Consider the following 52,012-nt stretch of genomic DNA (forward strand, 5'->3'; position numbering starts at 1 on the left):
TAATTAATTATTGAAAATTATTCTCAATTGAAAAAATTCCCTCACCTCAAAAGTATGCAAGAAAAACTACTGTTTCACTTGCAGAGGCTCCACCGTTGGATTATTAAAAAATAAAAAGGAAAAAAAGAATGATTGTTTTTGTGCAGAAAAAATTGATACTTTCAACCTTTCCCTAAAAATATTCTTTTGAAACTTTAATTTCGAGAAAAATTGATACTTTCAACTTTTCCTCAAAAATTTATTTTTTTGAAAATTTATTTTTAAGAAAAATTGATACTTTCAACTTTTCCCCAAAAATATTTTTTTAAAAATTTATTTTTAAGGAAAATTGATACTTTCAACTTTTCCTCAAAAAAAACTTTTTTTGAAAATTTATTTTTAAGGAAAATTGATACTTTCAATTTTTCCCCAAAAATATTTTTTTTTAGGTTTTATTTAAAGAAAATAAAATAATAAAACAAAATAAAAGTGAAAATAAAAAAAAAGTAAAACAAAAATAAAAATAAAATAAAGATAAAAGAACATTAAATAATCCTAATTTAATAAATTAAAAAACAAATAAATAAATAAACAAACAAATAAAAAAAATAAAAAAAAAAACCTGTAACGACTCGGAGTAAGACGCGGCTCAGCTCGGTTCAAGGAAAAGAAACGGCTCGGAGAAGCGGCTCAAGACGTCGGCTCGGCTCGACTAACGGCTCGGGGAAGCAAAACATGCACGGGTCGAAAAGCGGGTTGACACTCGGGTCGAGTCGGATCTTGGCAAAACGCGTAAATCCTCTAAGTTATTTAGCGCAAAAACGGCGTCGTTTTGGGTTTTTCGTCGGAAGTTCATCGAAAAGTTGGTCGGTTTCTAGGAATCTTCAGCGAAAACTGGGCAGCTGGCCGAAAATTTCAAACTTGGCAGGAATTATCGTCGAAAAATTCAACTTTCGTCGAAAAATTCATCGGAATCTGAAAATTTTCCAGAAAAAAATTTCACCAAAAATCTCCAAATTTTTTTTTTTTATTTCTACAACTGTTCTAACACTTCTAAACCTTTTCTTAGCCTTTAAAAATCTTCTAAATGCCATTTTCTCTCAATCAGTAGCTTTTTCCTCACTGTTTTTCTTTGTGTGTTCTTCGTTCTGTTCCAGTACCTATTTATAGGGATTGATCAGAAGAGTTTATGATCAATCCCTATTCTTTTTTGGATAGGGATTCAATCTTTGAATCCAATCTGGATTCTAATTGAATCCCTATTCATAGTAGGATTCTTCAAAGTCTTCAATCTCAACCCCAAAAAAAAAGAAAAAAAGAAATAAGATAAACGAATAAAAAAATAACAGATAATTAAAAAATAATAATAAGATAAATAAAAAATATTACAAGATAAATAAAATAATAATAATAAATAAATTATAATATAATAATAAATACATAACTGGATAAATAATATATATATATAAATATTAACAAAAAATAAATAAATAAATAAATAAAGGTATACATATATTAATACATAGTACTAATAAATAAATAAATAATAAATACATAAGATACAAAGGAAGAAAAAGAAAAAAATATATAAAATGAAAATAAAAATAATATAAAATACAAAATAAAAGCTAAATTGGGCTTACCCATTTGGACCAGACTCAATTGATCCGGGCCTGAACCAAATTGGGTGTCTACAAAGGGATTGATCGGTTGCTTAAACAAAACACTCCCCAAGTCTGAAAATTCAGAAAAAAGATCGATCCCCCCACTTAGGGGATTGATCACCTAAAGAATGGATTGATCCCTTAAATAAAGGGATCGATCGGGTAAAACTTTTCAAGCACAAAATTGTACTTCCTCCAACCTAAACCAATCGATCCCCTAAAGGAGGGGATCAATCATCTGAAGGTAAAAAACTCCCAACAGCTATTTTTTTATCTGAAATTTCTACAGGTTTGAAACATTAAATGCATTCCAACTGCTTTCAACTTTTTTCTACCTATAAATTAAGCATTCAACTATAGACCAAGAGTAACAAAAGCCAATAAAACTTATTGCTATTTATCTACTAATTTGCTCAAGCATTCGAAGCTGTTTCAAGTTAGAAAGTGTAGAATTCATATCAGTTCTTTTCTATTTTCTTTTCTAAACTATTGTGTACTTCAAATTAGCAAACACCCATCCTTTGAGAGGTTCTTAAAGTTTGTAAAACACTTCAAAAATTTTGTATTGTTAGTTTGTAAGCTTAAAGGGGAGGATGACCTTTAAGAGTGTCTAGTGTTGAGTTTGTAAAGCTTTGAAAAGCTTGGTTGTAATCTTCAAATCATAGTGGATTGAACTCCTTGGCAAGAGAGGCTAAAGAGATGACGTAGGTGCCTAAAGAAGAATCGAACCTCTATAAATCTTGGTGTTAAATTCTTTAACCCTATCTCTTATTTACTTTCAATTATTGTGCTTATTTGCTTAGATAATCTATTTGGCTAAATTTGTGCTTATTGAATATCGTTTTTGAAAAATCCATTAAAACCAATTCACCCCCTGTTGGTTTGTTCCAAATCTTTAAGCTAACATTTGGTATCAGAGTTAATACTCTTTTTTGTATGTTTAACAACCCAAGAGTGGTCCTGAAAATGGCTCAAAAAAATATGGTAACTAATGTGGAAGAACTATTCTCAAGCTACAACAACTATAATGGCTAACAAGAGGTGTGTCTCATGACAAATGAAATAGTTGTAACATCTCTTGGAAGTAAAGGGCATTCAATTATAAGACCTCTCATTTTTACTGGTGACAGTTACTCCTATTAAAAGACTAGGATGAGGTTGTTCATTCAAGCTAATGATTATGAAGGTTGGAAGGTCATTGTAAATGGTCCTCAAATTCTAATGAAGATGGTGGATGGTAGGAAGGTGATCAAGCTAAAGAGTGAATGGGATGTCAAGGACATGAAGATGGCTTAACTCAATGCCAAAGCAATGCATATACTCTTTTGTGCATTAGGGCTAAGTGAGTACAATAGAGTTTTCTTATGTGAAAATGCAAATGAAATTTGGAATAAGCTAGCTATTACTCATGAAGGTACCAATCAAGTAAAAAAGATGAAAATTGACATGCTCACTCACGATTATGAGCTATTCAAAATGAAGCCAAATCAAAATATTAGTGAGATGTCAAACCGCTTCACCGATATCATTAATGGTTTAAAAGCTTTTGGGAAAACTTACTCAAATGTTGAAATGGTGAAGAAAATTTTTAATAGTCTACCAAAGAGCTGGGAAGCCAAAGTGATAGCCATTGAAGAGTTCAAAGATCTTCACACACTATCTTTGGATGAACTAATGGACTCTTTCCTCACCTATGAAATGAAGATTAAAAGGAGATAAAAATCAATTAAGAAAGGTGAAGTTGCTCTTAAATCTACCTTTCAAGAAGATGAAAAAAATTTTGAAAAAGAGGAGGATGATGAAGATGAAGAGATAGCCATGTTTGTAAAGAGATTCAAGAAGTTCATGAGGCTGAATAAGTTCTCAAGTAGAAGAAAACCACAAAAAAAGATGACTAAAGGGAAATCAAGTAGAAGATAATATGATTAAATTATTTGCTATGAATGCAACAAATCAGGTCACATTAAACTTGATTATCCTTTGTGAAAAAATAAAACATGACAAAGCCAAAGAAGAAAGCTATGGTAGTAACATGGAGTGATAGTGACTTCTCCGATGATGAATCAAATGTGAGAAAAATAGTAAATCTATGTCTCATGGCTCTTGATGAGTTTAAGGTAACCTCTAATTCATGTGATTTAAATTCATACACATTTGATGAACTACAAGATGCCTATGATGAATTAGTCATATAATTTGAGAACATGAGCATGAAATATGAGAAAATGGTCTCTAAATTGAAACTAGAAAATGAATCATTGACTAAAGCAAAAGAAGACTTAGAAAAGAAAATTGAGCTCTTGAAGTTGAATGTCAATGACTTGACTAAGAAAAATGAAAATTTGCATAATTCATTTTCTAGATTTTATATGGGACATCAAAAGCTCAATGACATGCTTGAAACGCAAAGAGCTTTTTTTGATAAAGATGGACTAAGTTATAATGGTGGCAACAAAAAAACTCATTTAAAGAATTTCCTTGTTAAGCTAAATGATTCATTTAGCATATGTGCACATTGTCATAAATTGGGTTATTCAATACAATATTGTTCCTTAAAGAAAATTACTTATAGAGGTAAGCTCATTAGAAGAGTGTCGATTTCAAAAGGAGTTAGCACATTTCAAGATAATGTTACTAAAATGAAGTAGATTCCAAAAGGCACAAAAATTATTAGTACTAACACTTAAGGACCCAAAAAAATTTGGATACCTAAAAAAAATTTAATTATATTTTTGTAGGTGGATGAGCATTGTTACGAAGCCAATTCAAGCAAGAACAATCCGTGGTACCTTGATAGTGGATGCTCAAAACACATGACTGGGGATAAAACTTTTTTTAAGGACTTGAAAGCTAAAAGTGGAGGAGATGTTACATTTGGTGACAACTCTAAAGGCCAAATTGAAGGAATTGGCTCCATTGGTAACAATTCCTCTACTACTATTGAAAATGTTTTACTTGTAAAAGGTCTCAAGCATAATTTACTTAGCATTAGTCAATTGTGTGATAAAGGATTTAGGGTTGTGTTTGAATCTATGTGCTATCAAGTAATTGATATCAAAACTAACAAACTTATTTTTGTTAGACATCATCAAGGAAATATTTATGTAATGCATCTAGATGACTTATCCTCTAAAAATGTTTGTTTTATGGCTCAAAAAGAAAATGAGAGTTAGATTTGACATAGAAGGCCTGGACATGCAAGTATGCATGTAATTTCAAAACTTTCTCAAAATGATTTGGTTGTTGGTTTGTCAAAGTTGAAATATGAAAATGACAAGGTTTGTGATGCATATGCTCAAGAAAAACGTAAAAGAATTTCTTTCAAACCTAAGAATTGCATTTCAACTACTAAACCTCTTCAACTACTTCATATTGATCTTTTTGGTCCTACTAGAATAATGAGTCTTAGTGAAAAACAATATGGGTTTATTATTGTTGATGATTTTACTAGATTCACATAGGTTCTCTTTTTGCATTTAAAGAATAAGACTTTGGAAAAATTCATCACTTTTAGCAAACAAATACAAAATAAAAAAGGTTATTCAATTACTAGTATTAGAAGTGATCATGGAAAGGAATTTAAAAATCTTGGCTTTAATGTATTTTGTAATGAAAATGTCATTAGCCATAATTTTTCTGCTCCTAGAACTCCTTAACAAAATGGGGTAGTAGAAAGGAGAAATAGAACCTTAGAAGAAATGGCTAAAACCATGCTTTGTGAAAATAATTTACCTAGATATTTTTGGGCGAAAGCCATAAATAGTTCTTGTTATATTATAAATAGAGCTATGATTAGGCCAATTTTGAAGAAAACTCCCTATGAGCTTTTTAAAGGAAAAAGGCCTAACATAAGTTATTTTCATTCTTTTGGTTGCAAGTGTTTTATTTTGAACAATGGAAAAGATGATCTTGGTAAATTTGATGCAAAAAGTGATGAAGGGATTTTCTTAGATATTCTTTGAATTCAAAAGCTTATAGAGTTTTTAATAAAAAAAACATTAATGGTTGAAGAATTTATACATGTTATTTTTTATGAGTCAACCTACCTCCGAGAAAAGTGCTTCTTAATGATGATGATGTAGGTATACTTCAAGAATGGATCAATGATGCACCTGATGACATTGAGGAGAACAATCAAAAAAAGATTATGAGTTTATAGAGGAGCCACAACACATAGAGAGAGAGAGCCAAATCACCCTAGAGAAAGGAGGTATGTCAAAGATAATGAAATTATTAGTGATCCAACTCAAGGGGTGAGAACTAGATCCTCTTATAATGTATGTAATTATGTTGCTTTCCTATCTCATATTGAAACCAAAAATATAGAAACCTTAGGAGATGATCATTGGATTTTGGCCATGCAAGAGGAATTGAACCAATTTGAAAAAAGCCAAGTATGGAATCTTGTACCTAGGCCTAGTGATCATCTTACTATAGGCACAAAATGGGTTTTTAAGAATAAAATGGATGAGCTTGGGAATGTTATTAGGAACAAAGCTAGATTGGTAGCTCAAGGGTATAGTAAAAAAAAAAGAATTGATTATGATGAAACCTATGCCCTGGTTGCAAGGTTAGAGGCCATAAGAATGTTGCTTGCATTTACATGTTTTAAAAATTTCAAGCTTTTTCAAATGGATGTTAAGAGTGCATTTTTTAATGGTTTTATAAATGAAGAAGTGTATGTAGAGCAACCTCCTGGTTTTGAAAATCCAAAATTTCCAAATCATGTTTATAAATTGACAAAAGAATTATATGGTTTAAAACAAGCTTCTAGAGCTTAGTATGAAAAATTGTCAAATTTTTTTTGTAAAAAATGGTTTTAATAGAGGTAAGGTTGATACTACACTTTTTATTAAAACAAAAGAAAATGACATTCTCATGGCGTAAATTTATGTTGATGATATTATTTTCGGTGCTACTAATGAAATTTTTGTCAAGAATTTGCTAAGATTATGCAAGGTGAATTTGAAATAAGCATGATATAAGAACTCACATTCTTCTTGGGACTACAAGTAAAGCAAACAAAAGATGACACCTTCATCAATCAAGCCAAATACATCAAGGATTTGTTCATAAGGTTTAGATTGAAAGAATCAAAGCCTTGCTTAACACCAATGAGCACTTCAACAAAAATTGATAATGATGAAAGAGGTAAATGTGTTGACTCTAAACTTTATAGGTCTATGATTAGTTCATTGCTATATCTTACTGCTAGTAGACCCGATATTATGTTTAGTGTATGTTTATGTGCTAGTTGTCAATCTTCACCTAGAGAATCACATTTATCTGTTGTCAAAAAAATTTTTAGGTACCTTAAGGACACCTCTAATTTAAGATTATGGTATCTAAAAGGCTTATCTTTTACTTTACATGCCTATTCCAATGCGGTTTTTGATGGATGCAAAATTGATAGAAAAAGCACATCTAGTACTTTTCAATTGTTTGAAAATATGCTCATATCATGGTTTTTCAAAAAATAAAATAGTATTGCTTAATCTATAACTGAAGCTAAATATGTGGCGATCGAAAGTTGTTGTGCTTAAGTTTTGTGGATTAAGTAATAATTGGAGGATTTTAGAATAACCATGGATCATATTCCCATTAAATGTGACAGTACTAGTGCCATCAATCTCACTAAAAATCTAATTCAACACTCTAGAACCAAACATATTGAAATTAAGCATCATTTTATTAGAGACCATGTTCAAAATGGTGATATTATGATTGAATATGTTGATACCTTACATCATCTAGCTGATATCTTCACAAAACCTCTTGATAATGATAGATTTTATGCAATTAAAGGTGAACTTGGTATGATGAATGTTCCTTGAAGTAAATTTCTTAATGTTATGATAAATAGTGCACTTTTGATTGATCAAATGTGTATTTTCTAAATTTTTCTTTGGTTTGTGCATGATTGTAAAATGCATGTTTGAATGATCATATTGCATAGTTTTTAAATCTTTTATTTTAATATATAAAAAGTGCTTTTTAGATATATTAAATATATATCTATAATATATATTATATTGGCCAAAAACCATTTTTCATATTTAGTAATGGAGTGTGTTTTAAAGCAAACTTTTCTCTCCAATGAGATGAATGACAAAATGAGATATGCAAATCAAACCCTTAAAACTTATGCTATTGCTATTTAAACCATAATATTGCTAACTGAAAAATGGATAGTTTTATATCAGAAGGTTAATATGCGAAGCAACCACTAAAATAATTAATCAACCACGAAAGCCCATGAATAGAAGTTCAAAGCAAAATGCAAAAGAACATTACCAACTATGAGGGTTTTGTTTTCCATCCAACTTGTTAAACTTGCCTAGGCACTGAGGTTCCCCTCTTCATATCTCTGCAAAATAATAAAAATCTTAAATATTGTGTTAGGGACTTAGTCAAGTAAAAAAATTTGAAGTTAGAGGTGTTACCTTTGATACAAATAATAAAGAATATAGAAAATAAGAAGCAACATCAAAATAAGTATTGATGTAGCCATGTAGAATAAACTTGTATGCTTTTAAAACAATAAAATTGAGCAATAACAAACATTAACCACATTTCTTCAATAATAAAAATATGATAAGTTAAGGCTTTATTTGGTAGCTCAGAAGTAAGCTTCTAGAAAAAAAATATTTTCAATGAAAACTACTTCTAGAAAAGAAAATAATTTTAGTTGTTTGGTAAGTTCATTAGAAGTTATTTTTTGGTGTTTGGTATTCAATAAAAAGTACCCAAAATTTTATAGCTTTTGCATCCCAAATTTCACAATAAAGATTTCAATTAGCCAAATATTTTCACACCCATAATTTTTTAGTTTTGTTTGCAACAAAAAAAACTTCATATCCTTATTAATTTTGAACCCAAGAAAAGTGTTGAGGGTTGGAGCAACTTGGGTTATGGCTTTGGAGAGAGGGATAAAGAGCAAAGAAATAAAGGTAATAAAGAAAAAAAAAAGTGGTCCATCGCCTCTTTACACTACAGCCATTACCTCTTCTTAAAGGTAGTAATGGAGTTGGTTCCCATTTCTTCCTTAAAAGCAATAGAGTTGGGGCATCAAAGGAAATGGAGAAAGGAAAAGTGAAAAAAATGAAAGTGAAAAGCATTAGAGAAGGTCATTGTCGACGAAAGGGAAGAAAGGCAATGGTTGGCTGTATGCTTGCTAAGTTAGGGCTAGACTTGGCAATTCATGTTTTCGTGTCATGTTTAACACATGTAATGACATGAATTATTAAAAAAAGAACACGATACGAATTATAAAATGTGTTTAAATATTAAACACGAACATGATATGTTACACGCGACATGACACAATTAACACGTATACAATTAATTTGTTTAAACACAACATGAATAAATATAAATAATACAAATATACAAGAATAGACATGACTAACAAAGATATACACGAATAGATACTGCAAACATGAATATATACAAGAACACAACTAAAATAATAAATAACTATAAACTATCTATCATATACAACTTAATAAATTTGACATATTAATAATATAAAAAATACTTACATATTAAAAAAATAAAAAATTTAATACTCATTTAATATGTATTTAATATATATATATTTTAATTTTAATTTATATTACATAACTATATTAATTTTTAGTATCAAATTCAAAATGATAAACTATTAAAGATTAAAAAATAAAATAATAATGTATAGGACTAATAGTAATATTTATATTATATTTATATTATTAATATAAAAAATAATTTTATAATAATTATTAAATGAGTACTATAATTAAATGTTTAAAATAATTTTTATATGAAATTAAATAGCTAATTAAGTATCATAATTAAAAGATTAAAAATTAAAATAATCTTTATACGTTTAAATTAAATTATAATAAATATAAAAAATATGTTAAACGTGTTAAACATATTAAATGTGTTATTCATGTCGTGTCACATGTTTAGATGAGTCAACATATATATGACATGAATTGTGTAATGCCAAAATTCATGTTGACATGAATAAATATGAAACACGTTTTTTAGAACACATATACGATTTTTTTTATGTCATTTTTGTGTCGTATCATCATGTTGTGTCAAAATTGTTAAGTCTAGTTGGGGCTTAATGGTTCATGATGAAAGAATGAGGCAAGAATATTGTAGGTTTTTTTAGAGAGATGAGGTAAGACTGAGTTGTTTCTTCACAGAAATTGTCTTCTACCCAAAAAGAATGGAAGACAATTTCTGTGTTTCCCTTTTAATTGTTCCGTTGATTCAAAATTATTTTCAATTGACCAAATAATTTTTCTCCTTCCAAACATAAGAAAATGTGGAAAATATTTTTTGAAAACCATTTTCATGGTTACCAAACAAAGCTTAAAAGAACCTCTACATCATTTTGAATAAGTGATAGTGATAAGTTTCCAAATTTGTCATTCTAAAAAAGTAGTGTTACACTTTTAGTAATCATATTTGCTTAATCTTTGAATTTATTGGAAATTTTGCAGATTTCTTGAAGAACAAGACACCTAATCTAGGAATCAATGCTAGGCAAGCGGTAGAATGAGATTTATGATAAAAAGTGAAAACCACTCATTCATTCAAAGTTCAACTTTTATGATAAAAAACCTTAACCTAGCCTCCTTTAGGGAAATGATTTAATAGCATTAGAATTTGTGCATTCTATAATGTGAAACTAGATAAATATAAAATGATAAGAATTTGTTCAAACTGATGTACCTCATCTAAAGTTCAAGTAATATTTTTCTTTGAAAAATGAAGGCTCAGAATAAAGAACTTGACTTACCCCAACTCTAACATGCTCATGCATAAAGCGTGAATAAATACCTATTTGGCCATTGAAATTAAGCTGTGTCAACAAGAGAAACAATAAGATCATATGTCAAAGACAGTGCTACAAGTAATATAATAAGGTGCTATCTCTGATCCAAGTTCGTCCAGTTTAAAACCATGTCTACTCATATATATAATTGTAAAATCAGACATTAATCCTAGATACATCTGTTAAGAGAACCTTTGTACAAAAAATAATAAAATTTCAAGTCTTCAAAACCATTGTTGTTGACAGAAGCAGAGTAAAGCTCCAATCAAAACAAAACTTCTTTCATTTTTAAATGTTTTTACATAAATGTTGTTTTAACCATTAGTTTTAAAACATTGCTATTGCGCTTGCTTATATATGTTTCATCAATAAAAAAAAGTGGAATGGAGAAACCACAAATGATTTTTGCAAGTAGCAATGAAAATAGACTTAGCAAGTCTAATTTTTAAAAAAACAAAAATGGTTTGAAATTCAACTGTACATTTATTTGTTCAATCCGAGGGCATAAATGCAATAATAAAGATGAATTTTTAGTGCTAATAAAGCTAATCAAATTAATGAACTGACTACCTTACTTGCAAAATAAATGTATGCAAATTAAGCAAAATATATATGGGAAACTTACCTAACATTGATCCTAGAAGAAAATGAAAATTAGTGTTGGGAAAACTTTTTTTTTCAATTGATTTAACTTATCAAAACTGACTGCATTTGGTTAATTCGATTCAGTTTAATTAATTTTTTTATCGATTAAATTGATTAAGTCGATCGATTATTAGTTTCTAAAATTGATAATTAAACCGACTGAATTGACCGATTCATTTTAATAGATTTTTATCTAATGACATATTTGTAATTTCATCCCCATTTAAAGGAAAAACTAACCACTGAAAATCATAACCCTGACCCCAATTAAATATGAAATCCCCAATTTCCATTCCCTTTAAATCTAAAAACCCTAAATCCCAACTTGCCCCATTATTTTGTACTTGCACTTTTGTCTTCTACTAGAGATTTAAACAAGTTTGGAAAAGTAGCATCTTTGAATATGATGGGTCTAGACTTGGAAAACAGGTGGAAAAGATCATCATGATGGGCCTTGTCTAAAAGAAGCATGGTGGTTTTGATGGTGATGGAAAAAACCAAAAAGGCTAGTTAAAAGAGAAAAAAAATGGATTTTGTTTTATTGGATATTGCTTCCAGGTTAATATTCCTTTTGTTTTGTTGGATTGATTTGCATATAATTGTCAGTGATTGACGCTTTTATGTTAGATTACATACCATAATTTATAGGGTATAATACAAATTCATTGCATATTCTTTTAATTTTCATATATAGTTAAATATGATATGTGAAAATGATAGAAAGATATGTGGTTTCTGAAAATTTTTCTTGTTGTAAAGTAAAAGTTTTCAAAGTTAGTTACTTACGAAATCAACCGAATCGAATTGACATAAATCGATTCAATTATGATTGGTTATTAAAAATATTTTGATCGGTTCGGTTATTTTTCAAGAAAGAATCGGTTAATTTGATTATCGACTTTTTCATATTGAACTGATTGATTGCTCATTCCTAATGAAAATGGGAAGTCTCAACTTGATGGGTTTTTTTTTTAACTTTTATAAAAATACATTTTTATTAATGGGTTTGATTATCATATTCATGGATAATCCCATTTATTCAAGGCTTATAAATAGTTGCACTTATATGCTTCACCAACTATGGAATTGAGAATCTAAGAGAGAGATCATGTACTTAACAAATTCCTTTCAATTTAACCCTAGCTAGCTATAAAAAAACATATCATAATCAAAAGTCGATGTTGTTGTTAGCACAAGTTCAAAGGGGAAAGCATTGATTGTCCCTGTGAGCACTCAGGCTAGCTTGGAATGATTATCTTTATTTTGTTTGGATGGAAAGGAATTTCACATTTCAATGAAGAAGTATTTATTATGCTTTAGCTCTTCTTAATCTGATTAAGGAGGTTATTACTACAAAGGATAATAATGGATGAAATCAACAAAATGCTTATTAAGAACTAGGGGTTAAAGGAAGATATGCTAGTTAAGTGAATAATGAAGTAATTTTTCTTGTAATTACTATGATCACACAATAATACTGCTGCTTAGTGCAGTTTGCTCACTTTATATTGAATAATGAATTTGTTATATCAACCAAATATAATTGAATGGACACTTCTTTGTAACAATCATATAAACTTAAGTTGTGACAAATCTATAAAATTTTTTGTATAATTTAAAAACTTTAACAATCAATAAATAAGTAATAATCAATATAACTAATTCAATATTAACTCAGATGACATGCATGCTGGTCAAACTATTAAAGATTGCATATTTGAAAAGACTATTTGAAAAGACTTAAAGCCTTTAATATCTTTCTTAAATGAATTGAATAAATAAAGGTTGAGAGTTAAAGAATAGATTAGAAAAAAAAAATGCAGCATATCACATGCAATTTTTTTTGGTAAAATTCTAAAATTGTCTTATCACAATAAAAAATTATATAAAGATCTATCATTTATAAGTGTGTGTCCCATGTAAATTTTTGATGAGTTTTATGTAATTTTTAATTATAATTAATTAATTAATTGTACTATAATATTTATATGTGAAATGCTAAAAAAAATAATTTAAGAATAAAGTTAAAGCCAATTATTGAAGGCAAGCTAAGGCCTTGAAATCTTAATTTAAGCATGGCCCAATATATCATTTTTTATAAATAGCTCAAAAACTTCTTTGGTCATAAATTTTAATAGAAGGTATCCAAGCTTAAGGTTTAAATGATATATTAATATTTGTAAGTTATTCGAGTTGAATTCTAATAAAACACGAATTCAGTTGATTATTATTAAGTTGAGTTCGAGCTTTAATAACTTGACTTATCGATCAAATTGAGTTTGAGTATTCTTTTACTCAGCTTGAATAATTCGTGAGCCTAATCAAGTTTTTATATTTTAATATATTTTAATTAATAAAATATCTCGAACTCGAGCTCAAGCACAAATAATCAAGTTTTTGTCGAATATAAAAATCAAACTTATTTTTATATTTTAATCGAACTTAATCAAGCGAGCTCAAATAATTCGATTTTTATCTCGAGTCAAGCTAAAAAAAAAATCGATTTAGTTCAATTCGAGTTTCGAGTTTCGAGTTTCGAATTTCAAGTGGAACTCAAGCTCAAACTTGAGCTCGAACTTAATACTATATTGGTTTGAACTCGATCAAGTATACCTCTATCCAAGTCTAATAAATACATATTAATGCACTCCCATTTTTTCTTTTCACAACCCAATTTTTTTTATTCAAAATTTTTTATAAGTAAAATTACTTAATTAACTTTCTCTTAACTTTATGGAATTTTATAATTTTTCAAAAATAAATTTTTTTAAAATAGATTTTGAAAAAGTCATAAACATTTTCAAAATTTTAATTTTTCAAAAATTTATTTCTAAAAAGGTTTATAATCTTTCGAAAATCTATTTTCGAAAAATTATGACTTTCTGAAAATTTATTTTTGAAAAGATTTATAACTTTTTCAAAATTTATTTCTAAAAACTTATGTGAAATAAAAAGTAAAGTTAAATAATTTCTCTTACCAAAAATTAAAACAAAAGTTGAGTATGAAAAGGAAAGACTGAATTGCATTTAACAATACTCTACTTATTATAGTATTTTAAAAAGAAAAACTGATAAAAAATGGTCTATCAACGCTTATCAAAGTGGCATTCATAGAGATTTTTGTAACAAACATAGTCTTTTCTTGACTTTAGGCGAAAATAATGCTTTTAACTAAAAACGCATTTCCTAAAATAAAATTTTAACTAACCTTTAACAAAATAAGCACTAATTAACCGACCTTTTAGAAATTATACACTCAATTAATCAAATTCGTCCTTTTGTTTTCAAGGGAGGAAGACATACATTCAACGGAGGTGCACAAATCCTTTTCCGTTCTCAAAAGATGATGAAAGTATAGAATTCCAATAGAGTTTTATTCAAAATGAACTGCATTTATAACACAAGAACCCAAGCAGCATTTCATAGAAACAGACCAGTATATAGAAGCTTCAACCAAAAAAGAAATATGCTTTTCCTTGGCACCACCTCGTCCCATAATCATAAACCAAAATTTCGCTGTTAAAATCTCACAAAATGCAAGTATTAAATAATAATCCTGTCAATAATCTCTTATAAATGCCGGAAAATATGCCATAGCCAAAATTTGTGGTAAAAGATGGTATCTAATTTATGCTCCAAGTAGAAGATCTCAAACTCAAATGTATTGTTTTCCAACCATACCACCTAAATCCCACCACAAGATTATTTGCGAGGTAAAGAATCAAAGACAAATTTTAACCTGCTTCGGAAGTGAAGAAGAAATTGTGAACAGGACAATAAAAATCAGGGAAATTCTAAGCTCTGTCTGCAGATTTTATGGCTGCCCGCTTTACCACAAGCCGATAGCCTTCCACCAGATGCCTCCCACTCCAAGCCATATAATAATATTGATAACAGATATCAGGAAACCGTAACCCCACCATTTGGCCAGAGGGACATAGCCAGCTCCATAGAAAACGGGGGCAGATCCAATGCCATAATGGGTAATGCCACCCATAAGGTTGGAGACGAATGAGAGAACAAGGGCTCCCAAATATGGTGGAGTGCCCAAAGCACTAGCCACAGACAAGAAGGCTGTAAACATGGCACCAATATGAGCAGCTCCACTGGCAAAGAAGTAATGTGAGTAGAAATAGAGAAGAACCAGAATGCCAAATGATAATTGCCATGAAAGACCTAATCCACCAACAACCTGTAAAAAGAGTAGATCACAGATATTAAGGTAATTCCAAAATGTCAATTCATTTAAGCGTTATCCTAAACCCAATTATGCATACATCTAACAGACGTGAATTTTAATTTACGTTAGACCTCTTGGTTACAACCCTTAAGCAAAAGGTACCTGGTATGATCGCCAAAGCAGAAATATTGGACATGGCAATATCAAAACAATGCTTACTTAGCCTTAAAGCAAAAATAACAACTGGGGCATTTTTAAATGAGACTCAAAGACATGTCAAAGTAGTATGATTAAATATTAATAGAACAAGACAAATGAACTAGAGAGAGAGAGAATCAAACTAGACTATATATATCACAATCTAAAACGTAAGTATTTTGATATTTGGCATTATTTAAGACAAAGATAAAAATTGCCTACAGTTTTCCTTTTTTTTTTCCTGTTGAGGGAAAAATGACGTCATGACAAGTATTTTCTGGAAAAAGTAAAGCACTGCATGTAGAATATGGTAGTTGCGACATTGCAGAGAGAAAATAAACTAAAAGGAAAACAGGACAAACCTTAACAACAGTTTCACTAAACCATGAGATGAGACCATATTTGTTCAAATATCCAGCCATAGCAATGAGTGCAGCGAACCATGTAAGTGTATCCCATGCAACTGATTCAGCTAGACACTCCTTCCATGTGACTACCCCAGTCACAAGTAGGACAGATAACCCAAGAATGGCAGCAGTAACAGCATCCACACTTAACATCCCTCCAAAAATCCAGAGCCCCACCTAACGCAACAGAAGAAGATATGAGAAGACTCATGATATTGGAATATACAAGCTCTCGCATGTATTTTTACATACATCAGTAGAACCTCCTGCTATTCAGGCCTCCATATGCACATTAAACCATTTCATCAAATGACAGCACAAAGTACTACAACCAAAAACAGCATTAAACTTCTTATTAATCAGTTGAGAGCAATCAATATAGATGGGGAATATAAAAATTGAATAAAATACAGAAACCTAGTCATATTTCAGTAATTCTTCTAGCTGTATACCAGGATCAAGGATTCAAATCAATAAAAACAAGGCACCTATAGGTTCTATCACATGCATGATTCATTTCCAACTAATGGAATTGCAGCACCGCTTTCTGCAATGCAATCACAACCTTGATATTGTTGAGGTATGAATCAAGCTAATAAGAAGCACTTGAAATACAACAAGAACAACAACAAACTAAGCCTTATATCCCATAACTTTGGGATCGGCTATATGAAAGGTGAAAAAAAAAAAAATCATATTAGGTCATAGTTTTGAATCTTCTTGCGCCACTTATTTCTATCAAAAACAACTTTTTCATCTACTTCCTTAACCCTCATATCATTTCTTATTACTTGCATTCACGTATTTCATGATCTACCTCTAGAAGTTTTAGTCTTTTCCAAATCCAAAAGCCCATTTCTTCAAATTGGTACAAATAAAAGCCTACGTTTCTCATGTTCAAACCATCTCAAACGGCTCTCTCTTGTCTTTTCCTCAATTTGGACTACCCTAATTTTCCTCGAATATCTTCATTTCTTATTTTGTCTATTCTAGTCTTACCACACATCCATCTAAGCATCCTCATCTTAGCCACTCTCATTTTCTTCTCATGTTGTTTCCTAATGGCCCAACACTCAGTCCCATATACCAATGTAGGCCTTATAATTGTTTTATACAACTTTACCTTTAACTTTAAAGACATGTTGCGTTTATACAACATACCCGACACACTTCGCTACCTCACCCATCCTACTTGAATCCTATCACATACATTGTGCTTGAAATAAAATATGAAAACCTTTGAGGCCAACATAGCTAACAATTAAAATGGCAAAAGGAAACCTGACAGCTTGCAGTTTTTCCTCAAGATTCTACATATAGCTAACAGATTTTAGAAGTATTCCATATTAATTACCAAAGTCTGCAAGGTTAAGATCATAAGAAAGCACAATAATTGTCTAGATTTTTACAAGTTTATGAGGGCGCCCTCAACCAATTGCTATCAGGATTATTTTATTTGACAATCATTAACAAAGAAAAAATGGCATGACACATTCTATGTTTGACCAAATTACTTGTTAAGAAGTATCTTAGAAGCAAGATTATGAAGAAGTCTCTCCTCTCTAGGCCCATCCATAACCTAACCTAATTATTAGACTCTTAAGGTATTTATTATTAGAATTTTAAGGTATATATCTAACCCTAACTCTAAAATTATATTAATTCAAAAGTTCACTTCCAAAGTCACATTGACTGGCAACAAATCCATGTTGATCTTCCACCAGAGTCAATCATCAAAAACTGATTACAAAGGAATCTTGAGCCCCGGCAGGCAGATTCAATAAGAAAACATCATTGCCAGCAGATTAAAGGGGAAAAAAAATACAAAAGAAGCCTTCAAGTGAAACACCTAACTGTCACCACGTTTTATAACCTTTTGAATCAATATCGATCATGTTTTTTAAACACCACAAATAGGGGTGTAATCGAGTCGAGTCGAGCCGAATAGTGAGAAGCTCGAGCTCGAGCTCGATCGAGTTTTATTTTTCAAGCTCGAGCTCGATTCGTGATCGAATTCGAGCTACTCGAGCTCGCTCGATTAAATGTAAAAATAAACTCGATTCGTATACTCGACAAGAGTTCGATTATTTATGCTTGAACTCGAACTTGAACTCGGACTCGAAATATTTTATTAATTAAAATAATAAAAATATATTTAAATATAAAAGCTCGATTAGGCTCGCGAGCTATTCGAGTCAGATATAAGAATATTCGAATTCGGCTCGATCGATAAGTCGAGCTACTCGAGCTCGAGCTCGACTCGATAATAATCGAACCGAATTTGAGTTTTCTTCGAATCGAACTCGAGTAGCTTGCGAGTAATAATGTATCATTTACACCCCTAACCACAAAGAAGAGATCAATCAAGAAAAACTCTCCAAGAGGGTGTAGCATGATTACTCCTAAGGGGAAAAAACAACTAAATCATTATAATCCTCATCCAAATTCCCTATATGCATCTGATGAATTTAGAGAAATTCACTTTTCAAACTCTATTACAATGGTTGGAGGTATTTTTATAACTGTAACAACCATGTGTTGAACTCTTGGTGATTTAGAGATATGGAATACTTATCAAATCAATCTGTAGCAAACTTTCAACAACAGAATATATCAAATATTAATAAAATATAGGGAATAATATAAGTATTTACTTTATTTTAAAAGTGTAAAGCTGCCATTAGTTTGCCCTACTTTTCAAGAATTAGCATAACAGTGCATCTCTAAAAGATCATAGCTGTATCTCATATCCTTATTGATGCTTAAAAGCCTGAGATAAAGTAAATTCTAAGAAAATTGCCACAAAAAGTGCACTGTCCCATCAAACTCCTACACTAGACCTACAATCTCACCTATTTTAAAGGTGCAACAAAGCATCGTGAATAAAGCAATCACATGATTATGCATATATCCACCTCAATTAAACCCTCTATCTTGTCTTCCTAGAGAATGTACATAAGGAAGGCTTGCGAACATTATAATGCAATGGAAAAAGTCTCTGAAGACCTTTTTCTTCTAATAAAATGTCCCATGCACTTCCACCTTTAGAAAAAAATATATAAAGAGCGAAAATGCACTTTCACATTTTGAAGTTCTAACCAAATATCAACACTCTACGCAATGCTAACAACTAGTCATTCCTGGATTTCATACTAACACAACAAAAATTAATGTAACAACTGAAGTAAATGCAAATACTGAAGCAGAGCAAAATATATAACCACGTGAACAGACTGGAGATGCAAAATTCATTTCAGTTTGGGTACCAAGGTGTGCTAAAAAGATATACACTTATAAACCACAACAATATCTTTTATAAAAAAGAAATAGACCTTTTCCTTCAATTCCTTTCCAACCTCTAGATGAGAGTCTCTATTACAAGTTCAGATTGTCAAACCCAAAATCCTAATGCAAAATTTACATTTTCCCTGAAAATCCTAATTTGTATGGCATCTCTCTCACACCACACTAAAAGTAATCTAGCAAATTACTTGCTAAGGGCAGATCTTCAAGGAAAGACAAAGTAGCCAGCAACAAAGACGTGTGCCACTATCATAAGGTCAAACTCAACTACTATTCTGTAGACTTCAGCAAAATAATTACCACAATTAACAGAGCTTAAAATTCATCATCTACTGTGAGTCAGTGACAATTAAACCAGATTAACTTCCTTAAATGGTAGCACAAAATGGAGAGCCTCTCCAACTAAAATGTGGCCACCATCGTGACCACTACCAATTATTTTCCAGTGCAACATTTCCACTTGATAGATTGCCATTGCCGCAAGACATACTTTCGTAGTTATATAGGCATAATTAAAACATTCATAATCATAATTCATAACCAATCAAATGATTAAAAAAATGATTAGTCGAGTATTAATGTTATTATTATACCGTTAGAAGCAGAGTCCCAGCCATAATAATCTCATTCTTGGACATCGGTCCCATCTTCTCCAGCTTCTCCTTAGCAAGCTTTGGGGCGTCGGGACTACTCTTCACCGTTGGCGGATAAATAACATACAAAAGCAATGGCACAACAAGCAACGAAACTAAACCTGGCACGATTGCCGCCTTAGCCCAATCCGTCCATCCAATCTGCTGTTTAATCGTACTGAAAGCTAAATTAGCACTTAATGGATTCGCCGCCATTGCCGTTAAAAACATCGAAGAAGAAATAACGGAAGTTTGGAAACACGTCAGCATTAACCAGGATCCTAATTTGTTCTCCGTTCCGTCACCAGCGTTGCTTCCACACGCGACGCAGAGAGATTTCACTAATGGGAGGAAAATTCCTCCGGAGCGTGCGGACACGGACGGAATTGCCGGCGCTAATAAAGCTTCGCTGAAGACTAAGCCGTAGCCTAAACCTAGAGAGGACGATCCAAATAGGGAAACGAATTGGTAAGCGATTCTGTTACCAAGTCCGGTCTTGATGAAACCGCGAGCGAAAAAGAAGGCCAAAGCGATGAGCCAAGGAATAGGATCGCCAAAGGCGGAGAAGGCAGCGGAGAAAGTTAAGGTTTTGGTGAGGACGGAAGCGCCGAGTCCGAGTAGAGCCACGGCGCCGAGTGGTAACGGTTGAGTGATGATGCCAACGATCGTGGCGAGGAATATGGAAAGTAGTTGCCAGGCGTTACGGGAGACTCCGGATGGGACGGGAAGGAACCAGAGGATGACACCTGTAGCAATGGACGCCATTAATGGCTTTAATGCTGCACCTTGCCATGGTTGCTGCAACGGCGGAGTTACGGCCGCTGGAGTTGATGCCGCCGCTTTGACAGTTAATTCCCGGGGATTTGTTGGGATGCTTTTATTTAGAATGATTGGAGTGAGAGTGAGACTTAAAGGTTTAATGAAGCTCGAATTGTTTGAAGTGGAGTTTGAGAGAAGCGGATGGGAAAAGACCGGGTTCGGACCCGATCTGGAAGGAGGAGAACGAGATTTAATACGTGAGAAGCCTAGGGAGCAGGAGGAGGTGAAGGCGACGGACGCCATTTAATACGGTGGCGTCGACGGTGGATGAGAGGAAGAAATGATAGAAGGGGAAGTAAATAAAGGCGGGTTTTATATTTATAGAAGAAAAGCAGGAATAGGGTAACACTGGCCGTTCGATTTTGATCAAACGGTGGATGAGAGGTTTGGAATATACGGTTGGCTTTTAAGATGGGAACTTAATAAGAGAAAAAGGAACGTGAGCTTTGAGAGTGTCGTCTTTTGATTTCAGGGGTTGAAATTTCCGTCTAAGCTTTTGTTGGGTTTGGCCATCGACCCCAGGTTTTTGTCTGTATTCGATATCGTCCGCGTGTCGTGGTGTCACTGGAAAAAGTCAAGCTTTTTGGTGACGTGGGAGGTGTGGGATCGAGGTGGACCAATGGAAAGACAGGAATTCTACGTGGCGGAGTGTGACTGGGCATGGTGTTCTGAGAGCGAGATCCGTAAAGGGGTTGTTTTCTGTTTTTGGTGAGGGGCAGGAAGGTGACTGACTGACAAGAGAAAGTGGGAGTTATGAGACCAGAAATGTGTTTTTCGGAAGGGAGTAGCGAAATGACGAGGTTACGCTGAAAGCCCGGCGTGTGGCGGAACAAAAGCCACAGAAATGACGTGCGCTGAGACTGATGCGGAACATTAAATTTCAATGCAGAAGCAAAAGAGGAGACCAGCAGCAGGAAGGGAGGGGCTAAGGGGGTGAAGGGGACACGTGGTCCCCCAGAGGCAGAGTTTTATTTTTGGTCAGGCAGTTGCACTTAACGAGTGAGTTGAGTTCTGTTCTGATTTCGACTCTTTTCAAGTGCGAATGATCAGAATTTTGAGCCTGCAAAAGGACAGAAGATATCAACTATTGCTATCCGATTTGAAACTTGTGAACTTTCGTCTTTGGACGCGTTTTGGTTTGAGAAAAAATAACATTTATTTTATAAATCTTTTTTTTTGCTAATGTAATTTTTATGTTTGGTTTTTATTACATGATTTTTAAAGTTTTTTAAGATTTTAGTGATGTATTCAAAAATGAGATAAAAAATTTAGATTCTATTTGATTTGAGAAAAATTTTTTAAATTTTTTTTTATTTTTGAGAAATGAGATAAAAAATGGAAAATGAGAAAAATCTACAATTTAAAAGATATAGAAAAAAGAAGAAAGAAAAAAAAAGTGAATTCTTGAATTCTTTTTTGTAGATTTCAAAATGAATTACAATAGTTGCTCACTCCCCTCTATATACGCATAATTGACGTTGAGTCAGCATCCCATAACAAATTCAGTAGCTAATCCTGGAATTAGCACAAAACAACCATCTTTAACTGGTAATTAAAATACTTCTTCCAAAATACTGGACTCTACTATTAATAACTCCTAAACCTAACTCCAATATTTTCTAGGCCACAATAGTGCACCCCTCCTGAAGGCAATCCTTGTCCCCAAGGATTGAACAGAAGAAATTTTTGTTACAACTTACACAGTATCCTCTGGAAAATATTTTCTATCAGTGCACTTCATTTCTTCTTAATCATTTGTCGATCCAGAATTGCAATAGGTTCCTTTGCTAAGAGTTGGCTCCTTACCTAGATACTTCTTCAATTGTGATACATGGAACATTGGATGGACGCGAGCAATGGGTGGTAGTTCCAACTTGTAAGCCACTAGACCATCCCTTGCTAATACTTTGCAAGGACCAAAGTATCTAGCAGCAAGTTTGAGACTAGATCTATTAACAACAGAAGTTTGTCTATATAGTTGAAGCTTCACTCCTATAAACATCAGAAAGCAAGTACTATCATTGACTAAGTTCATCTTAGCCAATTGCTTCTTTATAGCTACTTGAACTCTATTAGCTACCAACCCCTGTTAATTATACCAATAGCTTCACATGCCGAATTGCATAATAAGATTGGTGAAATCCCATAGAATTGGCCCCAATGTCCTCAGCCATTGCACTTCTAACACCATATCACATCTTATTAAGGGCAAGAAAAAGAAGTCATTATGTAGATATCAAATTTTGTCCGAAATATTTTAGCATGGTTGAATTAAACTTATTTGAAGCCCATAAAAAGGCTTATTTAAGAGTCCATAAAATGCATCGAGATTTAAACTTATAATAAACAAAATAAAAAGAGACCCGTATGGTTACTATCAAACTCTTTTACATGAAATTTATATGGATGATATCTTTTCACGTAAATGAATGTGAAATAAAGAATAAATGAAACGAATAAATTCCAAAGTCAATTATAGTCAAAATTGCATAAAATTTAGTTAAAATAAATAAAACCGGGGGTCAATCTTCAAAATTCACAATCTAATTAGAATTAATGTGGTTTAAAATTAAATTTGTGAATTTTTAAAAAACATTAAAAATTTTTTGCATTGGGAAAAGTATAAAAATAATAAAATGCCCTTAAAAAGTATTTTTGTAATTTAGCCTTTCCAAACTCAGATTTTCATAAAATTTTTTAGATCTTAATTTCATAATATTTTATAATTTTTGGTATATTTGAAATCACAACAGTACCTCAAAATATGTGAAATTATCAAAATAACCTTATAAAAGTATTTTTGTAATTTAGTCATCATGAGCTCGAATTTTCATGAAATTTTTTAGATCTTAATTTCATAATATTTTAAGATTTTTGGTGCATTTAAAATCATAGCAGTACCTCAAAAATATAAAATTACTAAAATACCCCTATAAGAGTATTTTCATAATTTGATCTTCCTAAGCTCAAATTTTTATGAAACTTTATAGATCTCAATTTTATAATATTTCATGATTTTTGTTATTTTAAAATCTTAAAAATGAGTATGAAAACATTGATTTCTAAGAAAATGGCTTAAATACAAAAAATTTTGTACTAGGGGTAAAATGATCTTTTTATGGGTTTAGAAGATATAAAAATCCAACATTTGCAATGAATAATGTGGACCATTGGATCTTTTATTAATCTTGATGCAATGGCCAAATGTATTTCCTTAAAAAAAAAAAAAACGTTGATCCTTGGATAAGATTTCATCCAAGGGTTTATATTCATCCAAAATGAGATTTTTTTTAGAGACTGACTCTTGAAAAGCTAGGAAATGAAGGTCAATCAAAGAAAAAAGGAAAAGTTGTTAGAGAGAAGAGGGACATGAAAAAAGAAAAAAAAAGGAAACGATTAAAAAAAAGAGAGGATGAGCTAAAAAAAAAGAAGAGAGGCATATAAAAAAATGAAAGGAAAAAAATTGCTAAACAATAAGAGAGAGAGAGAAAAAAATGAGGAAGCTACCGAAAGGGTGAAGGAAAGAAGTTGTCGAAAGGGGGCTCTTGAAAAAAGCTAAAGAGAAGTTTGTTGAAAAAGAGAGAGCTTGTAAGGAGGTTAGAAATAAAAATGAAGGTCTTAGGCAGCTATTAAAAGGAAAGAAAAAAGATCCAAATAACAAACAAAAAAGACAAAGGAAAAAAAAAAGAAATAGGAAGGTAACTCCATATGCTTATATTCTATTGGATGCTTGTTTCTTGTTATTTTCCTTTATCTTATTTATCTTATTTTGTGTGTATTTGGTGTTGTTTTGTTCATGTTTATTACTTTGCTTGTTTAAGGAAACTTGTAGTTTTGTCATTTCCATGTTTGTTATTTGGCTTTTTGCACAACACATTATTGGAAGCTTGAAACCTTTTTTTTTACCAGTTTGCTGGCTTTCTTTTTATTGCTCATGAATAACAAAAAGAAGAAAGAATGAAAAATTATTTTTCATGAAATCGGTTATGTCATTTTATTGCTTATGAAGCTTTGAAAACTTATGGTATAAAAATGCTTTTTTTTTGTAGTAAATAAAAACTTAGGGAAGTTGAAGAAAACTTTTATGCTCACCATTTTTTTACTTCTGCATGTATCTTGTTAGCTTCATAAATTTTGGTGCTTACAGCATTCAATATGTTTGTAAACTTATTTCATGAAGGAAAATGTTTCAAACATCGTGTGGTCCAAGGGACTGTTGTAAGGGATTTCGAATGATAGCCTTTTTTCTTCTTCCATAGGCTGGAGATCATTAATAGTTTAGGTTGTATACTTGTCCTTCACAGGTACAAGCTAGGTGTTACATCTTTTATGTTCTCATATTTTGCTGTAAAATTAAAAAAAAAAATAGAAAGCCTAGGAACTAAAAACCAAAGTGCTTAAAAACTAGACTAAAATGTGTAATAAAATAAGCCTCGAAAACATGTATAGTTAGCCATGTAGCTTTAGGGATTGTTAAAACTCCATTGTCTTATGTTTTTTACTTTAGATGAAAGTAGAAAGTTGCAAAATGGTAGCATTCGTTTCAAGCTAGGTGATAAGGAATCCTAAGTGTTATTAGAGTTCCTGTTACATATAAGAGTTGCAAGATGTTGAAAATCTACTCGTTCCCATAAGGTCAGTTGTCATGCATAATTTATATGTATCATATAAATATAGACACATCTCCCTTTTATTGTTAACGCTCAATTATAATTTAAATTTTATATATATCTTTTTGTGGATGGATCTTTATGCCTATTGTAATCTTTATGTAATATACAATGTTGTCTTCCAATTTATTTTTAGAATAATTTTTTTATGCTAAGATTTATGCCGAACATAATAATAATAGTAATGATAATAATGATGATGATAATGAAATTTTTGATGATGAGATTTTAAAAAAATATGAGTAGTGATTTCTTAAGATCTCTATGTTAGGTTATTTTTTAAAAAATATTACCAAAATAATGAAGTATTTAGAAAAATATTCAATAAAAAAGATTTTCATTTTCTATTTTAGATGTTAATAATAATGTGTAATGACTATTTTAGTAATGAAATTGGTATAATTAAAATTTAAAATTTTGATTTAAAAAAATAAAAAAAAAATAAAATTTATTAAGTAAGAAAGGAAAAAGTGAATGAAATTTTTGAGGATGGGATTTTAAGGAAGTTCAAGTAGAGATTCCTAAGAAATCTGTAGGTGAGAAAATTTGTCTAAAATACCACCAAAGTATCAGGTATCTAGAGAAATTTTCAATAAAAGATTTTGTTTACTTTGTTCTTTTTAAAAAAAAATTCTTAATGGTAATTATGAAATAATTAAAAAAGATTAAAACATAGTAATATATATTTTTCATGTACATATTCTACTTTCTTATTTGCATAACATAATTTTAAATGCAAATGAAATTTTCTATGATTGGATTTTGGGAAGTCTAAGTAAAGATTCTCAAGAATTCTTTAGGTGAGAAAAGTCTTTTAAAAATTACTAAAGTATTGAAATATTTAGAAGTTTCTTTTCAATACAAGAAATTTCTATTTCTTAATTATTTTCTTTAATTTGAATAATTTTTCTTAATAAATAAGAATTTGTTTTTTTGGAAATAAATATATTTGTAAATAATTATATTATTACATGACTTTTAGTAACTTTAAAAAAAAAATCTTCGAGGATAAGCTCCTAAAGAAATCCGAGCAATGATTCCTTAAGAATCTTTAGGTAAGAAAACTCATTTAAAATACTATCAATGTATTAAAGTATTTAGATTAATTTTTGATAAAGAATTCTCATTTTTTAAAATGGCATAGAAATGAATTTTGAAAAGTACTATTTGTTTTTAAAATTATAGATATCATATTTTATGAAATTAAATATGAACTACCAATGATAGAATTTTTGATAACTCCAAGTAGTTATTCTTAAAAATTTCTTAGTTGAGATGGTTCTTTTTAACGTTGTCAGAATATTAGAATATTTTTCAAAAATTTTTAATATAAGGTTCTTATTTATTTTTCAAGCTTACTAAAAAAAATAAAAATATGTTTTTAAAGAAAATAGAAAAAATAATTTTTAAATACCAAAATTAAAACCATTTTAATTAATATTAAAAAAATAACACATAATTAATTAATATCGTTTTAAACGAGCATTGTTGGGGTGCTAATCATTTCCTACATATAACTGACTCTCGAACACAAACTATTTTTTCTCAGATCAAAAAATTATCTTTTTAATAAATTTTAATTAATTTTAAAATTTTATTAAAAAGATAAGTTTTAATTGATGATCAATCACATCTAGCCAAAAAAGATTGGTGGCGACATCATCTTTTGTTTCAAAATCATCTAACAGTCCCCAAAACTATTACAATAGTTGGACGACTTCACTAGAGACGTTATTTTTTTTAAGGAGTTAGGCCAAAAATTAATAATGTGCTATCTTTAATTTTGTTTTAATGATCTTAATTGGTATTTAACCATAATTTCTTGATTCTTTTTAACAACAACCACAACAATAACAATAATAATAATAATAGCAACGATAATAATAAAAGGGAAATCGTGAGGTGATAACCTTCGTAATGGCAAGCAAAAGATTCTTACTCAAATTGAACTCTTTTTTTTTTTTTTTAGCCTGTAATAGGTGAGGATCAGGGTGATTTGTTAGTCTATAGTGGAAGCCAGTGAGGAACAATTTAGTTACCTTTAGATGCAAATCAATTTAGACCTAGCATATAGTAAATCATAAAAGTCGCCTTGAGGTAGAGCCATAGCCATCCTTTTTGTAGACCGTCTCCATGAAATAGAATAAAAAAGGGAACATTTATGTTGAAGTTAAAAAAAACCATAAATATAGGCATTCATATTTGTTTTGATTTTTCCAAAAAAAAAAATACAATAAGATCTTTGTCTTATTTCCTTTTCTAAGAAAAAAATTTTCCTTTCATTTCTAATTTTTCAAGCTTTTATTTTTATTTTCTCTCTTTTTGTACTAACGACTTGTTTTTTTTTTCCTTTTGTGTTTTTTTTACATAAATTATATTGACATGACAGAATAACATAGTGAGGTATTTGCTTTGAGACATCTTTCAGTAAAGTTCTTTTTCATGGATCCCACAGTATTACAGATCTGTTCTGTCTCAGTAATTGCTTTATGTGAATCATATAATAAGGTGCATAAATAGTCTAAAAGAACTCATTAAAGGGAAAGAGATTGTTTACCAATTGGTTTCATGTTGAGGTTACCAGAAAAAGTGCATTTGAGTCTTATCTAGAATAGTTTGAAAGATTTGGCTACCATACAAAATTAGATGGGTGAAGCTAGGAAAGAAAAATTTTATAAAAAATATGGGCAGATTACATCTTTTATTTTAGTAGTGATTGAAGATCATTTGATTCGAGCAGCTGCTCAATTTTAGGACTCATCATACAGATGTTTCATATTTAATGAAGTGGATTTGGCACTGACCATTGAGGAATATTTAGTTTTGGTAGGATTGGAATTGTAATTTCCTAATAAGATACATGTTAGAAAACCAAAGTCATGATACCTTAAGAAGATAGCTAAATTGATGGGAATACAGGTAGAAGATATAGATGTTTTATTTAAAGACAAAGGTAAATGTGTTGGCTTACCTTGGCATTTCTTTCGTGATTTCATCTTAGGACATTTAGAAGATGATCAAGGCATGGCAGTGTTCACCCTAGCAATTTACGATATGGTGATCTTTCTAAGAACTTTGGGATATATTGAATTGGTAGTAGTTGATTTATTCGACAAATCAAAATTCAGGCGATTAATCCCATTTCAGCCATCCTAGTTGAGACAATCAGGTCATTGAACTTTTGTCATTGAAAATAAAGACGTTTCACAGGAAGAGCACAGTTACTATTTGTCTAGATAAAAAGCCATTTCAAATGCAAGAAAGTTACTTTTTTTTAGCTTTATCTTCGAAATATAGCCTTAGTTAAAGAATTTTGTGAGACTCAGTGGCCAATATTGAAATTTAAATAAGAGTGGATACCATTATTTCGAAGGCTTACTAGTGATCAAGTCAAATGGATGGCAACATAGATGCCTCATGTGCCAATGTTATATCGAAATGGAGATAATCAATGGGTAGTACTTTTAGGATTGAAAATAAAGACGTTTCACAGGAAGAGCACAGTTACTATTTGTCTAGATAAAAAGCCATTTCAAATGCAAGAAAGTTACTTTTTTTTTAGCTTTATCTTCGAAATATAGCCTTAGTTAAAGAATTTTGTGAGACTCAGTGGCCAATATTGAAATTTAAATAAGAGTGGATACCATTATTTCGAAGGCTTACTAGTGATCAAGTCAAATGGATGGCAACATAGATGCCTCATGTGCCAATGTTATATCGAAATGGAGATAATCAATGGGTAGTACTTTTAGGATTGTGGGGAGTGATAAGTTACGCTTCACTAATGGTATTAAGGCGGTGCGAAGAAATTTGTCCCTATCACGCATGGACTTAACTTAGTAAAAATTGTTTATGGAGAAATGAGCTCATCAAGAATAATGAAACAACCAGTTCAAGTATCAAAGAAGGCTCAGAGGCTAAGATTATGACCTACTTTTGACAAAGTCAACCTTAATTACTTGATTTGGAAAACAAAGTATTCTAGAGATATTATTCTCCCTCTAGATGATTTTTTATTTCAACAAGTGAATCTGTGGGCAAAAAAACCATTGTCAGAAGTTAAGCTTATTAAGCAAAAACTTGAAGTAGAAAAACATAAATTGAGAAAAGAAAATTTGAGATTTTAAAAAGAGATGGGACAACTGAAATATGAGCAAAAGCTTGGGAAAGTAGACTCAAAAAGGTAATGCAAGATTGGGATGTAGCCCAAAATGATCTAAAAGATTTGCATCAAGAAAACAAAAAAATACAAACCTAATTAAAAGAGGGAAAATGCACTAGATTTGGTTTTAGGCAGCAAAAAGAGCTTATTGATTAAGCTTCAATAAGAAATGCAATGTTGGAAGGACAAAGCCAAGGACAATAAGGAAAAAGCCATCAAGATTTCTTGAGAACAATAAGAGTGGGAAGGTTTGTATTCAACAGCTTCAGCAAGATTGATAGAATGTCAAAAAAAATGTAAAATTAAAGGCATAGAATGAAAAAAAAAAACACTAAGTAATCCAAAAAATGGAACAACAATTATAAAACCATAAAGACCATATTTCCACAATCACCAAAGAATTGCAAAATAGAGAAGAAGATTGGAGATACACTTGTGATCTTAAAGTGGTTGCTTGTATGAAGTGAAAGGTAGAGAGCTTAGGAAGGCAACAATACATAAAACATCTGGTTGGTCAAATTTGCAAAGCAATAAGGAAAACAAGAGAGATGGTCAAGAGAGTAAAAGCTTTAATATGAGAAATCAACACAATTGAAAGTTATGGGCAATGTTTGTTGAACTTTCTAGTTGAAGCCAAAGATCACCATGAGCAAATTAAATATTTCTATGGCTACAATGCTAAAATGATAGACTCTTTGTAATTAGAAACTTGTTAGAATCAATGAAAAGTTCTAATGTTTGAGATATGTCTTAGAGTAAATACCTTTCAATGCATTCATGCATACATTTTACATATTTTTCTCAATATTTTACCTTATTAAAATAATGTTTTCAAAATTAAAATAAAAAATATTTATTTTCACTTAAATAATATGGCATCCTAATTTTTCAAATTGTGGTAATAGAAGGTTTAAAGATAGCTTAACCATTGAAAGTTTGAAATCGGTCTGCTCGTCACTTGTAAATATACGGTTACAAGTTAGAATTATGAAAAATGAGTAGGTAGCCATGATAGAGAGAATGGAAAAAATTTAAAAAGTTATGCAAGAATGGATGATTGAAATGTAAGAAGAGATACAAAAACAAATGATAGAGTTGAGGGAGTTAATGGGAGGAATGGCCAAAGGGAGAGGTGTTGCTGAGCCTCTACTATAAGAGAGGAAAATCGATCTCAAGAAAATAACAATGTTAGAGAAAAGCCATTTTACCCACCTTGGTATATACCACCTACGGTTGAGCTCCTTAACTAATGTATCCATCGCATATGGGTAGACAACCTCATCCATTCGTGAATGTGAACTTACTAGTTAAACAACAACCAAATCAAGTGTAATTCAAGCATAATCTAGGATGTAATCCAGTTAATCCAGTTTTTGTTCTCTATTTAAATGATCTTAGGGAGCAAGATAAATTAAAAGGCATGTTTGAGTTAAGAGAAAAAAAATTCAAAACAAGCATGACTTGCTAGAAGAGACGTTAAAAGCCATTGATAGAAGAGATATCTTTGGCGATATTGATGCAAATGACCTTAGTTTGGTCCTGGATCTAGTAATTCCACTAAAGTTTAAAACTCTTGATTTTGAAAAGTATGATGAAACTAAATGCCCATTGACCCATCCCATAATGTTCTATCGTAAGATGATAGGTCACAGTGATAATGATAAGTTTTTGATCCACTATTTTCAGGACAGCCTCATTGGGTCTGTAGCTAGATGGTATGTCAAACTGGATAGGAGTCGCACATAATCTTGAAAAAGCCTCGCTAAAGCTTTTCTTGACCAATACAAGCATATATTAGACATGGCCTCTAATAGGTTGTCACTGTAAAATATAAAAAAGAGAGTTAATGAAACTTTTAAGGAATATACCCTTAAATGGAGGGATCTTACTGCTTAAGTATAGCCGTATTTTACTAAAAGGGGACAATGATACTTTTCGTTAATTCTCTTAAGGCATCGTATTATGATAAACTTGTTGGCAATGTAATGAAAAATTTTATGGATATGAATATTTTTAGTGAAATGATAGAAAATGTCATCAAGAGTGGTAAGACTGAGATAGGTTATGCTTTTGGTTCCAAGAAAGTAATGCCACATAAGAAAAAAGATAGAGAGGTATATGTTGTAGCCTATGGGAATCAACCACCCAAAAAATTTATCCCATAGCCCTTACCCAACCTACCCATCTTATTACCCCATGACACATAACATTTCCTAAGGTCTATACCCATATTAATTGATACCACCATTAAGATTCCCACAATGCTTTTGCCCTCACATGCCTATTTACGCTCCTGCACCCGCAACCCAACTTGTTATTCAAACAAATAGTTTGACAAAAAATCTTAGAGGTCCAAAGGCCACTCAAGAGAAAACTCCCCTTTATTTCATTCCTATGTCTTACACTAATTTATTCCCTTAATTAGTAGTAAACCATGTCATTGCACCTTACCCTATAAAACCATTGAAGCCTCTATACCCTAGATGGTATGATCCAAATGCTCGGTGTGATTATCATGATGGGGTTATGAGTCATTCCATAAAAAATTACACAGCTCTTAAGTATAAAGTGCAGCACTTGATCAAGAAAAGATACATAAATTTTGACACCAATAGGAATCCAAATGTTAATGAAAATCTTTTACCAAACTACGCTGGGCCAATGATCAAAGCAATAGATAGCAGTTTGGTAAGGCGTGTTAAGAGAAGTATTGATGAAGTTAAAACCTTGTTGGGCAAGTGTTTAAAAACTTGGTCAAAGTCGATATGTTTCACCTAATTTCTTCAAAACAAGTGATTTATTAGAAAGATTATGATCCAGCCCAAGCATGTATCTATGTCATGAATATGGTAGGACACTCAATTCAAAATTGTGGTGTGTTTCACCAAGTGCTGTGAATAATGATGGATTCATCCTTGGTAGAGTTTAATGAAAAGGATGATCAAAATATAATAAATACAATAGAATGAGGGTTTTTAGGGAGTATGCCCTTTAAGTTTATGCTTAAACTAGTTACATTTTATTATAATGAAAAACCAAGTGGGGAGCAAGGGCAAACTTTGATGAATGAAGCAGAAAAAGGATCTTTGAAAAGTATGTTTCCTTAGTTTATGCCTAAACCAACAACTATCTTTTACAACCAAAACCAAGATTGATGAAAGAACAACCCATTTCTTTTCCTATAAAACCTATAACAATTTGAGTCCCTAGCTTATTCCCTTATTAGAGTAATAGGGTAATGCCGTAAAAGTATGATTATAATGTCACGGCATAAGAATCAAATAATTGTCAGGTTACAAATGACCCAAATATGAACAGTATTGCAAATATAACTTGGGTAGGTAGAATAACGAGTAGTGAGAAATGTTATACTCTTGAAATGATAGAGAAGACTCGAAAAGAAAAAAAAAGTTGTTAGGAAAATAGGATAAGACTTATTTTGTAGTGGATCAAGATGCATAATATAAAGAACCTACCACTAAAAAAGAAGTATGTGAGTTATTAAAGTTGATCAAATATAGTGAATACAGCATAGTAGAGTAGTTGAACATGATGCCTGCTTAAATTTCTTTATTGTTGTTATTATTGAATTCCAAACTGCATCAAAATACCCTACTAAGAATGTTGAATCAAGCACATGTGGATTGTAATATCTCTATTAAGAATGTTAACCATAATGTGGAGAGTATTATGGCTCTGAATTTCATAACTTTTAATGATTATAAAATCTCACCTAAAAGACGAAGTAGTACCAAGGTCATTCATATCACTACTATGTGCAAAAGCTATATCATAGCTACGATTCTTATGGACAATGGCTCTTCAATTAATGTTATACCCATGCTCACATTAACAAAATTACCCATTGATGTATCACATATAAAGACCAGCCATATGGTAATAAAGGCTTTCGATGGCTCTCGAACAAAAGTATTAGGGGAAATTAAAATACCAATGCAAATAAGATCATGCACTTTCACTATAGAATTCCAAGTTATGGACATTTCACCATCTTATAGTTGTCTTCTGAGACAAACATGGATTCATATGGCAAAAGCTGTCCCATCATCTTTACATCAGAAAGTAAAATTTATAGTTGATGATCAACTAATTAGTGTTTTTGAAAAAGATTATTTGTTGGTAACTAAGTCCATGACTACCTTACATGTGAAAGCTACAGATGAGACATTAAAGTGCTTTTTTAGACCTTTTGAATTTATTAATGCAACTTATGTAAATGAGGGGTCAAAAGTGCACACTCCATGCATATCAAGTGCAACTAGGATGGTTATCAAACAAACACTACGTAAAGGATGGCATGTTAGATACAGACTTGGAAGGAATTTACAAGAAATCAAGTAGCCGCCAAGAGTATTTGAAAATAAAAAAAACATTTGGATTGGGATTTAAAGTCACTGTAATAGAAAAAAAAAGAGCCATGGCTGAAAGGAAAGAAAAGAGATTGACGTGGCTTAAGGGCCTTTACCTTTATGATACATTTCATTCAGGCGAATATATCCACCCTAATCTGTTGGAGGCCACATAAACGGAACCTATGTTAAATATGAAAGAAGCTTTTTTTGAACTCTATATCTATATGATGGGAGAAACAGCAACAACCATTCAGAAAGATAAACCTCTTGTTTATCCATGTCCTCCGGGTGAAGAATGAAACAATTGGAGATCCGTATGGTTACTGTCAAACTCTTTCGCATATGATTTATATGGATGATACATTTCTATGTGGATGCATGAGAAATAAAGAATAAATGAAACGAATAAACCTTAAAGTTAATCTAACCAAAATTACATAAAATTTAGTCAAAATAAATAGAACTAGAGTCAATCTTCAAAGTTTACAATCTAATTCAAATTAATGAGGTTTAAAATTAAATTTGGTAATTTTTTAAAAAACGCTAAAAATTTTTTGCACTGGAAGAAATACAAAATTACTAAAATGCCCTTTAAGGTGTATTTTCATAATTTGATCTTCCCGAACTCTAATTTTTTTGAAACTTTTCATATCTTAATTTCATAATATTTCATGATTTTTGATGTATTTGAAATCATAGCAGTACCTCAAAATGTGTGATATTACCAAAATACCCATATAAGGGTATTTTCATAATTTGGCCTTTCTGAACTCAGATTTTCATGAAACTTTTCAGATCTTAATTTCATAATATTTTATGATTTTTGGTATATTTGAAATCATAGCAGTACCTTAAAAATGTGAAATTACTAAAATACCTCTATAAGGGTATTTTCATAATTTGACATTTTCAAGCTCGAATTTTCATGAAACTTTCTAGATTTTAATTTTATAATATTTCATGTTTTTTGGTGTTTTAAAATCCCAAAAAATGAGCACGAAAATATTGATTTCTAAGAAAATGGCTCAAATATAAAAAATTTTACACTATGGGTAAAATAGTCTTTTCACGAGTTTTGAGGATATAAAAATTCAACCTTTATAGTGAATAATGTAGACCATTGGATCTTTTATTGATCTTGATCTAATGGCTAAAGGTGTTTCTTTAAAAAAAAAAGAAGCTTTGACTCTTTGATCAGATTTCATCCAAGCGTTTATATTCATCCAAATGAGATTTTTTTAGGGGACTAACTCTTGAAAAGCTGAGAAATGAGGTAGGCCAAGGAAAAAACAAGAAGCTGGTAGAGAGGAAAGGGACATAAAAAAAAAGATGAGAAAGGAAACAGTTGAAAAAATGAGTTAAAAAAAAAAAAGAGGCACATAAAAAAATTAGAGGAAAAAAACTGTTAAAAAAAAAAAAGAGAAAAAAGAAGAAGTTACCAAAAGAGAGAAGGAAAGAAGTTGCCAAAAAGGGGCTCTTGAGAAAAGCTAGAAAGAATTTTGTTGAAAAGAAGGGAGATTGCAAGGAGGTTAGAAACAAAAGTGAAGATCTTGAGTGGCTACTAAGGGGAAAGAAAAAAGATCCAAATGAATAAACAAAAAAGAGAGGAAAAAAAAAGAAGAAACAAGAAGATAACTCCATATGCTTATATTCCATTGGATGCTTGTTTCTTGTTATTTTCTTTCATCTCGTTTATCTTGTTTTATGTGTATTTGGTGTTGTTCTGTTCATTTTTATTATTTTTCTTGTTTAAGGAAAATTGTAGTTTTGTCATTCCTATGTTTCTTTTTTGGCTTTCTACACAACACATTATTGAAGGCTTGAAACTTTTTTTTTACCAATTTGCTGGCTTTCTTTTTATTGCTCATGAATAACAAAAAGAAAGGAAGAAGGAAAAATTATTCTTTATGAAATCGATTACATTGTTTTACTGCTCATGAAGCTTTGAACGCTTATGGTATGAAAATGCATGTTTTCTATTTTTTGTTGTAGTAAATAAAAACTTAGGGAAGTTGAAGAAAACTTTTATACTCACCATTTTTTTTGCTTTTGCATGTATCCCATTAGATTCATAAATGTTGGTGCTTGCAACACTCAATATGTTTGTAACCTTGTTTCATAAAGGAAAATGTTTCAAACATAGTGTGGTCCAAAGGACTATTGTAGGGGATTTTGAATGATAGCCTTTTTTTCTTCTTCCTTGGTATAGAGATCATTAATAGTTTAGGTTGTATAGTTTTCCTTCGCAGGTACAAGATAGGCATTACATCCTTTGTGTTCTCATGTTTTGCTATAAAATTTTAAAAAAATCAAAAAGCCTAGGAACTAAAAACCAGAGTGCTTAAAAACTAGACTAGAATGTGTAATAAAATAAGCCTCTAAAACATGGATAGTAAGCTATGCAGCTTTAGGGATTGTCAGAACTCAATCTTCTTATTTTTTTACTTTAGATGAAAGTAGAAAGTTACAAAATGGTAGTATTGGTTTCAAGCTAGGTGATAAGGAATCCCAGGTGTTATTAGAGTTCTTGTTATATACAAGAGCTGCAAGATACTGATAATCTACTCATTCCCATAAGGTCGGTTGTCATGCATAATTTATATGTATCATATAAATATAGACACATCTTTTTTTTATTGTTAAAGCTTCATTATAATTATAATTTTATATATATCTTTTTGTGGATGGATCTTTATGCCTATTGTAATATTTATGTAATCTACAATGTTGTGTTCCAATTTATTTTTAGAACAATTTTTTTATATTGAGATTTATGCATTACATAATAATAATAGTAATGATAATAATGATGATGATAATGAAATTTTTTATGATGAGATTTTAAGGAAATCTGAGTAGTGATTTCTTAATATCTCTAAGTGATGATATTTTTCTAAAAGTACTATCAAAGTAATGGAGTATTTAAAAAAAATTCAATAAAAAATATTTTATTTTCTATTTTAGATATTAATAATAATGTGTAATGAATCTTTTAGTAATGAATTTGGTATAATTAACGTTTAAAAATTAGATTTAAAAAAATAACAATAAAAATAAAAGTAATTAAGTAAGAAAGGAAAAAGTAAATGAAATTTTCGAGGATAGGATTTTAAGGAAGTTTGAATAGAGATTCCTAAGAAATTCCTAGATGAGAAAATTTATCTAAAATACTACCAATGTATTAGGTATCTAGAGAAATTTTCAATAAAAAATTTTGTTTACTTTGTTCTTTTTTAAAAAAAATTCTTAGTGGTAATTACAAAATAATTAAAGATTAAAAGATAGTAATATATATTTTTCATGTACATATTGTACTTTATTAGTTGCATTACATAATTTTAAATGTAAATGAAATTTTTTATGATTGGATTTTAGGAAGTCCGAGTAGATATTCCTGAGAATTTTTTAGGTGAGAAAAGTCTTCTAAAAATTGTTAAAGTATTGGAATATTTAGAAGTTTCTTTTCAATACGTGAAATTTCTATTTCTTAATTATTTTCTTTAATTTGAACAGTTTTTCTTAATAAATAAGAATGTGTTTTTTGGAAATAAGTGTATTTATAGATAATTATATTATTACATGACTTCTAGTAACTAAAAAAAAATGAAAATTTCTGAGGATAAGATCCTAAAAAAATATGAGTAGTGATTCTTTAAGAATCTTTAAGTAAGAAAACTTATCTAAAATACTACCAATGTATTAAAGTATTTAGATTAATTTTCAATAAAGTTTTCTCTTTTTTTTTTAAATTGCATAAAAATGAGTTTTGAAAAATACTATTTGTTTTTAAAATTATAGATATCATATTTTATGAAAAAAAAATATGAACCATTGAAAATAGGATTTTTGAAAACTCCGAATAGTGATTCTTAAAAATTCTTTAAGTGAGATGGTTCCTTTCAATATTGTTAGAATATTGAAATATTTTTAGAAAATTTTCAATATAAGGTTCTTAAGAAAGTTGCAAAGTGGTAGCATTCGTTTCAAGCTAGGTGATAAGGAATCCTAAGTGTTATTAGAGTTTCTATTATATACAAGAGCTACAATATGCTGAAAATCTACTTGTTCCCATAAGGTCGGTTGTCATGCATAAATTATATGTATCGTATAAATATGACACATCTCCTTTATATTGTTAAAGCTCAGTTATAATTTAAATTTTATATATATATATATATCTTATATGGATGGATCTTTATGCCTATTTAATCTTTATGTAATCTACAATGTTGTGTTCCAATTTATTTTTAGAACAATTTTTTTTATGCTGAGATTTATGCCAAACATAATAATAATAGTAATGATAATAATGATGATGATAATGAAATTTTCGATGATGAGATTTTAAAGAAATCTTAGTAGTGATTCCTTAAAATCTCTAGGTGAAGATATTTTTTTAAAATTACTACCAAAGTAATGAAGTATTTAAAAAAATTCAATACAAAAGATTTTCATTTTTCTACTTTAGATATTAATAATAATGTGTAATGACTCTTTTAGTAAAGAAATTGGTATAATTACAGTTTAAAAATGAGATTTAAAAAATAAAAAAATAAAATTAATTAAGTAAGAAAGGAAAAAGTGAATGAAATTTTCGAGGATGAGATTATAAGGAAGTCCAAGTAGAGATTCCTGAGAAATCTTTAGGTGAGAAAATTCATCTAAAAAAATTCATCAAAGTATCGGGGTATTTAAAAAAATTTTCAATAAAAGATTTTGTTTACTTTGTTCTTTTAAAAAAATTTAGTGGTAATTGTGAAATAATTAAAGAAGATTAAAACATAGTAATTATATTTTTCATGTACAAATTCTACTTTATTGTTTGCATTACATAACTTTAAATGCAAATGAAATTTTCGATGATGGGATTTTAGTAAGTCCGAGCAAAGATTCTTAAAAATTTCTTAGGTGAGAAAAATCTTCTAAAAATTACCAAAGCATTGAAATATTTTGAAGTTTCTGTTCAATATGAAAATTTTCCATTTTATCATTATTCTTAATTTGAATAGGTTTTTATATAAAAATATACATTTTTGGAAATAAATTTATTTATAGATAATAATATTATTACATGATTTTAAAGTAATGAAAATTTTCAATGATAAGACTTTAGGAAGTTCAAGTAGTGATTCCAAAGAATTTCTTAGGTGAGAAAATTCTTCCAAAAATTACCAAAGTATTGGAATCTTTGGAATTTTCTTTTCAATACGAAAATTTTCTATTTCTTAATTTTTTTTAATTTGTACATTTTTTCTTAATAAATAAAAATGACTTTTTTTGAAAATAAATATATTTGTAAATAATTATATTTTTACATGACTTTTAATAACTTAAAAAAAAACAAATGAAAATCTTCAAAGATGAGATCCTACAGAAATCTGAGTAGTGATTCTTTAAGAATCTTTAGGTAAGAAACTATCTAAAATGCTACCAATGTATAGAGGCTTTAAATTAATTTTCGATAAAGATTTCTAATTTTTTTAAATGGTATAGAGATGAGTTTTGGAAAATACTATTTGTTTTTAAAATTATAGATATTATATTTTATGGAAATAAATATAAACCACCAAGGATAGGATTTTTGAAAATTCCGAGTAACGATTCTTAAAAATTCTTTAAGTGAGATGGTTCTTTTTAATATTGCTAAAATATTAGAATATTTTTAGAAAATTTTTAATATAAGGTTCTTATTTATTTTTTAAGCTTACTAAAAAAATAAAAATACATTTTTAAAGAAAATAAAAAAATTAATTTTTAAATACCAAAATTAAGACCACTTTAGTCAATATTAAAAGATAACACATAATTAATTGGTACTATTTTAAACAGGTGTTGTGGGAATGCTAATTCTTTTCTATATGTAACTGACTCCCAAACCCAAATTATTTTTTCTTAAACCCAAAAATTATCTTTTTAATAAATTTTAATTAATTTTAAAATTTTATTAAAAGGATAAATTTTAATAGGTGGCCAATCACACCTAGGCAAAAAAGATTGATGGTTACTCTTTCTTTTGTTTTTAAATTTGTCTAATGGTCCTTAAAACCATTACGACACATTGCATTACAAAAGTTCCTAAACTTTCCATGGAACCTTCTTACACAATTGTTTGACTGTTGAATGATCTCCATTGGCCACAGTCAATAAAATACCTTCAACTAGTGAAAATTTACACTCCATCCCCTTAACAACTTAATGATCTAAGAAGTTATGGGTACCAACTGAATCCACCAATATTATCAGAGACAAATTTTTTATTTTTCCCTAAATTCTCATCATTTAAAATCTTATTGTGCCAATTAAGGCATGTAATGAAATGGTGGGTTTGCTCATACCTTTAATAGTTTCAATGTGAAAGTCTTTAAGGGAGTCCAAATAGTATGAGAATTCTTTTCATTCACTGCTTGGTTCTACCCCTTCATCCACTAATAGTTGATACAATTGTGATCACATACATTTATGGTCTATAACAAATTTCACTCCACACCACATACATAACCTTTTCTTTCTTTTGTCATCCCTTTCCTTTTTAATAAGAAGTTTGTTACTCTTAGTTATACTAAAATCAAATTTGGTGTTTTTGAGGCTTATAGGTATTTATTAGGGTTGCATGTTTAATTGGTTGTGGGTAAGATAAAAATGATTTTTTTGGGGGTTGGTAGTAAAGGTGGATTGTTTGGTTTAGGAAAGTAGGTAGTATATGAATGTATAAGGATAGATGTGGAAGGATTTTTATAAGGGTTTGAAGGCTACCTAAAAAGGTTAAAAAGAAGAGACTCCATTTGTTTGGCTAGGTTATAAGCATGTGTCAAATTTTTTAAGTAAAACATTTTAATTGGTTTTACTATTTTAGGTTTTATATTGTATATCTGCTAAGGGCATGTTCTTCATAAATCTGTCATATTCCATATACCTTCAAATTCTTCATAATATTCTTTAACAATTCATATTTGTTTAAGACTTGCAAGATCAAACTAGGGTCTAAAAGTTCATTTTTATCAAACCTAGATTGCATCTTAACTATTTATCGATGCCAAGTTACTTTAGTGAGCTTACCTTGATTTTTCACAAAGCATTAATCCCATTGTAAGGCTTTCTCATCTAGATGCATCATGACCACTTTGACATGGTCTTGCTTTTTGGTTTAATCCGCCTCAAAGAACTACTCAATCTTCATCAACCAGCTTCTGAAATCACCTCCATCAAACGTAAGACATTCCACCTTAGAGTATTTGGTCTGAACTCCACTAGATGAGGGAAGTTCAACTATTGACAATGTTGTCCTAACCTTACTATTTCCCAAAATCCATTTTTGCTTAGCTGAGAAGTCATGGCTTCACCTGAATCATCCATATCCATCATCTTTGAAGCATGCTTAAATTGCACACCCAACTAATCAAACATGATCTGCATCTTCACTTCCAATCTTTCCATTCCATTACGCATTTCGATTCTCAATTGGATTGTGATGGAATGTAGCTTACTATCTATTTTTTCAAGCTCCTACTGAAACTGACCAACCTCTTTTCTGTAGATATGCATTAATCCCTTCATCAGGCTAGGATCTACGACTCCAATACCAAGTGATGTACTAAAAAATGAGATGAAAAATGAAACATATAGAAAAATCTAAAATTTAAGAGATATTAAGAGAAAGAGGAAGAAAAAAGAGAGAATTCTTATATTCTTTTTTGTAGATTTCAAAATGAATTACAATAATTGCACACTATCTTCTAAATATGCATAACTAATAATGAGTTAGCACCTCATAACTAATCCAATAATTAATTCTACAATTAACACTAAATAACCACCCTTAATTGGTAAATAACCACCTTTAACTATATTTGAAATATTTCTTCCAAAATACTCAACTTTATTGTTAATAACTTCTAAGCCCAACTTAAATATTTTTTGCCTATAACATTTTAATAGTGTTAAGAAGAAGTTAAATAGCCCTAAATCATAAACCTTCTCTTCTTGAGATTTTATAAAATTCTTAATAAAATGTAAAATTTATCTCACTTTTACTTTGAATAAATGATGTTTACATTCTACTTTACCCTTCAATATAAAAAAAAAAAAAAAAAAAACATTCATGATAAATCGAGCTGCAAACTAACATGATTTGATGTTGCGGGAATTGAAGCCGAGTGATTTTGATCCCAAAGATAAGTTTTGGACAAGGTTTTCAGCTAAAAGATTAAAGCTTACACTGCCTAATCCATCCATAAAGTTCCAATGGAAGGATTATTGTCCAATGGTGTTTAGGTATGTTGCTTTTACTTTTTAGTTGAATATTTGTTTTTCAAATTAGTTGGTTTATCTGTAAATTTTAAGATTAAAGATAATATTAGTAATCATTTTGCTTGGTTGCATACAAGTTTTCATTGTTTTTGTTTATTTTATTTTTTTGTTTTTGTTTTTGTTTCAATTGCTTGCTATGTTGGTGATTGAATTTCTTTTGGGTTTTTAAACATATAAGGGAGCTATTCCTAGTGGATCATACGGATTACATGCTAGCTATTTGTAGCAATAATGCCCGTAGGGAGCTTTCTTTTTTGGGAAATAGTGAAAGCTTCTTTTACCTTACTCAAGATAATATATTTATGATAAAGACAGTAAAGAAATAAGAAGTCAATGCTAGTTGCCAACCCATTAGACTTAATGGGAAAATTGTTATATGTCTTAATGTAGTAATTTCCTAAATGGCATTATTAAAAATTGAAAAATGATTTGTTTCTCATTTTTCACACTACTTTCTTGGTTAAAGCTAGAAATATTTGATAGGTAAGATGATTAGACTGAATTAAAAGTTGATTAACTATGTCCGGTCCTTATAAGGTTGCTTTTAAGTTATTACCAACATGTTTGTCAGTTATTACCAACATGCTAGCTATTTGCGGCAATAATGCCCTTAGGGAGCTTTCTTTTCGTAGAAAGAGTGGAAGTTTCTTATACCTTACTCAAGATAACATATTTATGATAAAGACAATAAATAAATAAGAAGTTAAGATTAGTTGCCAACCCATTAGACTTAATGTGAAAGTTGCTATATGTCTTGATGTAGTAATTTCCCAAATGGCATTATTAAAAATTGGAAAATTGTTTTGTTTTTCATTTTTTACATTACTTTTTTGGTTAAAGCTAGACATATTTGATAGGTAAGATGATTAAACTAAATCTAAAGTTGATTAACTCTGTCTAATCCTTCTAAGGATGTTTTTAAGTTATTACCAACATGTTTGTCAATATGAAAATTTCCTTGTGATAAAATTCTATAACGTGTATTGTGTCAAACCTATTGGTGGATTGAAGTACGTGTTTGAAATAAATAGAAAATATACTGAGTTACTGATGAAATGATCTCACTTGTTTAATAATTATTGTGGTTAAATACTAGACCTAGTTCATAATGATGGACAATTTGTTCGACTTTGGGTATTGAATCTATAGACAATTTGACGTTAAAAGATCCTCCCATGGTCACTCAACTGATAAACTAAAAGAGGAAATTGATGAAACCACAACCTTAAAAGACCTAATCTCAAATTTGTGTTTTGTCTCCAAGGAAATTGGTTCCAGGAGCTTATGAAGTAAGCTATCTTACTACTCCCCTTTTTGCCTCTCCCTTTCCTATTAAATACTGCATCCATCTCACATTTATCGTTAATTTCCTATTACTAAATGGTGGTGGGCAAATTGATCGAGTTTGTGAGTTCTTGAAGGCTAAGAGAATTATGGACTAAAGACTTTTGGTTGGCACTTTTGTGATGATAATAGAAGTGATAAAATGGGGTTATCACCATTTCTCTTGCGCAATGGTAGGTTAATACACAATGATACTATTTCATATGAAATTTGAATGAAAACTTTCTATTGCAATAAGAATATGGATTTGATTACGCATGTATTGTGCAAGCAAAAATGATTCATATCAAAATGAAAAGTTTATGCAAGGTTGTAGATTCCTTAATGCAGAGTAACAAAACATGAATCAGATTTTGGCTGGCAAATAAGTTTTGTTGTTTCCATTATTGATTTTGGTGGTTAATTGTTGGTAAATAATTTCCTGCCTCTATTTTGTTGTACAAATCATCAATGTAAAAAAAAAAAAAAAAAAAAAAACGATTTGAAGGAATTTTTAAGTTGTGGGTTGGCTATTTTTGTTGGGATCGACATATTAGAAATATACATAGACTCATCGTAACGTACTACGGGTCTATATTCTTGTATAATTAAAACAATCTCCCAAAGGGTTATTTGTTTGACATTTGGCAGCTTTTAATTGATTTTAGTTGTTTATTATTTTTAAAAACCTATTGTTTGCCATTTGTCCATATTTGATTGGTCTATTTTGTTAATTAATAATCAATTATTAAGCATATGGGCTTCACTCATTTCTTTTATAAAAATGGGCTAAGTGAATAGTTATATGGTTATGAAAATGGAGCGAGTAAAATGGGCTAAAAAATATGGCTATACTCATTTGTCTTGAAAAAATGGACCGAGTAAATTAGGGTCAATGTTAGTTATAGGTTTAATTAATTTTTTCCGTTACCTATTATTATAAATAATACAACAATAAGAATAAAATTAGTTATTAATTACAATCTAATTTTTAATTTACAGATTTAGATTTATACTTTATATCTAATAATAACAGTAGTAATAATAATAGAAACATTAAAATTAGCTTATGTTTTTCAATGTAAATTGTATATTTGAGACTTAAATTTAATTTAATTATTTTGAATATAATATTACATATTACATGTTGTAAATATCAATAAATAGTAAAATTTTAAAAATTAAAAAAATTAATTGGGGTGACGTCATTTGCTAATAAGATAAAATTGTAAAATGGATTAGTTACACTTTAAAGGGATTTTAAATTGGAGTTAAGCATGTAAGTTTAAAATGTTTAAGGGAATAAACTACAAAACTGTTTTTAGTTTAAATTTAAAACTATTTTCAAATATTACTATTTTTATACATTATATTAAAATTTCCCTAGCAAGGGATTCAGTTACTATCACAGGACAGTCATGAATGTTTAATAGTTTTTTATTTTATATTTTATTTTAAGTTACAGAAATTTAATTATTCATAAATTTACTTTTTTTTTAATTTATGATATCCATAAATATAATTGATTATGAATGAATGTATTTTTTTCTTCTAGAAGAGTATCATGTATTGAATCCCTAATCATCGAAATTAAAATTTTAATATTTTATTAATAGATTATACGGTTATTGGATGGATGAATGCACTTAATATTTAATGTCATTTTAAGTTTAATATTTTTAGTTTAGATTCATATATATTGAGTAGTATCAATATATATGAATCAAATACAAATTATTCGTACCAATATATGCTTTTTTAATGTAATCATTTAAACTTTTTATACAAAAATATCAATTAAAATTATACTTTCTATATATTTAAAAGTTCTATTTCAATTTGATTTTTTATATTTTTGTATTTTGCAAAAATATAAGTTATTAGTTTTGAATCATTAAAAATTAAAATTTTATTTTTAGTTTATGTATCAAATGTACGAACTAAATGAATTTATTGACATTATGTACTATTTCATTTTTTTTTTTATAAATTTTCATTAAAAATTACAAATTACTCTTTTTAGGAGAGTATATACTATTTTGTTTATAATAAAACTAAATTATTACTCGTGGGATACATGAATTATTTTTATTTTATTTAAAAATTAAATTTTTATTTTTTGTTTATATATCAAATGTACGAACTAAATGAGTTTATTGACATTATGTACTATTTTCGAATTTTTTAATAAATTTTTTATTAAAAATTAAAAATTATTCTTTTTAGGAAAGTATATATTATTTGTTTATAATAAAACTAGCTTTTACTCGTACGGTACATGAATTATTTTTATTTTATTTAAATTTAAATAAAAATAAATTTGAATATTATTTAATTATTTACATATTCAAAATATATGTAACAAATAAATAATATAATTAAAATATAAATTCATAATAAAAATAAGATTTTCTTTTTAAATTCTACTAAAAGTTATAAGAAATTCTCTGTTTCATAATTGGAGAGTTATTATAAGATCCATATCTTCTTTTTTAGAAATTTTGATAAAATCTTTTATGGTTTTAAAGTTTTTTTAAGTTAAGATATAAATGAACTTAAAATTAATACTATTGATGAGACTATTTTTGAATTATTTCTTTTCAATTTTATTTTTTTATAAAAAATAATCTCCTGATTTGAAATTATATTACATGTTTCACAATGGGATATGAGTTGAGAAAATTTTCACTCTTTAAATGTACAATTACCACATAAGTTTTTGTTTATGACACATAACTCTATTAATTGTATCAATTAATCAGAGTATCATTTTTATTTTATACAAATGAGGAACATTGAATAAATAATCAACTAAAAGATAAAATATATTATCTGATTAAGTAAAGAATCCGTGAAAAAATTAAAAGATTTGTAAACAACATCGGTAAAAATATAAGGATATATGTGTTTTTGTAATTTTTGTAGTTTTTTTTAAATATTACAGTTAAAAAAATATTACAATTGATTTGAAAAAAAAATCCTACCTGATAGAGTAAATGGAGTAAATAGTATGTTTAGTGAAATAGTATCTCCTACCTAATCGAGTAAATAGTATATTTAATAAAATAGTACCTATCATAAAAAAAAAAACATATTATTTCCTATAGCAAGAATAGACAAATAAAAAGAGAGACTAAATTAATAGTAGAAAAAAATACATTTAGCTTTGTAGGATATTGAAAAAGTTATATAACTAAGAACTACTAATAATGAGGCCTTTCCTAAGTTGTTTTGATATTTATATATTTTTTTTCACATTTCTTTTGTGAAATATATTAAAAAGTTGAAGATAATATAAGAATTATTTATAAAAAATATTAAATATATTAAATAATATTTTTAAAAATTTGTGATAAATTTAAATAATTATGTTAACTGTAAATAAATTAAAAAAAATAAATTACTTTAAATTTGGTTTTAAATTGAGATGAGGTGATGTACAAGATAAGCTTTATGTATAGGAGAAACTTTTTTAAAGTTGTTTTGGTATTTATATATATATTTTTCATATTTTCTTTCTAAAATATATTTAAAAGTTGAAGCTAATGTAAGAATTATTTATAAAAACTATTAAAGATATTAAATAATATTTTTAAAATTTATAATAATTTTAAATATTTATGTTAACTACAGATAAATTAAAAAAAATAAACTACTTTAAAATTAGTTTTAAATTGAGATGATGTAATATATTGGATAAACTTTCCTGAAGTTGTTTTAGTATTTATATATTTTTTTCATATTTCCTTTGTAAAGTATATTTAAAAACTAAAAATAATGTAATGATTATTTATAAAAAATATTAAAGATATTAAATAATATTTTTAAAAGTTGTAATAAATTTAAATACTCATGTTAATTTCAAATAAATTGAAAAAGATAAATTAGTTTTAAATTGAGATGAGGTAATTATAAGAGAAACTTTTTTGAAATTGTTTTGGAAATTACTTTAAAACTGATTTTAAATTGAAATTAGATGATGCATAGAAAAAAGAAATTTTGTTAAAGTTTATATTAGTTTTTGATTAAATTTAAAATTTTGGATAATTTAATAATTTTTAAAATATATTTTTTATAAATAATTTAAAATTGATAAATATATTATATGTCATCATAATAAGAAATTTTAAAAATTATCTTACGTACCATAAAGAGAAGTTATCCACATAAGCGTCTATGTCAACATATATATTCCGGTAACTTTGTATCTTGTAATATAATATATATTAGATATTTGTACTTTTTATTAAATATTTATTTTAAAATAACTTTTAACAAATAAAAATACCATGAACGAAGAGTTGGCAAAAATCTAATATCATAAAAAATCTAACTTAAGCAAAGAACATTATTCCTAAAGCCATCTAAATTAAAATTTTTAATTTATTTATTTTTTTTGCCAAAAAAAAATCCATCTGAACTAAATCTCAAATTAAATCATTTTATTAATTAATTTTATTTGAAAATTAAGCGGAAGTTAGCTTGGTTTCGATCAAATGTCGATTTTGTTTTATCCAAATTTTAGTGATAATAATATCATAATACTAATAATGTAATGTAAATGGTTAATGTTATAAATGGTTTTAAAATATAATAATATATTTAATATGATATTTAAATTTTAAAAATATTTAATATGATATTTAAATTAAAAATTTATTAATTAGTATGATACCTACTTCATTTATAATTAACTTCAAATGATGACACATAATAAACACACAATACTTTAAATACCACATTAATTAATATATTTATAACTCAAATATTACATCAAAAAAATTTTAAATTCAAATATTATATTAAATATTTTATTATAATTTAAAATTTATTCGTGGTATTATCCCGAATGTAAACACTATATGAAGTCAAGATCAATTAAAAAATAAAAAAAAAGATATATAAAAAATGAAGTTAGCATAAAAGAGAGTTTTTTTTTTTTTTTGAAAAAAGAAAAAAAGTCTTAATAAAATGTTAAATTTCAAGATTCCAACATAATAAAATTTAAGTTATTATCTCATCCACTAACGTTCAAAAACTTCACGAGCAGATCTCTTTACGCTTCATGTGTCATTTTAAAATAAAATGAACTTTCGTACTTTACCAACGTCAATTTCACAAACTCATGTTAACTTCAAAACCTTTATTAACTCTTCACCTTAAATCTAGGTTTAGGTTGGATTAAACAACCTGTTTCCTCCAAATAGAAGAAAAAGGCAATCAAAAACATTATAGCTGGTTGTGGATTCTTTGGGCAAGCGTGTGTAAACTCAAGAATATTTAACTTTTTTTTGTTACTTCAATTTATTTATAATAATATAGAGACAATGGTAGGAACATTAATATGCGAGATGACAGTAGCCAGAAAAGTTTTAATGGAGGCTAAAGATATATGCAATGGTGTAGTAAGCTATATGATTAATTACCATAAATGTCACATATAATTTCTATAACTCATTATAATTTGCAAGTATGCTGTGCCATTAAGTTAAATATATGCAAAGTGATGTTGAGTTCATCCAAAATGTTTATCACAGAAAAGGACATCATTTGCATCTTGATCTTTGTTCTAATGCTTTTTTTCCCTAATTAAGAATGCAAAATTATATAGTTATATGATAAAGTTAATTTAATAAATTTAGAGCTTAATTTAATTAATTCGTATTATCATTTTTAAAAAATAATATATAATAGGTGCGGAATTTTAATTCTAACAATTATAATCTTAGTTTTATCCTAGATTTGCAACATCATATGAAAAAGAAATGAAATTGACATTATAAAAAAAAAAAAAAAATCTAAAAGCGCCACTTTTTTTTGGTTTAAACTGTATGGATCTTTGAATTTTTCTTAACTAAATCTATTATAAAACTTAAATTTTATAAGCATAGTATATAGTTATTCTAAAATGACTTCAGTTAGGAAATATGTGAAAACAGGGCACTTGTGCCAAAAAGAATCTAGGGACAATAATATTTTAGATCCAATTTCCAAATATTGGGTTACCCAAGTAGGATCCTTTCTAATTAATTAATTGATAAAGAAAGGAGAAAATATTTAGAAAACTCAAATTTTAAAGAAAATTTAGTACATCTCAAATGATCCAATCCATCTTCTTCTACCTGATTCCATCAAATTGATGTAACTTGAAATATTTTATTTTATATTTTATATTTTATATGAGAAAAAAAATTTTGAATTGAACTTTTTGGATAGAGAGAAATGCATTTATTATTGAGATGCGTGGCAGCGTGAATATATATTATATTTTCTTTGAAAACAAAAGCATAAAATACCTACATAATAAAATTAACCATCAAATAATTTCAGTAATTGTCAACTGGTAAAGCCTTAATTTTTATTTTTCAAAACTAATTACATTATTATTAAAATAAAATGTTTACGTTCTCAACAACCGACGCTTTGGCCGAGTGGTTAAGGCGTGTGCCTGCTAAGTACATGGGTTTATCCCGCGAGAGTTCGAATCTCTCAGGCGTCGTACTTTTTATTAGTATTTTTGTGAAATTACAAAATAGCCTCTCGTGGGCAATTACAAAATGTACATGTTATGGTATTTGGGGTGGATGAAGTGGTAAAACACAACAGGCCAGGATAAAAATTTTTACCGTATTATCAAGTGACACGAATTCATTGAGAATTGAGAAAGTACATAATAATCAAATTATAAAATAAACAATGTATATTAATAAGGATATATCAATAATTTAGTTTTTTAACAAAGAATTATAGCTATTTTTCAATACTAACTTCTTCCAACTTTCCCCCATTTCAAAAATTTGTATTTGCAGTTATTTTACTTTTGTACATTTTTATATTTAAAAATGATTACTTTTTTTCATAATATTATAAACATTTAATTATTTATTTATTTATTCCATCTATAGTGAGTGAGAATAAAACTAGAATTATAAAAAAAAATAATCTAATACATAGTAGAGTTTTTAAAATTCACAAATATTTGTTATATATATCTCTTTAACATATATTAAAATATAAAAAATAAAAGTTAAAAATACATATGATAAATTTTTAATAGTTTTTTTAGAATAAAAAGTTTCACATAATAATTTATATGTTTATGTTATTTTTATATTATTTCAAACACGTATAAAATATAAAAATTATTATGTTATAATTTATATTAATATATCAAACATAAAACATATTTTTTTTATTAAATTTATATATATAATTTTTATTAAAAATTTAAATTTTATTAAAAATTTAAATTTTATTATTTTTATTATTAATTATATTTAAAATTATTAAATCTAATTATATCCGCGAGGACATGCACAAAAAAAATGAACTCCATTGTTGCTCATTAAGCAAAAGACGCTAGGACCTGACCGGTTGGGTGGGCATTGCTGAGGATTCCGGATGGCAGGCTGGGCTTGACATTGGAGAACTGATTTAAGGACTCATTTTAGTTAGGGCGTACGATTCTGAGCTTATGGCCCATTACCGGCCCCTAATACACGTTCAAAGTTCGAACTATTAAAAACGAACCAAGGTCGACTACTTGTGTCTGCACTGCCCACCTACGCCACCCACCCTCGGGAAGAAGAATCCGATAAGGCGAAATTAAAAAGTTTTTGTTTTTTGTGAGAATACATACAAAAGAATTTTAGAAAACAAAAGTACTATCGAATCTTCCTTAACATGGAGATGGAGTCATTGTTTAAGTAGTTCAGCGAGCATGAACTCCAGAGGAACAGAGTAATGAGCATCAAGTGTTTTAGTAGTATATATAGCAGCTTCCCTCCCTCGCCAAAAGATGAGCTACTTTGATGGCTTCTCGATCGGTAGCATATATAGCAGCAGCTCAACCCGCACAAAATAGTTGATATATATATTTATGGAAAATTTAAAAGAAGAAAAGTAATGATTACTTTGTTATTCTCTATATGAGTTTGCATCATCTCTTGTGCCGATCGAGTTTTAACTTATATATTGCTATGAGGCGTGACAACTTCTTAAATTTTATAATTAATTAAAATTTCGTTATGAATGTCTCCAATAATTTTGGACTTAACAAGTTGGTGTTAAAAAATGAAGGGTCTCATTGCCCTTGCCCAGCAGCAAGTACTGTCGGCAAGAAAAGGCCAAGCATATGCTTAGATAAAGGCAAAACATATATGAAAATATATATAGTTTTATGTGGTAGCTCTAGCCTGGCCATCTCTTTCCTTGATTAATTAAAGCTCCGTATACTCTGACCTCAATTACATGAAAAATGGACGAAATCATCGTCAGTCACCACATCATCCCTAAAGGAAACACAACCATCCATTACTTTATAATTACAATTAATGCACGAGTTAGTTACGGGAATGTTAAAAATCCAAAGGAAAATGATTTAGAAAAGCACTACCTTCAATTATTCATAGAGAATATGGTGACCCCCCTTCATCGTCTAACTAATTAAAGCTTTTGCGTACAACTCACTTCTTTCATCAACTCGGTTTCTTTCATTCGCATCCTCACATTAATTTC

At 29.1% G+C, this 52,012-nt stretch overlaps 1 protein-coding gene, 1 non-coding gene and 1 pseudogene across 2 annotated transcripts; 2 read left to right on the top strand and 1 right to left on the bottom strand.

Moving 5' to 3' along the window:
* Positions 1 to 14,664: 14,664 nt before the first annotated feature.
* LOC111285055 (dicarboxylate transporter 1, chloroplastic-like) lies at positions 14,665 to 21,130 on the bottom strand. The gene is made up of 3 exons (XM_022874277.2): positions 19,803 to 21,130; positions 15,862 to 16,083; positions 14,665 to 15,313 (listed from the first exon to the last, which is right to left on the bottom strand). Exons 1-3 carry the CDS (start codon positions 20,901 to 20,903, stop codon positions 14,951 to 14,953), a joined length of 1,686 nt encoding a protein of 561 aa, XP_022730012.2. The 5' UTR covers positions 20,904 to 21,130; the 3' UTR covers positions 14,665 to 14,950.
* A 21,624-nt stretch (positions 21,131 to 42,754) lies between these two features.
* Positions 42,755 to 43,884, top strand: LOC111285016 (phosphatidylinositol 4-phosphate 5-kinase 1-like; annotated as a pseudogene).
* A 6,028-nt stretch (positions 43,885 to 49,912) lies between these two features.
* Positions 49,913 to 49,994, top strand: TRNAS-GCU (transfer RNA serine (anticodon GCU)). The gene has a single exon. It is a non-coding gene; the product is annotated as a tRNA-Ser (tRNA).
* Positions 49,995 to 52,012: the final 2,018 nt, after the last annotated feature.

This window comes from Durio zibethinus, chromosome 6, assembly GCF_047325235.1.
Source record: "Durio zibethinus cultivar Kanyao isolate XHJ-2024 chromosome 6, ASM4732523v1, whole genome shotgun sequence".
Taxonomy (NCBI): domain Eukaryota; kingdom Viridiplantae; phylum Streptophyta; class Magnoliopsida; order Malvales; family Malvaceae; genus Durio; species Durio zibethinus.

Excerpts from the sequence above, each read along its gene's own strand:
- LOC111285055 (XM_022874277.2), bottom strand. The coding sequence starts at position 20,903 with ATGGCGTCCGTCGCCTTCACCTCCTCCTGCTCCCTAGGCTTCTCACGT. Across the intron at positions 16,084-19,802 it reads CTGGGACTCTGCTTCTAACG|GTGGGGCTCTGGATTTTTGG; the intron begins GTATAATAATAA and ends CTGTTGCGTTAG. Across the intron at positions 15,314-15,861 it reads TTAGTGAAACTGTTGTTAAG|GTTGTTGGTGGATTAGGTCT; the intron begins GTTTGTCCTGTT and ends CTCTTTTTACAG.